The sequence below is a fragment of the Thalassophryne amazonica genome, chromosome 13 (genome assembly GCF_902500255.1).
Source record: "Thalassophryne amazonica chromosome 13, fThaAma1.1, whole genome shotgun sequence".
Lineage (NCBI taxonomy): Eukaryota > Metazoa > Chordata > Actinopteri > Batrachoidiformes > Batrachoididae > Thalassophryne > Thalassophryne amazonica.
The window spans coordinates 98,947,810-99,019,898 of NC_047115.1; the positions used below are offsets into that span (position 1 = coordinate 98,947,810).

The 72,089-nt window shown below is 43.0% G+C and overlaps 1 protein-coding gene and 1 long non-coding RNA gene across 3 annotated transcripts; both read right to left on the minus strand.

Moving 5' to 3' along the window:
- Positions 1-12,059: 12,059 nt before the first annotated feature.
- On the minus strand, positions 12,060-52,665 carry LOC117523604 (zinc finger protein ZIC 4-like). Of its 2 annotated transcripts, XM_034185173.1 has the most exons (3): positions 52,060-52,665; positions 16,765-17,356; positions 12,060-12,538 (listed from the first exon to the last, which is right to left on the minus strand). In XM_034185173.1, the coding sequence occupies exons 1-3, from the start codon at positions 52,502-52,504 to the stop codon at positions 12,502-12,504; spliced, it is 1,074 nt and encodes a 357-aa protein (XP_034041064.1). In that variant the 5' UTR covers positions 52,505-52,665; the 3' UTR covers positions 12,060-12,501. The 2 variants fall into 2 exon arrangements, with proteins under 2 accessions (XP_034041064.1, XP_034041063.1); XM_034185172.1 differs by lacking the exon at positions 12,060-12,538 and having other exon boundaries at positions 16,286-17,356.
- LOC117523605 lies at positions 17,879-31,765 on the minus strand. The gene is made up of 3 exons (XR_004564553.1): positions 31,753-31,765; positions 24,307-24,313; positions 17,879-18,023 (listed from the first exon to the last, which is right to left on the minus strand). It is a non-coding gene; the product is annotated as an uncharacterized LOC117523605 (long non-coding RNA).
- Positions 52,666-72,089: the final 19,424 nt, after the last annotated feature.

Below are 72,089 nucleotides of genomic sequence, written 5' to 3' on the forward strand. Positions count from 1 at the left end.
TAGAAAATTCTTCAGATTGTTCACATGCACAGAAATATCTGCAGATACACACATGGTGTTGAAACATGTTATTTTTCCCCAAACAGGACAGTGGAACATATGCACAGCAGATATATTTGCATTGGAATGAACAAAAATATGCTCACAAAAAATAAAATATATATAAACAGTAAACTGAAAAAGAAAATTGCAGAAAAAAAATATAGGCAACAAAAATAATTAGCATCTTGTCACACAGCTGGGTCTGAGCACAACACTTCGTCCACATCACAGGCAGGATCTTCTGCTGCCAGACATGGAGGGAAGAAGCACCTTGAGTGTCTTATCCATCCCTGAATCACACCCACATCAGTTTCATCACAGGCCTCTTCCACAGCCTGCACTAAAGGAACGAGCACATCGGGCTGCCGGTCAAGTACCTTCCACCGCCGTGCCCAAAAGAACTCTTCTATAGGCTTCAGAAATGGTGAGTATGGTGAGAGGTGTTACACAAGAAACGTTGGGCGGTCAGCAAACCAATTTTGGACTGAGGCTGCACGATGAAAGCTCACGTTGTCCCATAATGTAGCGGCTTCTCTGATGGTCTGCATCATTCATACGCTCTGGTGGTATGAGAATGTGAGAATATGGGCTGTGCTGTATGGTCCAAGGTTGGCATGACGGTGGAGGACACCATGTGTATTGGAGATGGCAGCGCACATTGTGATGTTCCCACCACGTTGGTCAGGAACATCTGGCTCCTTATAAAGTTGTTTCAGTCTGATTTGGTTTCTCTTGAGAATGTGAGTCGATGTGGACAGACGGACTCTTTAAATGTTGTTGAAGATGATGTGGCTCTGAATCTATATACATAAAGGGCTACATCTGTCTGTCTGTCCGGGATAAACTCCCAAACTATAATATGTCGCCCTAAAATCTACATATATTCTGAATCCTCATGACATGGGGAACAACCTGGTACCATTTTTTTTTTTACCATTTATTTTTCTGAGAGCCTACACAGAAACATTTTTTTTTAAGTTGAACTGAAAATTACCCCCAAAATAGCCGGCTGTGGGTATGACCAGGCAGATTCAAATTTCCAGCCCTGTATATGTGTTGGCCATCTCTGTTTATTTACAGTAGTGTTCAGAATAATAGTAATGCTATGTGATTAAAAAGATTAATCCAGGTTTTGAGTATATTTCTTATTGTTACATGGGAAACAAGGTACCAGTAGATTCAGTAGATTCTCACAAATCCAACAAGACCAAGCATTCATGATATGCACACTCTTAAGGCTATGAAATTGGGCTATTAGTAAAAAAAAAAGTAGAAAAGGGGGTGTTCACAATAATAGTAGCATCTGCTGTTGACGCTACAAACTCAAAACTATTATGTTCAAACTGCTTTTTTATCAATCCTGTGAATCACTAAACTAGTATTTAGTTGTATAACCACAGTTTTTCATGATTTCTTCACATCTGCGAGGCATTAATTTTGTTGGTTTGGAACCAAGATTTTGCTGGTTTACTAGTGTGCTTGGGGTCATTGTCTTGTTGAAACACCCATTTCAAGGGCATGTCCTCTTCAGCATAAGGCAACATGACCTCTTCAAGTATTTTGACTGATCCAAACTGATCCATGATACCTGGTATGCGATATATAGGCCCAACACCATAGTAGGAGAAACATGCCCATATCATGATGCTTGCACCACCATGCTTCACTGTCTTCACTGTGAACTGTGGCTTGAATTCAGAGTTTGGGGGTCATCTCACAAACTGTCTGCGGCCCTTGGACCCAAAAAGAACAATTTTACTCTCATCAGTCCACAAAATATTCCTTCATTTCTCTTTAGGCCAGTTGATGTGTTCTTTGGCAAATTGTAACCTCTTCTGCACATGTCTTTTATTTAACAGAGGGACTTTGTGGGGGATTCTTGCAAATAAATTAGCTTCACACAGGCGTCTTCTAACTGTCACAGTACTTACAGGTAACTCCAGACTATCTTTGATCATCCTGGAGCTGATCAGTGGGTGAGCCTTTGCCATTCTGGTTATTCTTCTATCCATTTTGATGGTTGTTTTCCATTTTCTTCCACGCGTCTCTCGTTTTTTTTGTCCATTTTAAAGCATTGGAGATCATTGTAGATGAACAGCCTATAATTTTTTGCACCTGCGTATACGTTTTCCCCTCTCCAATCAACTTTTTAATCAAACTACGCTGTTCTTCAATCAATCAATCAATCAATTTTTTTATATAGCGCCAAATCACAACAAACAGTTGCCCCAAGGCACTTTATATTATAAGGCAAGGCCATACAATAATTATGTAAAACCCCAACGGTCAAAACGACCCCCTGTGAGCAAGCACTTGGCTACAGTGGGAAGGAAAAACTCCCTTTTAACAGGAAGAAACCTCCAGCAGAACCAGGCTCAGGGAGGGGCAGTCTTCTGCTGGGACTGGTTGGGGCTGAGGGAGAGAACCAGGAAAAAGACATGCTGTGGAGGGGAGCAGAGATCGATCACTAATGACTAAATGTAGAGTGGTGCATACAGAGCAAAAAGAGAAAGAAACAATGCATCATGGGAACCCCCCAGCAGTCTACGTCTATAGCAGCATAACTAAGGGATGGTTCAGGGTCACCTGATCCAGCCCTAACTATAAGCTTTAGCAAAAAGGAAAGTTTTAAGCCTAATCTTAAAAGTAGAGAGGGTGTCTGTCTCCCTGATCTGAATTGGGAGCTGGTTCCACAGGAGAGGAGCCTGAAAGCTGAAGGCTCTGCCTCCCATTCTACTCTTACAAACCCTAGGAACTACAAGTAAGCCTGCAGTCTGAGAGCGAAGCGCTCTATTGGGGTGATATGGTACTACGAGGTCCCTAAGATAAGATGGGACCTGATTATTCAAAACCTTATAAGTAAGAAGAAGAATTTTAAATTCTATTCTAGAATTAACAGGAAGCCAATGAAGAGAGGCCAATATGGGTGAGATATGCTCTCTCCTTCTAGTCCCCGTCAGTACTCTAGCTGCAGCATTTTGAATTAACTGAAGTCTTTTTAGGGAACTTTTAGGACAACCTGATAATAATGAATTACAATAGTCCAGCCTAGAGGAAATAAATGCATGAATTAGTTTTTCAGCATCACTCTGAGACAAGACCTTTCTGATTTTAGAGATATTGCGTAAATGCAAAAAAGCAGTCCTATATATTTGTTTAATATGCGCTTTGAATGACATATCCTGATCAAAAATGACTCCAAGATTTCTCACAGTATTACTAGAGGTCAGGGTAATGCCATCCAGAGTAAGGATCTGGTTAGACACCATGTTTCTAAGATTTGTGGGGCCAAGTACAATAACTTCAGTTTTATCTGAGTTTAAAAGCAGGAAATTAGAGGTCATCCATGTCTTTATATCTGTAAGACAATCCTGCAGTTTAGCTAATTGGTGTGTGTCCTCTGGCTTCATGGATAGATAAAGCTGGGTATCATCTGCGTAACAATGAAAATTTAAGCAATACCGTCTAATAATACTGCCTAAGGGAAGCATGTATAAAGTGAATAAAATTGGTCCTAGCACAGAACCTTGTGGAACTCCATAATTAACTTTAGTCTGTGAAGAAGATTCCCCATTTACATGAACAAATTGTAATCTATTAGACAAATATGATTCAAACCACCGCATCGCAGTGCCTTTAATACCTATGACATGCTCTAATCTCTGTAATAAAATTTTATGGTCAACAGTATCAAAAGCAGCACTGAGGTCTAACAGAACAAGCACAGAGATGAGTCCACTGTCCGAGGCCATAAGAAGATCATTTGTAACCTTCACTAATGCTGTTTCTGTACTATGATGAATTCTAAAACCTGACTGAAACTCTTCAAATAGACCATTCCTCTGCAGATGATCAGTTAGCTGTTTTACAACTACCCTTTCAAGAATTTTTGAGAGAAAAGGAAGGTTGGAGATTGGCCTATAATTAGCTAAGATAGCTGGGTCAAGTGATGGCTTTTTAAGTAATGGTTTAATTACTGCCACCTTAAAAGCCTGTGGTACATAGCCAACTAACAAAGATAGATTGATCATATTTAAGATCGAAGCATTAAATAATGGTAGGGCTTCCTTGAGCAGCCTGGTAGGAATGGGGTCTAATAAACATGTTGATGGTTTGGATGAAGTAACTAATGAAAATAACTCAGACAGAACAATCAGAGAGAAAGAGTCTAACCAAATACCGGCATCACTGAAACGATACGTCTTTGGGATGGTTATGAGTAATTTTTTCTCTAATAGTTAAAATTTTGTTAGCAAAGAAAGTCATGAAGTCATTACTAGTTAAAGTTAATGGAATACTCAGCTCAATAGAGCTCTGACTCTTTGTCAGCCTGGCTACAGTGCTGAAAAGAAACCTGGGGTTGTTCTTATTTTCTTCAATTAGTGATGAGTAGAAAGATGTCCTAGCTTTACGGAGGGCTTTTTTATAGAGCAACAGACTCTTTTTCCAGGCTAAGTGAAGATCTTCTAAATTAGTGAGACGCCATTTCCTCTCCAACTTACGGGTTATCTGCTTTAAGCTACGAGTTTGTGAGTTATACCACGGAGTCAGACACTTCTGATTTAAAGCTCTCTTTTTCAGAGGAGCTACAGCATCCAAAGTTGTCTTCAATGAGGATGTAAAACTATTGACGAGATACTCTATCTCCCTTACAGAGTTTAGGTAGCTACTCTGCACTGTGTTGGTATATGGCATTAGAGAACATAAAGAAGGAATCATATCCTTAAACCTAGTTACAGCGCTTTCTGAAAGACTTCTAGTGTAATGAAACTTATTCCCCACTGCTGGGTAGTCCATCAGAGTAAATGTAAATCAATCAATCAATCAACTTTTTTCTTGTATAGCGCCAAATCACAACAAACAGTTGCCCCAAGGCGCTCAAATGTTATTAAGAAATGATCAGACAGAAGGGAGTTTTCAGGGAATACTGTTAAGTCTTCTATTTCCATACCATAAGTCAGAACAAGATCTAAGATATGATTAAAGTGGTGGGTGGACTCATTTACTTTTTGAGCAAAGCCAATAGAGTCTAATAATAGATTAAATGCAGTGTTGAGGCTGTCATTCTCAGCATCTGTGTGGATGTTAAAATCGCCCACTATAATTATCTTATCTGAGCTAAGCACTAAGTCAGACAAAAGGTCTGAAAATTCACAGAGAAACTCACAGTAACGACCAGGTGGACGATAGATAATAACAAATAAAACTGGTTTTTGGGACTTCCAATTTGGATGGACAAGACTAAGAGTCAAGCTTTCAAATGAATTAAAGCTCTGTTTGGGTTTTTGATTAATTAATAAGCTGGAATGGAAGATTGCTGCTAATCCTCCGCTCCGGCCCGTGCTACGAGCGTTCTGACAGTTAGTGTGACTCGGGGGTGTTGACTCATTTAAACTAACATATTCATCCTGCTGTAACCAGGTTTCTGTAAGGCAGAATAAATCAATATGTTGATCAATTATTATATCATTTACCAACAGGGACTTAGAAGAGAGAGACCTAATGTTTAATAGACCACATTTAACTGTTTTAGTCTGTGGTGCAGTTGAAGGTGCTATATTATTTTTTCTTTTTGAATTTTTATGCTTAAATAGATTTTTGCTGGTTATTGGTAGTCTGGGAGCAGGCACCGTCTCTACGGGGATGGGGTAATGAGGGGATGGCAGGGGGAGAGAAGCTGCAGAGAGGTGTGTAAGACTACAACTCTGCTTCCTGGTCCCAACCCTGGATAGTCACGGTTTGGAGGATTTAAGAAAATTGGCCAGATTTCTAGAAATGAGAGCTGCTCCATCCAAAGTGGGATGGATGCCGTCTCTCCTAACAAGACCAGGTTTTCCCCAGAAGCTTTGCCAATTATCTATGAAGCCCACCTCATTTTTTGGACACCACTCAGACAGACAGCAATTCAAGGAGAATTCATTGCTGCTGCATGATTCAATGCAGCAGCAATGAAGGTTTTTCTTTCCCAAGTCTTACCTTGTGTGTGCTTTTTATATGTGTTCATGTACCAGGCCAGCTTATGTGTGTTGTTGTGTGTGTCATTTGTCATCATGAGGCCGGTCATGGTTTGCTCAGCCCTGCTGTTGACCTAAGGCAGGACATACATCTGGAGCTGGTCCCCGGGCACCTAAAGGCGACTTCTGCTCCTAACTGGCAATTAGGATGGGTTAAATGCAGTAAACACATTTCATTGTGCAGGGAACATGTTTCTTTATGCATATGACAATAAAATTCTTTTGAATCCTTGAATGTGGCTCTCGAGGACCGAACTTGGCCACCCCTGCACTATGACATGGGCTGGACCAAATAGTGTGAAAGAAATGTTGGTTCCATCCCTGTGCTCCAGTCTAAATGTCCAGATGACGGAGGCCACAGTAAGTCGGGCTGCACTCTCTGTCCACCTTCTCACATTGTCAGCAGTCCATATGGTTGATGACATGATCAGCTGAGGTTGCTGTGATTTCATTTGAGAGTTGTTGTCTTCTTTGGCCATGAACTCCTCTACCAGCTCTTACTCTTCCTCCCCCTCATTCTCACCCTCCCTCTTCCTCTTCTTCTCTCTGAAACGTCTTCTGTTGTAAAACAAAGACGTCTCACCTGTGCTCTTATGGTGCTGATCTCCTGACTGAAGTCTTAACAATTAACCATTCAGGTGTTTGTCCAGGTGGAACATATATTAGGCCAATATATTATATATTATTATTATTAGATATTGTCCAATCAGCTCATGTCGTGTCATTTTGAATGTTTTGAAATTGCAAATGTGACTTTATGTCAGACTGTTGAGTCTTATGCGGAGAACCGTGTTCAGTTCATTTAAAAAGTGCAAAATGTGTGTAGAGCAGAAACTGTTTAGGTTTTTGGAGACTTTCGAGGAGGTTTTGCTCTCTGTGTGTCACTTAAAATTTAATTGTGCTCTGGATGTTATTTTAGTGTGTTAGCAATTAGAAAAAACTCTATTATCACCCCTTCAATTTCTAACTTCACCCTGTCAGACACTTAACCTCTAACACTCTCTGAACAAACACTTCCTTTAAATTGACCCAAGAAACACCATTTCTCTTCTTGTCTTACTGGGATACAACTTGAACCCTCCGCCGCTCCCCCTTTACCACTCAGACCACCAACGTTCAAAGTCCCGACTCTCACTTCCACCCTGATACTTTTTTGTCTCTCCTGCTGTCTCTGGACATGTTGTCCTTTTCATCTTCTTCCCCCACAGCTGCCAACTGCCGCTGTCACCCCGTTGGGCCACAACACCTTTGGTGATGTCTTGTTAACCCAAACCAAGACCGACCCGGGATTTGCACTCTGCGCGGTTGTGTTGTCTTTTTTACACCAGATGTCCTTCCTGATGCAGCCCGACTCATGAATACGGCCTCAAGACGGCACTCAGACTGGACCGACTGCAAGTATTTAAATACTATGACAGCTGGTAAGATTCAGTTAATTAGACCAAAGTTTTTAAATGGAAAACTGTCTACTTCAGTGTGTGTGTGTGTGAGTGAGAGTTTGAGAGAGACAGAGACCAAAAAAATACTATGATAATGATAATAACGAGCACTCTCTGTGTTGGTGTTTTGGATGTTGGTGTTTAGATGCTGGTGTTTTGGATGTTGGTGTTTTAGATGCTGGTGTTTTGGATGTTGGTGTTTTAGATGCTGGTGTTTTGGATGCTGGTGTTTTGGATGCTGGTGTTTTGGATGTTGGTGTTTTAGATGTTGGTGTTTTGGATGTTGGTGTTTTGGATGTTGGTGTTTTGGATGTTGGTGTTTTGGATGTTAGTGTTTTGGATGTTGGTGTTTTGGATGTTAGTGTTTTGGATGTTAGTGTTTTAGATGTTGGTGTTTTGGATGCTGGTGTTTTGGATGCTGGTGTTTTAGATGCTGGTGTTTTAGATGCTGGTGTTTTGGATGCTGGTGTTTTGGATGCTGGTGTTTTGGATGTTGGTGTTTTGGATGTTGGTGTTTTCGATGTTGGTGTTTTAGATGTTGGTGTTTGGATGCTGGTGTTTTAGATGTTGGTGTTTTGGATGTTGTTTGGATGCTGGTGGTTTGGATGCTGGTGTTTTAGATGCTGGTGTTTTGGATGTTGGTGTTTTAGATGCTGGTGTTTTGGATGTTGGTGTTTTAGATGTTGGTGTTTTGGATGTTGGTGTTTTAGATGCTGGTGGTTTGGATGCTGGTGTTTTAGATGCTGGTGTTTTGGATGCTGGTGTTTTGGATGTTGGTGTTTTCGATGTTGGTGTTTTAGATGTTGGTGTTTTGGATGCTGGTGTTTTGGATGTTGGTGTTTTAGATGTTGGTGTTTTGGATGTTGTTTGGATGCTGGTGGTTTGGATGCTGGTGTTTTAGATGCTGGTGTTTTGGATGTTGGTGTTTTAGATGTTGGTGTTTTGGATGTTGGTGTTTTAGATGCTGGTGGTTTGGATGCTGGTGTTTTAGATGCTGGTGTTTTGGATGTTGGTGTTTTAGATGTTGGTGTTTTGGATGCTGGTGTTTTAGATGCTGGTGGTTTGGATGCTGGTGTTTTAGATGCTGGTGGTTTGGATGCTGGTGTTTTAGATGCTGGTGTTTTGGATGTTGGTGTTTTAGATGTTAGTGTTTTGGATGTTAGTGTTTTAGATGTTAGTGTTTTAGATGTTGGTGTTTTGGATGCTGGTGTTTTAGATGCTGGTGTTTTGGATGTTGGTGTTTTAGATGCTGGTGTTTTGGATGTTGGTGTTTTGGATGTTAGTGTTTTGGATGTTGGTGTTTTGGATGTTAGTGTTTTGGATGTTGGTGTTTTGGATGTTGGTGTTTTGGATGTTGGTGTTTTGGATGTTAGTGTTTTAGATGTTGGTGTTTTGGATGTTGGTGTTTTAGATGTTGGTGTTTTGGATGTTGTGTTGGATGTTGGTGTTTTAGATGTTGGTGTTTTGGATGTTGTTTGGATGTTGGTGTGTTGGATGTTGGTGTTTTAGATGTTGGTGTTTTGGATGTTGTTTGGATGTTGGTGGTTTGGATGTTGGTGGTTTGGATGTTGTTTGGATGTTGGTGTGTTGGATGTTGGTGTTTTAGATGTTGGTGTTTTGGATGTTGTTTGGATGTTGGTGTGTTGGATGTTGGTGTTTTAGATGTTGGTGTTTTGGATGTTGTTTGGATGTTGGTGTTTTAGATGTTGGTGTTTTGGATGTTGTTTGGATGTTGGTGTGTTGGATGTTGGTGTTTTGGATGTTGTTTGGATGTTGGTGTGTTGGATGTTGGTGTTTTAGATGTTGGTGTTTTGGATGTTGTTTGGATGTTGGTGTTTTAGATGTTGGTGGTTTGGATGTTGTTTGGATGTTGGTGTTTTGGATGTTGGTGGTTTGGATGCTGGTGGTTTGGATGCTGGTGTTTTGGATGTTGGTGTTTTGGATGTTGGTGTTTTGGATGTTGGTGTTTTGGATGTTAGTGTTTTGGATGTTGGTGTTTTAGATCTTGGTGCTTTGGATGTTGGTGTTTTAGATGCTGGTGCTTTGGACCTGCTGTGCAGAAGGCAACAGTGAGCTTTTGATTTAATATCTCCCAGCTTTAATCATTAATATCCATCAAAACAAGTTTGAACATTGAGATGGTCTTCAAACTGCATCATCTATATGAATTCTGGGAAGTGCCAAGAAAATGGCCAAACAAAGAAGATTGTCATGGACTCTTATTCTCATCATTCAGTCTCTTCATTCATTCACATCAAGCAAAGAAAAAATCAACATTTTCAAGGAACGTTGAAGGTTGCTGGAACGTGATTCCTCTCAGTGTTGAGTCTTTAACAAATATAGTCTCATTTGAGCAGATGTTAAAAACACACTTTTAAGAAGTGTTTCTGGTGTACAGACACCTGTTTCTGATCCACTTCACTAGAAAAGGTGAGGAGCAGCAACAGTGGTTTTACACAGTGTCTGTGGGCCTGGGGTGTCTGTGTGTTCATGTCCACATCCACTGGTCCGTCTGTCCTATGTGATATTGTCCTCCTGGTCTCGAGGTTCTGATTTGATGATATGATAATGATAATAACAAGCACTCTCTGTGTTGGTGTTTTGGATGCTGGTGTTTTGGATGTTGGTGTTTTAGATGCTGGTGTTTTGGATGCTGGTGTTTTGGATGCTGGTGTTTTGGATGTTGGTGTTTTGGATGCTGGTGTTTTAGATGCTGGTGTTTTAGATGCTGGTGTTTTGGATGCTGGTGTTTTGGATGCTGGTGTTTTAGATGTTGGTGTTTTGGATGCTGGTGTTTTAGATGCTGGTGTTTTAGATGTTGGTGTTTTGGATGCTGGTGTTTTAGATGTTAGTGTTTTGGATGTTGGTGTTTTGGATGTTGGTGTTTTAGATGTTGGTATTTTGGATGTTGGTGTTTTGGATGTTAGTGTTTTGGATGTTAGTGTTTTAGATGTTGGTGTTTTGGATGTTGGTGTTTTGGATGCTGGTGTTTTAGATGTTGGTGTTTTGGATGCTGGTGTTTTGGATGCTGGTGTTTTGGATGTTGGTGTGTTGGATGTTGGTGTTTTGGATGTTGTGTGGATGTTGGTGGTTTGGATGCTGGTGGTTTGGATGCTGGTGTTTTAGATGCTGGTGTTTTGGATGTTAGTGTTTTAGATGTTGGTGTTTTGGATGTTGGTGTTTTGGATGTTAGTGTTTTGGATGTTACTGTTTTAGATGTTGGTGTTTTGGATGCTGGTGTTTTAGATGCTGGTGTTTTGGATGTTGGTGTTTTGGATGTTGGTGTTTTAGATGTTGGTGTTTTGGATGTTGGTGTTTTAGATGTTGGTGTTTTGGATGTTGGTGTTTCAGATGTTGGTGTTTTAGATGTTGGTGTTTTGGATGTTGGTGTTTTAGATGTTGGTGTTTTAGATGTTGGTGTTTTGGATGTTAGTGTTTTAGATGTTGGTGTTTTGGATGTTAGTGTTTTGGATGTTAGTGTTTTAGATGTTAGTGTTTTGGATGTTGGTGTTTTGGATGTTGGTGTTTTAGATGCTGGTGTTTTGGATGTTGGTGTTTTAGATGTTGGTGTTTTGGATGTTGGTGTTTTAGATGTTGGTGTTTTGGATGTTGGTGTTTTGGATGTTGGTGTTTTGGATGTTGGTGTTTTGGATGTTGGTGTTTTGGATGTTGGTGTTTTAGATGTTGGTGTTTTGGATGTTGGTGTTTTGGATGTTGGTGTTTTGGATGTTAGTGTTTTGGATGTTGGTGTTTTGGATGTTGGTGTTTTGGATGCTGGTGTTTTGGATGCTGGTGTTTTAGATGCTGGTGTTTTAGATGCTGGTGTTTTCTTTGTTAGTGTTTTAGATGTTGGTGTTTTGGATGCTGGTGTTTTGGATGTTGGTGTTTTAGATGTTGGTGTTTTGGATGTTGTTTGGATGCTGGTGGTTTGGATGCTGGTGTTTTAGATGCTGGTGTTTTGGATGTTGGTGTTTTAGATGTTGGTGTTTTGGATGTTGGTGTTTTGGATGTTAGTGTTTTGGATGTTAGTGTTTTAGATGTTAGTGTTTTAGATGTTGGTGTTTTGGATGCTGGTGTTTTAGATGCTGGTGTTTTGGATGTTGGTGTTTTAGATGCTGGTGTTTTGGATGTTGGTGTTTTGGATGTTGGTGTTTTAGATGTTGGTGTTTTGGATGTTGGTGTTTTAGATGTTGGTGTTTTGGATGTTGGTGTTTTGGATGTTAGTGTTTTGGATGTTAGTGTTTTAGATGTTGGTGTTTTAGATGTTGGTGTTTTGGATGTTGTGTTGGATGTTGGTGTTTTAGATGTTGGTGTTTTGGATGTTGTTTGGATGTTGGTGTGTTGGATGTTGGTGTTTTAGATGTTGGTGTTTTGGATGTTGTTTGGATGTTGGTGGTTTGGATGCTGGTGGTTTGGATGCTGGTGTTTTGGATGTTGGTGTTTTGGATGTTGGTGTTTTGGATGTTAGTGTTTTGGATGTTGGTGTTTTAGATCTTGGTGCTTTGGATGTTGGTGTTTTAGATGCTGGTGCTTTGGACCTGCTGTGCAGAAGGCAACAGTGAGCTTTTGATTTAATATCTCCCAGCTTTAATCATTAATATCCCTCAAAACAAGTTTGAACATTGAGATGGTCTTCAAACTGCATCATCTATATGAATTCTGGGAAGTGCCAAGAAAATGGCCAAACAAAGAAGATTGTCATGGACTCTTATTCTCATCATTCAGTCTCTTCATTCATTCACATCAAGCAAAGAAAAAATCAACATTTTCAAGGAACGTTGAAGGTTGCTGGAACGTGATTCCTCTCAGTGTTGAGTCTTTAACAAATATAGTCTCATTTGAGCAGATGTTAAAAACACACTTTTAAGAAGTGTTTCTGGTGTACAGACACCTGTTTCTGATCCACTTCACTAGAAAAGGTGAGGAGCAGCAACAGTGGTTTTACACAGTGTCTGTGGGCCTGGGGTGTCTGTGTGTTCATGTCCACATCCACTGGTCCGTCTGTCCTATGTGATATTGTCCTCCTGGTCTCGAGGTTCTGATTTGATGATATGATAATGATAATAACAAGCACTCTCTGTGTTGGTGTTTTGGATGCTGGTGTTTTAGATGCTGGTGTTTTGGATGCTGGTGTTTTAGATGCTGGTGTTTTAGATGTTGGTGTTTTGGATGCTGGTGTTTTAGATGCTGGTGTTTTAGATGTTGGTGTTTTGGATGCTGGTGTTTTAGATGTTGGTGTTTTGGATGTTGGTGTTTTGGATGTTGGTGTTTTAGATGTTGGTGTTTTGGATGTTGGTGTTTTGGATGTTAGTGTTTTAGATGTTGGTGTTTTGGATGCTGGTGTTTTAGATGTTGGTGTTTTAGATGCTGGTGTTTTGGATGTTGGTGTTTTCGATGTTGGTGTTTTGGATGTTAGTGTTTTGGATGTTAGTGTTTTGGATGTTGGTGTTTTGGATGCTGGTGTGTTGGATGTTGGTGTGTTGGATGTTGGTGTTTTGGATGTTGTTTGGATGCTGGTGGTTTGGATGCTGGTGGTTTGGATGCTGGTGTTTTAGATGCTGGTGTTTTGGATGTTGGTGTTTTGGATGTTGGTGTTTTGGATGTTACTGTTTTGGATGCTGGTGTTTTAGATGCTGGTGTTTTAGATGCTGGTGTTTTGGATGTTGGTGTTTTGGATGTTGGTGTTTTAGATGCTGGTGTTTTGGATGCTGGTGTTTTAGATGCTGGTGTTTTGGATGTTGGTGTTTTGGATGTTGGTGTTTTAGATGTTGGTGTTTTGGATGTTGGTGTTTTAGATGTTGGTGTTTTAGATGTTGGTGTTTTGGATGTTGGTGTTTTAGATGTTGGTGTTTTGGATGTTGGTGTTTTGGATGTTGGTGTTTTGGATGTTAGTGTTTTAGATGTTGGTGTTTTGGATGTTGGTGTTTTGGATGTTAGTGTTTTAGATGCTGGTGTTTTGGATGCTGGTGTTTTGGATGCTGGTGTTTTAGATGCTGGTGTTTTAGATGTTGGTGTTTTGGATGCTGGTGTTTTAGATGCTGGTGTTTTAGATGCTGGTGTTTTGGATGTTAGTGTTTTAGATGTTGGTGTTTTGGATGTTGGTGTTTTGGATGTTAGTGTTTTGGATGTTAGTGTTTTAGATGTTGGTGTTTTGGATGCTGGTGTTTTAGATGTTGGTGTTTTAGATGCTGGTGTTTTGGATGTTGGTGTTTTCGATGTTGGTGTTTTGGATGTTAGTGTTTTGGATGTTGGTGTTTTGGATGCTGGTGTTTTGGATGTTGGTGTGTTGGATGTTGGTGTTTTGGATGTTGTTTGGATGTTGGTGGTTTGGATGCTGGTGGTTTGGATGCCGGTGTTTTAGATGCTGGTGTTTTGGATGTTGGTGTTTTAGATGTTGGTGTTTTGGATGTTGGTGTTTTGGATGTTACTGTTTTGGATGCTGGTGTTTTAGATGCTGGTGTTTTGGATGCTGGTGTTTTAGATGCTGGTGTTTTGGATGTTGGTGTTTTGGATGTTGGTGTTTTAGATGCTGGTGTTTTGGATGCTGGTGTTTTAGATGCTGGTGTTTTGGATGTTGGTGTTTTGGATGTTGGTGTTTTAGATGTTGGTGTTTTAGATGTTGGTGTTTTAGATGTTGGTGTTTTAGATGTTGGTGTTTTGGATGTTGGTGTTTTGGATGTTGGTGTTTTAGATGTTGGTGTTTTAGATGTTGGTGTTTTGGATGTTAGTGTTTTGGATGTTGGTGTTTTGGATGTTGGTGTTTTGGATGTTAGTGTTTTAGATGCTGGTGTTTTGGATGCTGGTGTTTGGATGCTGGTGTTTTAGATGCTGGTGTTTTAGATGTTGGTGTTTTGGATGCTGGTGTTTTAGATGCTGGTGTTTTAGATGCTGGTGTTTTAGATGTTGGTGTTTTGGATGCTGGTGTTTTGGATGTTGGTGTTTTGGATGTTGGTGTTTTGGATGTTAGTGTTTTGGATGTTAGTGTTTTGGATGTTGGTGTTTTGGATGTTGGTATTTTGGATGTTAGTGTTTTGGATGTTAGTGTTTTAGATGTTGGTGTTTTGGATGCTGGTGTTTTAGATGTTGGTGTTTTAGATGTTGGTGTTTTAGATGCTGGTGTTTTGGATGTTGGTGTTTTCGATGTTGGTGTTTTGGATGTTAGTGTTTTGGATGTTAGTGTTTTGGATGTTGGTGTTTTGGATGCTGGTGTTTTGGATGTTGGTGTGTTGGATGTTGGTGTTTTGGATGTTGTTTGGATGTTGGTGGTTTGGATGCTGGTGGTTTGGATGCTGGTGTTTTAGATGCTGGTGTTTTGGATGTTGGTGTTTTAGATGTTGGTGTTTTGGATGTTGGTGTTTTGGATGTTACTGTTTTGGATGCTGGTGTTTTAGATGCTGGTGTTTTGGATGCTGGTGTTTTAGATGCTGGTGTTTTGGATGTTGGTGTTTTGGATGTTGGTGTTTTGGATGTTGGTGTTTTAGATGCTGGTGTGTTGGATGCTGGTGTTTTGGATGTTGGTGTTTTGGATGTTGGTGTTTTAGATGTTGGTGTTTTGGATGTTGGTGTTTTAGATGTTGGTGTTTTGGATGTTGGTGTTTTAGATGTTGGTGTTTTGGATGTTGGTGTTTTGGATGTTGGTGTTTTAGATGTTGGTGTTTTGGATGTTGGTGTTTTGGATGTTGGTGTTTTGGATGTTGGTGTTTTGGATGTTGGTGTTTTGGATGTTGGTGTTTTAGATGTTGGTGTTTTAGATGTTGGTGTTTTGGATGTTGGTGTTTTGGATGTTGGTGTTTTGGATGTTGGTGTTTTGGATGTTGGCGTTTTGGATGCTGGCGTTTTAGATGTTGGTGTTTTAGATGTTGGTGTTTTGGATGTTGGTGTTTTAGATGTTGGTGTTTTGGATGTTGGTGTTTTAGATGTTGGTGTTTTAGATGTTAGTGTTTTGGATGTTGGTGTTTTGGATGCTGGTGTTTTAGATGTTGGTGTTTTAGATGCTGGTGTTTTAGATGTTGGTGTTTTAGATGCTGGTGTTTTAGATGCTGGTGTTTTGGATGCTGGTGTTTTGGATGTTGGTGTGTTGGATGTTGGTGTTTTAGATGTTGGTGGTTTGGATGCTGGTGGTTTGGATGCTGGTGTTTTGGATGTTGGTGTTTTAGATGTTGGTGTTTTGGATGTTGGTGTTTTGGATGTTGGTGTTTTGGATGTTGGTGTTTTGGATGTTACTGTTTTAGATGTTGGTGTTTTGGATGCTGGTGTTTTAGATGTTGGTGTTTTGGATGTTAGTGTTTTGGATGTTAGTGTTTTAGATGTTGGTGTTTTGGATGTTAGTGTTTTGGATGTTGGTGTTTTAGATGTTGGTGTTTTGGATGCTGGTGTTTTAGATGCTGGTGTTTTGGATGTTGGTGTTTTGGATGTTAGTGTTTTGGATGTTGGTGTTTTGGATGTTAGTGTTTTGGATGTTGGTGTTTTAGATGTTGGTGTTTTGGATGTTGGTGTTTTGGATGTTGTTTGGATGTTGGTGTGTTGGATGTTGGTGTTTTAGATGTTGGTGTTTTGGATGTTGTTTGGATGCTGGTGGTTTGGATGCTGGTGTTTTGGATGTTGGTGTTTTGGATGTTGGTGTTTGGATGTTGGTGTTTTGGATGTTGGTGTTTTGGATGTTGGTGTTTTGGATGTTGGTGTTTTGGATGTTGGTGTTTTGGATGTTGGTGTTTTAGATCTTGGTGCTTTGGATGTTGGTGTTTTAGATGCTGGTGCTTTGGACCTGCTGTGCAGAAGGCAACAGTGAGCTTTTGATTTAATATCTCCCAGCTTTAATCATTAATATCCCTCAAAACAAGTTTGAACATTGAGATGGTCTTCAAACTGCATCATCTATATGAATTCTGGGAAGTGCCAAGAAAATGGCCAAACAAAGAAGATTGTCATGGACTCTTATTCTCATCATTCAGTCTCTTCATTCATTCACATCAAGCAAAGAAAAAATCAACATTTTCAAGGAACGTTGAAGGTTGCTGGAACGTGATTCCTCTCAGTGTTGAGTCTTTAACAAATATAGTCTCATTTGAGCAGATGTTAAAAACACACTTTTAAGAAGTGTTTCTGGTGTACAGACACCTGTTTCTGATCCACTTCACTAGAAAAGGTGAGGAGCAGCAACAGTGGTTTTACACATTGTCTGTGGGCCTGGGGTGTCTGTGTGTTCATGTCCACATCCACTGGTCCGTCTGTCCTATGTGATATTGTCCTCCTGGTCTCGAGGTTCTGATTTGATGTGGTCTGGATGAAGTAAGGGAAAGTGCGCAGATGTAGTCCTGGTACACACGTACCACTCCTTAATGTTGGACAGCTGAGGTAAGGCTTGGTTGACTGAGCGCTGGCTCCTACGTGGGGTCCTCGTATTCTGCTGCTGGGCCAGTCGACTCTTCAGGCCAGACAGGGAAAGGTCAAGGGGCATTGCCATGGGAGACGAACTCCGCAGCAGCAGTTTATGGTCCCCATCTCTAGCTGAACTGATATCCAGTTCACAATTGGACAGCGGAGGAAAGTTAACACTTTTTCTGGCCAGTGATGGAGAAAGGTGGGTCATTTTAAGGTCAAGTGGCTCAAAGAGAGTCGCATGAGGTTGCTGTTGTTGATAAAGGACAGGATCGTAAGTGTGGTGGGCCTCAGAGGTAGGTGACAGTTTGACGTGGACCTTCATATGTTTGCGCAGGGAACTGGGGTGGGTGTAGGACTTAGTGCAGCCGAGGGCCTTGCAGTCGTAGGGTTTTGAGGCCGTATGGACCTGTGAGTGCTTCTTTCGGTCGCTGCTGTTGGCAAATCGCCGCTCACAAAATTCACACTGGAACGGCTTCTCACCTGCAACACGAACAAAATACCGTCCATTAACAGTCAAGACTGGATAATTATGGTTTGGACATTCATGAGCAGCATCTGAGGACGGACAGACGGACGTTAACGTCGTTAACTAGTCTGTCAGCTGAGGTTTGGCTGCAGATAAAGTTGTCTTGTTTGACAGTTACAGTAAGAACATTTTGCACAACAAAATGATTGTGAAGATCAGCATTAATAATGAAGCTACGACAGAGAGAGGAATGTTAGATCAACTTTAGATAAACACGCAGTTAACGACACAAGGACTCACAGTGGACAGGATTAGGAATGAACATATCACAGGGACAACTCAGGTGGGACGGTTTGGAGACAAAGTCAGAGAAGTGAGACTGAGACTGAGATGGTTTCAGTGACCTGCAGTCAGGTGAGACAGGTGAGTCTGTGCCTCACCTGTCATCATGGAAAGAAAAAATGTAAAATGAAAAAAATAGATTAAATGGTTATATTTATCCAGTGATTTGTACTACAAAGTTAGTTTCCTTTTAACTTCACCAGTTTTAGATTATTTTTTATTCAAAAATCGCTGAATTTTCACATTTGCCGTTCAAATACTGAGCAGAGACGTGCGGTGAGGCAGCAGCCAGCCGAGCCTCACCTTGGATTGTTCAATCACTGGACTAACTCTGACATGCTGTGCACTCAGACTGTCTCACTGTCTCTCTGTATGTCTCCATTAAAATGGACAAACACTTTGGTTGTATGAACTTAAATTCCATAGTTTAGCTGATGTACATAATGTACAGTGTTTTTGTCAACAGCTGTATGTGTGTGTGTAACGTGTTCCGTGTGCTGAGCGATCAGAAAACGGCTGCAAAAACACACAAGGTGAGGCACGCAGTTCTCCTGCCTCATGTTAGGGGGCACTAGTAATCCCAAGGATTCTTCTTGCAGCAACTCCTCAGCTGCAGAATAAGTGACAGTAAACTACAAGAGCAGCCGTTCATTTATTTTACTTTCAGAATGGAGGATTACATATCCACACTGAAACAATTTTCTAAAATGGACTTTCAATAGAAGCAGGAGGTAATAATTAAAGGAAGGGCTGCAGGACAGAAGACCTGCTCTTTTCAAATGGAGCGGGACACACGTAGTCTGGCTGTGTGAACGTCCATTAAGAAAACGCCTTTGCTGCTGCTTTCTTTTCTCAACTTGTGACTGTCTGGACTCAGGTGGGATATTGTGACCTGAAGAATTTTCTCATCAAACATGTGCGGTCGTTCACTCACATTCAAAGCCAGAAAAGGCTCCAAACACAGATTTGGAACAGGACTGACAACTTCCTTCCCTAGCAGTGATCTCCACTGAGACAGAGAGACTTTAAAACTGAAGGAAGATAAGGAAAACTAACAAATAAGTCACTGATGCTTTTGTTCAGAAGGAGCGGCACATGTGGGCTTCATTTATAAAGACCATAATACTGGTTTTTTTTATTATTTGTGCTTTTTGTGTGCTACAGTTTGTATGTATAAAGAATGCTGATATGAGATTTTAAACATAACATGTTAACTACTGTCAATCAAACTGTGAATAAGCTACTCTGTGGGGTTCAAATGTTTGTAAATCTGACTGTGATGAAATCAGTGCCTCACCAGCCATCAACCTCACCGCACGTCACTGGATGGTTTGGACGTGCAGAGGAAGGACCCAGGGTATATAGGGAGAAGGATGCTGAGGATGGAGCCACCAGGCAGGAGGAGAAGAGGGAGACCAAAGAGGAGGTTGATGGATTTGCTGAGGGAGGACATGCAGGTGGTTGGTGAGACAGAGGAAGACAGAGGACAGGGTGAGATGGAAACGACTGATCTGCTGTGGCGCCCCCTAATGGGAGCAGCTGGAAGAACATTGTTATTCTCATTATCATTATTATATCCCCCAAGGACTTAATAACAATAATGAGAATAATAATAATTATTATTATTATTATTAGCACAACTGTTATTATTGTTATTCTCACTATTATTCTTATAATTATATAATAGGGGAGGTGATGGTCTAGTGGTTAAGGTATTGGGCTTGAGTCCAGAAGATCATGGGTTCAAATTCCCACCTGACTGGAAAATTACTAAGGGCCCTTGGGCAAGGCCTTTAATCCCCTATTGCTCCCAGTGTGTAGTGAGCGCCTTGTATGGCAGCACCCTGACATCGGGGTGAATGTGAGGCATAACTGTAAAGCACTTTGATCGCCTGATGCAGATGGAAAAGCGCTATATAAATGCAGTCCATTTACCATTTATAATTAGGGCCCGAGTAGACAACGTCCTACGAGGACCCTATTGTAATTGCGCTGTTTATTATTATTAGGGCCCGAGTAGGCAACATCCTACGAGGACCCTATTGTAATTGCGCTGTTTATTATTATTATTATTATTAGGGCCCGAGTAAGCAACGTCCTACGAGGACCCTATTGTAATTGCGCTGTTTATTATTAGGGCCCGAGTAGGCAACGTCCTACGAGGACCCTATTGTAATTGCGCTGTTTATTATTATTATTATTATTAGGGCCCGAGTAAGCAACGTCCTACGAGGACCCTATTGTAATTGTGCTGTTTATTATTAGGGCCCGAGTAGGCAACGTCCTACGAGGACCCTATTGTAATTGCACTGTTTATTATTATTATTATTTATTATTAGGGCCCAAGTAGGCAACGTCCTACGAGGACCCTATTGTAATTGCGCTGTTTATTATTATTATTATTATTATTATTAGGGCCCGAGTAAGCAACGTCCTACGAGGACCCTATTGTAATTGCGCTGTTTATTATTATTAGGGCCCGAGTAGGCAACGTCCTACGAGGACCCTATTGTAATTGCGCTGTTTATTATTAGGGCCCGAGTAGGCAACGTCCTACGAGGACCCTATTGTAATTGCGCTGTTTATTATTATTATTATTATTAGGGCCCGAGTAAGCAACGTCCTACGAGGACCCTATTGTAATTGTGCTGTTTATTATTAGGGCCCGAGTAGGCAACGTCCTACGAGGACCCTATTGTAATTGCACTGTTTATTATTATTATTATTTATTATTAGGGCCCAAGTAGGCAACGTCCTACGAGGACCCTATTGTAATTGCGCTGTTTATTATTATTATTATTATTAGGGCCCGAGTAAGCAACGTCCTACGAGGACCCTATTGTAATTGCGCTGTTTATTATTATTAGGGCCCGAGTAGGCAACGTCCTACGAGGACCCTATTGTAATTGCGCTGTTTATTATTATTATTTATTATTATTATATTATTCTCACTCTTGAAATCGAAATTTCGGCCTCTTCCCATGCTCAAAAACTCACCAAACTTTCCAAAGTCGTCTGGCCGGATCCGAAATTCGATATTTTGGGGGCCTCGCACATGGTCGCAGAAAAATCGCGAAATAGCGCCCCCTAGAAATTTTCAAAAACCCCTTCGCATTGGGCTTTTTTCGTCGTAGCCTCACGAAATTCGGTACACATATTTAACATGCCAGGACGCACGAAAAAGTCTCTTACTGTCATGGTGAAATATCGACAGGAAGTCGGCCATTTTGATTTTAAGTTTCGATTTTGAGCAAATTTTTGCCATTTTTGGCCATTTCCACTACTTACATTTGAACGAAATCGTCATAGGGATTTAATCCGATCGACTTCAAATTTGGTCAAAATCATCACAACACAATGGTGATCAAAAGTTATCAAAAGATTCTAATTAAGTCAAAAGGCGTGGCTGCTAGGGGTTGTCAAACTTTGGTGAGCTTGTCGGAGCACGCCATTTCACTTCGAACGGCTATCACGCCCACATACTTCATCGTAGATCCTTCAAACTTGCTGGACATGAGGAGGGCTCCGCCCTGAACGTCTACATATCTTAAGTTCCCACCTGCGCCATAGCGCCCCCCGGTGGTGGCGGGAAATGTCCTATTTTTACTTTAAGAGGTCCTGATGTCACATACTTAACCCAATCAACTTCATTCCACTTTTAAAACATGCAGAACAAATTGGTGAACGTAGGCGATGAACGCCGTGAAGTTACAAGTAACGGCGTCCGTGTGGCGGCATACCGAATATTGACCATTCACCATGAAAATACGTTCTTCCTTTTGACGGCTTTAATTTTGTCACATCATCATGAAAATTGATACACAGGTCGAGCACAACAACCTCTTACAATTCATAGGGGCGTTGCCCATGGGCGGGGCAAAATGCCTCAATAGCGCCCCCTTGAAACTTTCCAAAACGCCACCCCATAGGGGTTTTTTGGAATAGGGAGATGAAAATTGGTACATGTGTGACTTGCATAGACATACAAAAAAGTCTCTTGCACCATGAGTCTACTCCAAACAGGAAGTCGGCCATTTTGAATTTTCTTCTCATTTTGAAATGATTTCCACATGTTGAATTTGAACGAACTCCTCCTAGGAATTTTGTTCATTGCACTTCAAATTTCTTTGACAGCATCCAAACATGATACTGACCAAAAGTTATCGAAAGCTTTTCTCTATGTTGAAGGGTGTGACCGCTATGGTGCCGCCATTTTTACCCTTTGCCATGGAACATCAAGTCATGATAACTCCTTCATGCTTTGCCTGATTGACTTGAAACTTCACATGAATGATGACGGTTGGCCCCTGAACACACCCAGCCCCTCTGTTTGTACACTGAGTGCCCCTATTGGAAGAACAATCAACATGTCATAACTCCTTGATGCACTGTGTGATTTGTTTAAAATTTTAACTGTGTGATGAGTGGTTACCCCTGCATGCACATGCCCACATGTGGTCACAAGGGCACCCAATGGCCTGGGTAGGCGGTTGCGCGGAACGAGGGCCCGTATATGACTGCTTGCAGTCCTAGTTATTATTGTTATTCTCATTATTGTTCCTATTATTATTCTCATTATCGTTATTACATCCTCCAAGGATATAATGATAATGAGAATAATAACAATTATTAGCATAACTGTTATCATTGTTATTCTCATTATTATTATTATTATTATCATTGTTATTCCTGTTATTCTCATTATTGTTACTATTGTAATTCTCAATATCATTATCATTATGGTTATCACGTCCGCCAAGGACATAACAATAATGAGAATAACAATAATAATAATTATGAGAATAACAATAATGTTAATGACAATTATGATAATAATTGTTATTACTGTTATTCTCATCATCATTATTATTATTATTACTCTCATAATTGTTATTATTATTGCTCTTATTGTTATAGTGGATTCTCCAGGGCCTGGGACGTCTCATCTGCTGGGCTCGGATTAGTTTTAAACCAACAATATCCAGGTCTATGGTCCTTAAAGGGGAACAGAAACGCCCACAGATTATTTATAGCATGAATAAACATAAAAAATGCGTTCTTTTGATAGTTCAAGAAACACTAAAGACAATAAAACATCTACAGAAAACCTTGTTTCAGTCGTGCTCTGAGAGGCTTTGACACTGACCAGCTGCCACCATTTATGCAGGTCAGGCGGGTGACGTCACCGGTTTGGGGGTAAGATGAGCCTCATTCTGAGATTCCCTGCCAGAGGCACCAACAAAGAGGTTTTCAGCTTGGGACTCCGACGAGGGCGGTCGCATCACCTCCACTCTCCCTTATCTCTCTGCCTTTAACCTTCAAGTCATGACTTCACCAGACTGTGAATTCCTCAAAACTATATTGGATTCTGGATCTATTGGACTACTATTGGATTAACCATGGAATTGATCAGCTGGTCTCTGAACAATATTGACACCATTTTTTCTACAAGAAGGTCAGGACCGGGGGATCCTACCTGCCCAGATGGAACGCAGGGTTTCCCTTTTAGAATAAATAGTTGTGTGCCTTAAGGGCACCAAAATCTGAAAAGTTCGGTGCCAAACCTACCGCTTCGCAGCATAGCTGTGAAGCAACTAGGGGGGTCTGGGGGCATGGCCCCCACAAAATTTTGATATAAAAGGATGCAAATGGTGCATTCTGGTTATATTCATCCATCCATCCATTTTCTTCCGCTTTATCCGGAGTCGGGTCGCGGGGGCAGCAGCTCAAGCAAAGCCGCCCAGACCTCCCGATCCACACACACCTCCCCCAGCTCCTCCGGGGGAACCCCAAGGCGTTCCCAAGCCAGCCGAGAGATGTAATCCTTCCAGCGTGTCCTGGGTCTTCCCCGGGGGCCTCCTCCCAATGGGATGTGCCCGGAACACCTCTCCAGCGAGGCGTCTGACTCCTGACTCCTTTCGACGTGGAGGAGCAGCGGCTCGACTCCGAGCTCCTCCAGAGTGACCGAGCTCCTCACCCTATCTCTAAGGGAGTGCCCAGCCACCCTGCGGAGGAAACTCATCTCGGCCGCTTGTACCCGCAATCTCGTTCTTTCGGTCATGAGCCAAATCTCATGACCATAGGTGAAGATCGGAACATAGATCGATCGGTAAATCGATCGCTTTGCCCCCCTACTCAGCTCTCTCTTCACCACGACGGTCCGATACAGCGACTGCATCACTGCAGATGCTGCACCGATCCGTCTATCGATCTCACGCTCCATCCGTCCCTCACTCGTGAACAAGACCCCAAGATACTTAAACTCCTCCACTTGAGGCAAGGACACTCCACCGACCTGAAGAGGGCAAAGCACCTTTTTCCAGTCGAGAACCATGGCCTCGGATTTGGAGGTGCTGATTTTCATTCCGGACGCTTCACACTCAGCTGCAAACCGCCCCAGTGCATGCTGAAGGTCCTGATTTGATGAAGCCAACAGAACCACATCGTCCGCAAACAGCAGAGAGGAGATTCTGTGGTTCCCAAAACAGACCCCCTCTACACCCTGGCTGCGTCTAGAAATTCTGTCTATAAAAGTAATGAACAGAACCGGTGATAAAGGGCAGCCCTGGCGGAGGCCAACGTGCACTGGAAACAGGTTTGACTTACTACCGGCAATGCGAACCAAGCTCCTGCTGCGGTCGTACAGGGACCGGATAGCCCTTAGCAAAGGACCCCGGACCCTGTACTCTCGGAGCACTCCCCACAGGGTGCCCCGAGGGACACGGTTGGACGCCTTCTCCAGATCCACAAAACACATGTGGACTGGTTGGGCGAACTCCCATGAACCCTTGAGCACCCGATGGAGCGTGTAGAGCTGGTCCAGTGTGCTGTGACCAGGACGAAAACCACACTGCTCCTCCTGAATCTGAGGTTCGACCACCGGTCGAATTCTCCTCTCCAGTACTCTGGAATAGACCTTACCAGGCAGGCTGAGGAGTGTGATCCCCCTATAATTGGAACACACCCTCCGGTCCCCCTTCTTAAACAGAGGGACCACCACCCCGATCTGCCAATCCAGAGGCACTGTCCCCGATCGCCATGGGATGGGCGATGGGATTGAGGAGATCCTCTAAGTACTCCTTCCACCGCCCAACAACATCCCCCCAACATCTGGGGCAGAATTGGGGTGAAATTATGGGAGGGACTTTTTGTGTTTTTGGATCAGTGACCATTCATTTCATTTGGTATCTCTGAAGTGGACTCTTATGATAATAAGAGTAGAGACCTGAAAATACAGGAGTAATTTGTTTTATAACTATAAAATGTTTTTTTGTATGTGCAGTACAACAATAAGATCTACAGACTACAGTCTTACGAGGTCTGTCCAAAAAGTAATGGACCTTTTTATTTTTTTCAAAAACCATATGGATTTGAATCACATGTGATTGCATCAGCCAAGCTTAAACCTTCGTGCGCATGCGTGAATTTTTTCAAGCCTGTCGGTTGCATCATTCGCCTGTGAGCAGGCTTTGTGTGAGCAGTGGTCTACCCCTCTCATCGGATTTTTATTGTGAATAAATGTCTGAACGATTTGGAGCTTTGCTGCATCAAATTTTTCCAGAAACTGTGAGAGACCTCCAGGTGGACACCATTCGGAAAATTCAGATGGCTTTCAGCAATGATTTTATGGGGATTACACATATTAAGGAGTGCTCCAGCCGGTTTAAAGACTGCCCACAGCGTCAGAGCGCGGCGCACTCCGAGCGCCGATCGACAGGCTGAAACCCCGCTGAAACAACCAGATCATTTCCAAAGTGAAGGCTTTGTTGATCCGGGACGTCGTCTGACTTCCACAGAAATGGCAGAAGACGTGGACATCAGCACTTTTTCGGCACATTCCACTGTTACAGGAGTTTTTGTCATGGAAAGAGGAGTGAAGGAATTCGCGCGTCGGGACGGAGCTGCATGAAGCCTCACAGGACATGTTCTGGCATGTCCAGCTAATCCACAATTTCTCGGATAGTCACACGACTGAAAAGCCACCGAAAGCCGTCTGAAAGCCATCTGAAAGCCGTCCTGTGAGACCAACACGGAGGTGCTTTTGTCCGCGCCATGAGCGGCTCTGTGGCGCATCCCTCCGCTTCTCTTTCCATGACAAAAACTCCTGTAACAGTGGAATGTGCTGAAAAAGTGCTGATGTCCACGTCTTCTTCCTAGTTCTGTGGTAGTCAGATGACGTCCCGAATCAACAAAGCCTTCACTTTGGAAATTATCTGGTTGTTTCAGCCTGTTGATCAGCGCTCGGAGTGCGCCGCTCTCTCAGACGCTGTGGGCGGTCTTTAAACCAGCTGTAACACTCCTTAATCTGTGTAATCGCCATAAAATCATCCCTGAAAGCCATCTGAATTTTCCGAATGGTTTCCACCTAACTGTCTCTCACAGTTTCTGGAAAAATTTGATGCAGCAAAGCTCCAAATCGTTCAGACATTTTACTCGCAATAAAAATCCGATGAGGGGGGTGGACCACTGCTCACACAAAGCGTGCTCACAGGCGAATGATGTAACCGACAGGCGTGAAAAAAAAGGTTCAAGCTTGGCTGATCCATATAGTTCCATATAGTTTTTGAAAAAAAATAAAAAGGTCGGTTACTTTTTGGACAGACCTCGTATATAAGACAAAAATCTACTAACTAACTGTACATATGTTTGTATAAGTTTGACATATGTAAATGCATTATGACAGCACTGTCAGCACAATATTGCCTCCTTCATGGTTTTGCAAAGTTAACCAGATACAGATACAATAATATTTTACCTGAGAGTAGTGTGATGAGTTTCTCATACAGCTTGACTGGCCGGAGAGCTTGTTTTATGCACTTTCTAGTCTGTGCACAAGGCAGACCACCAAGAAAACAGATTCTGAAGCAAGCTTGGCATAGTTGTTCGCCATCCCTGACTGATGAACTTTCTTGGGGTCGAGATTCCCATACTCGGCTTGGCAGATCTTGCAAAACATCTGTTCACCATCACACAATAGCCATTTAAATTCTTCCTGCCAGCTCTGTTTGAAATTTCTCGGTCGGATCTTCTCATATTCCCTTTGTTTCTCCTTCTTTTCCTCTTCTGTTCTAGAATGTTTTTTTGGCGATAGCTGACCCCCTGTGTCCACATTTTGTGGATTTTCTGCCCGCAATTTACCGGTTTTCAGCCACGCACCCAACATGTTTGAACGTCTCTACGGAAGTAGTTGCTTTCAAACTGCCTTTCATACACGGGTGCTGATTGGCTGATTCGCGCTCACTGGAGTGGCTGCAGCCAATAAAATCGCGTGTTACAAGCATAGGAGAAGAACATTTTTTGATGATGTTTTGTGTATGTGTAGATCTCAGAAAGTCGAATTCTGCGCAAATTTTGTCCAAATTTGATAGATTTCTGTACAGTTATTGAATAAAAAAGGTGGATTCCAGTCAAGAATGCAAGTCTAGAGAGTTGTGTGCCCGCCCCCAAAGTAGGGTGCCACGGGTTCTCAGGTAACCGCTAAAATTGAACCCTGATGGAACGTATCCTGCGGGCTATGTCCTCGACTCCTGGGGGTCTTGGCATGTTGCATGCTTGGCGCCTTTCTCCATTGAGGACGTCGAAGATTCATTTTTGGTCTTATGCTAGCAGGGCTGGTACTTTTTGGCTTATGTGCTGCCCTGATCTACTGGAAAATTGGCAAGACGGTGGCATCAAGAACCACATGTCCCTCGCTTGTCGGTCAAGATTAACAAGGTTGGCAAGGCAGTGCATTCTCAGACTGCGTTGACTCTTGAACTCAAACACAAATTGGATGACACCTTGGAGCTGATGCGTGCCTTGCAGTTGAAGCTGAAGGTTCCGGAGGCCGGTGAATATTCTTAATTCAATATTGGGAATATTCTTAATTCATAATTGGGATTTGGTTGTTCAAGTGGAACTGTTAAAAGTGTTTTTCACTGCTCAGCTACAACACTCCAGGCTATCTAGCCTCAAGGACAAATTACCCACTGTTATCTCCAGAGGAATTTATTCAGGCCTTGGTGAGATCATTCAGCTCCATTGTTATCTCAACCCACAAAGACAATAACTTACTTACACATGGACTGAAGCATGCTCCAGTTTCTCCTTTTACCTCCTTCCTGCACCCCTCCCGTGGCAGGCCCCCGTTCTTCCCAACCTGGCAGGTGGCTACCACACACTCACATTGCCTCAATTTGGAAAACGGACTGTTTCAAGTTTAGTGCACATAAACAATGTCAAATGTATATGTGTTGTCTTAATTCTGATGTGTGCCATTATTACGGTAAATAATTGTGGAATAATTGCTGTTTGTCTGTGGAATGTGAGTGTGGAAATCTCGTTGTTGTAATGACAACAACATGTTGTAATGATGATAATAAAAGCTATCCATCCATCCATATATGACAACTAGAGTCCACACTCCCAATGCTGCCCACTAAAAGTGAATGTCCCTTCATGGACAGCGACATGACGCCTCCTAACCGCACAAAATATTGACCAAGTTCCCGGATGTTAATGCATTTTCAATGGGGATCCGTGACTGAAAACACTCAGAAAAACACTCGCAAAATTTGTGTTAAAATGCCGTTGTGACCTAGATATCGAGCCAGTAAACATTAAATCATGTCAGGAAAGTATTAAACTGACTCTGACACACACACACACATTCCCAAATATTAGTGTTGAAAGTTACATCTGCGCTCTTAAGTTCCTAAAACTATTACCAAACATATACACACACATATATATATATATATATATATATATATATATATATATATATATAGACCGAGTTTCATTCATGAAGTCAGTGGTGTGTGTGCACATCTCTGTGAGTGGTGTGTGTGTGTATGTGCGTGCGTGAGTGTGTAAGTGTGGTCCGTGTCCTCGGACGACACGGGCAGGAAACACACACCTGTTTATTGACCAAATGTCACAGACAAAGTGACAAGAAGAACCAAAACCACTTACTTATGGAAGGAAATATTGCCTCCCCTGTTCCTCCGTTTGTGGCTTTGCCAACATGTGCAACATGTGCAGCTTTCCGACATATTCCAAATGTTTCCAGACAAGACTAACAGAACTTCAGTGAGCAAGCTCAGTAAACTGCACTCGTCCCCAGCAGAGGACGACCCCAACCAGTGACATCAACTGTTAGTGTCCTCCACTGACTTCAGCCAACGGACATTTACAGGTCAATTTAGCGGCAAATTTGATTCAAATAATATTATCTACACTGCGCTAAACATTCTGCAAGTGTATGAATAACACTTTATTTTTACCAAGGAATGCACAAACAAATTCTCAAAAAGCCTTTCTGTTCCCCTTTAAGAGAGGGAAAGTGTCAGGTTTTGGCCCCTAGGTGAGGTCGCTTCGCTTATTTACCCTTCCCAAGGTACAATGTTCTAATTATTAGTTTTCTTCTGAGTTTATCATCTATTTTCTGTTCTGTATTCTGTAGTCTCTGGTTTTGTTTAGTTTTCTGTTTATTTTTGTATTTTCTGCTTTTTCATATTTTAGTCATGTGGTTTATTCAGTCATTGTTTCTGTCCAGTTATTGTTATTTCCATTGTGTTATGGTTTTTCTACTGATTCTTATAATGTAGTCTTTAGTTGTTTCAGTTCTCTTTTGTTCTTAGCATATGGTTATCTTGTGTTTTGTTTTCTGGTTTACAGTTCAGCTGTTGATCTATAGGATCTTTGCTATGTTTATTATCTTGGAGACTTTTAGCCATGTGTAGTGTTTAGTGTATTATATTTATAGTCATTGCCTTTTTGTCACAGTTTGTATTTCTTTCACGTACACTCTTGCACTTGTCTGTCTCTGCTTTGTCTCTGTTTCCCCCATGTGTTCACTTACACTCTTGCACGTGCTTGTTTCACGTTTGTTTTCCCTGTGTTCACTTACTCTCTTGCACTTGTCTGTTTCATCTTTGTCACAGTCTGCCTGAATGAATCCCTCACTCTCTTTCATCTCTTTCCTCCTCTTGGATTCACCTGACCATGCCTCCCTTCTAGAACTTTCTTCCACACATGCACCTTGTTACCCTAATTACAGCACCTGTGTATTTAAGCCCTTCACTTTCTCCACTCCTCTGCCAGTTTGTCGCGATCTTTGTATCCACGTTCCAGCATTTTGCTTCTGTCTTGATTTGCCTCTGTGTTACGACATTGCTTTGTTTACCGGACCTTGTTTTTGCCTCAGCCTATACCATGTCTCTAGACCACGTTTTTGCTTAGCACTTATCTGTACCTCCGCTTTGCTGTCTACCTTCCATACCCCTGCTTGTGAAAACGCTAAAAAAATTCTACTTATAAGACCTTAACCTCGGGTCTGCATTCTGTGCCCTCCCACATTCTGTGCCATGCATCCTCGAGTCCTGACAGAAAGTAGCGGATACGTTTTGCTTCTTTGTGGAGGGCATGAGAATACCACCTATCACTGAGAAACCAGTCATGGGCCTTGGGAAGGTCTTTGCAGCCTCAGAGATACAGCGTTGGTATTCAAGCTACTATCAATCAATCAATCAATTTTATTTATATAGCGCCAAATCACAACAAACAGTTGCCCCAAGGCGCTTTATATTGTAAGGCAAGGCCATACAATAATTACAAAAAAACCCCAACGGTCAAAACGACCCCCTGTGAGCAAGCACTTGGCGACAGTGGGAAGGAAAAACTCCCTTTTAACAGGAAGAAACCTCCAACAGAACCAGGCTCAGGGAGGGGCAGTCTTCTGCTGGGACTGGTTGGGGCTGAGGGAGAGAACCAGGAAAAAGACATGCTGTGGAGGGGAGCAGAGATCAATCACTAATGATTAAATGCAGAGTGGTGCATACAGAGCAAAAAGAGAAAGAAACACTCAGTGCATCATGGGAACCCCCCAGCAGTCTAAGTCTATAGCAGCATAACTAAGGGATGGTTCAGGGTCACCTGATCCAGCCCTAACTATAAGCTTTAGCAAAAAGGAAAGTTTTAAGCCTAATCTTAAAAGTAGAGAGGGTGTCTGTCTCCCTGATCCGAACTGGGAGCTGGTTCCACAGGAGAGGAGCCTGAAAGCTGAAGGCTCTGCCTCCCATTCTACTCTTACAAACCCTAGGAACTACAAGTAAGCCTGCAGTCTGAGAGCGAAGCGCTCTATTGGGGTGATATGGTACTATGAGGTCCCTAAGATAAGATGGGACCTGATTATTCAAAACCTTATAAGTAAGAAGAAGAATTTTAAATTCTATTCTAGAATTAACAGGAAGCCAATGAAGAGAGTCCAATATGGGTGAGATATGCTCTCTCCTTCTAGTCCCTGTCAGTACTCTAGCTGCAGCATTTTGAATTAACTGAAGGCTTTTCAGGGAACTTTTAGGACAACCTGATAATAATGAATTACAATAGTCCAGCCTAGAGGAAATAAATGCATGAATTAGTTTTTCAGCATCACTCTGAGACAAGACCTTTCTAATTTTAGAGATATTGCGTAAATGCAAAAAAGCAGTCCTACATATTTATTTAATATGCGCTTTGAATGACATATCCTGATCAAAAATGACTCCAAGATTTCTCACAGTATTACTAGAGGTCAGGGTAATGTCATCCAGAGTAAGGATCTGGTTAGACACCATGTTTCTAAGATTTGTGGGGCCAAGTACAATAACTTCAGTTTTATCTGAGTTTAAAAGCAGGAAATTAGAGGTCATCCATGTCTTTATGTCTGTCAGACAATCCTGCAGTTTAGCTAATTGGTGTGTGTCCTCTGGCTTCATGGATAGATAAAGCTGGGTATCATCTGCGTAACAATGAAAATTTAAGCAATGCCGTCTAATAATACTGCCTAAGGGAAGCATGTATAAAGTGAATAAAATTGGTCCTAGCACAGAACCTTGTGGAACTCCATAATTAACTTTAGTCTGTGAAGAAGATTCCCCATTTACATGAACAAATTGTAATCTATTAGATAAATATGATTCAAACCACCGCAGCGCAGTGCCTTTAATACCTATGGCATGCTCTAATCTCTGTAATAAAATTTTATGGTCAACAGTATCAAAAGCAGCACTGAGGTCTAACAGAACAAGCACAGAGATGAGTCCACTGTCTGACGCCATAAGAAGATCATTTGTAACCTTCACTAATGCTGTTTCTGTACTATGATGAATTCTAAAACCTGACTGAAACTCTTCAAATAGACCATTCCTCTGCAGATGATCAGTTAGCTGTTTTACAACTACCCTTTCAAGAATTTTTGAGAGAAAAGGAAGGTTGGAGATTGGCCTATAATTAACTAAGATAGCTTGGTCAAGTGATGGCTTTTTAAGTGATGGTTTAATTACTGCCACCTTAAAAGCCTGTGGTACATAGCCAACTAATAAAGATAGATTGATCATATTTAAGATCGAAGCATTAAATAATGGTAGGGCTTCCTTGAGCAGCCTGGTAGGAATGGGGTCTAATAGACATGTTGATGGTTTGGATGAAGTAACTAATGAAAATAACTCAGACAGAACAATCGGAGAGAAAGAGTCTAACCAAATACCGGCATCACTGAAAGCAGCCAAAGATAACGATACGTCTTTGGGATGGTTATGAGTAATTTTTTCTCTATTAGTTAAAATTATATTAGCAAAGAAAGTCATGAAGTCATTACTAGTTAAAGTTAAAGGAATACTCGGCTCAATAGAGCTCTGACTCTTTGTCAGCCTGGCTACAGTGCTGAAAAGAAACCTGGGGTTGTTCTCATTTTCTTCAATTAGTGATGAGTAGTAAGATGTCCTAGCTTTACGGAGGGCTTTTTTATAGAGCAACAGACTCTTTTTCCAGGCTAAGTGAAGATCTTCTAAATTAGTGAGACGCCATTTCCTCTCCAACTTATGGGTTATCTGCTTTAAGCTGCGAGTTTGTGAGTTATACCACGGAGTCAGGCACTTCTGATTTAAAGCTCTCTTTTTCAGAGGAGCTACAGCATCCAAAGTTGTCTTCAATGAGGATGTAAAACTATTGACGAGATACTCTATCTCACTTACAGAGTTTAGGTAGCTACTCTGCACTGTGTTGGTATATGGCATTAGAGAACATAAAGAAGGAATCATATCCTTAAACCTAGTTACAGCGCTTTCTGAAAGACTTCTAGTGTAATGAAACTTATTCCCCACTGCTGGGTAGTCCATCAGAGTAAATGTAAATGTTATTAAGAAATGATCAGACAGAAGGGAGTTTTCAGGGAATACGGTTAAGTCTTCAATTTCCATACCATAAGTCAGAACAAGATCTAAGATATGATTAAAGTGGTGGGTGGACTCATTTACATTTTGAACAAAGCCAATTGAGTCTAATAATAGATTAAATGCAGTGTTGAGGCTGTCATTCTCAGCTTCTGTGTGGATGTTAAAATCGCCCACTATAATTATCTTATCTGAGCTAAGCAGTAAGTCAGACAAAAGGTCTGAAAATTCACAGAGAAACTCACAGTAACGACCAGGAGGACGATAGATAACAACAAATAAAACTGTTTTTTGGGACTTCCAATTTGGATGGACAAGACTAAGAGTCAAGCTTTCAAATGAATTAAAGCTCTGTCTGGGTTTTTGATTAATTAATAAGCTGGAATGGAAGATTGCTGCTAATCCTCACCGTCGGCCCGTGCTATGAGCATTCTGACAGTTAGTGTGACTCGGGGGTGTTGACTCATTTAAACTAACATATTCATCCTGCTGTAACCAGGTTTCTGTAAGGCAGAATAAATCAATATGTTGATCAATTATTACATCATTTACTAACAGGGACTTAGAAGAGAGAGACCTAATGTTTAATAGACCACATTTAACTGTTTTAGTCTGTGGTGCAGTTGAAGGTGCTATATTATTTTTTCTTTTTGAATTTTTATGCTTAAATAGATTTTTACTGGTTATTGGTGGTCTGGGAGCAGGCACCGTCTCTACGGGGATGGGGTAATGAGGGGATGGCAGGGGGAGAGAAGCTGCAGAGAGGTGTGTAAGACTACAACTCTGCTTCCTGGTCCCAACCCTAGATAGTCACGGTTTGGAGGATTTAAGAAAATTGGCCAGATTTCTAGAAATGAGAGCTGCTCCATCCAAAGTGGGATGGATGCCGTCTCTCCTAACAAGACCAGGTTTTCCCCAGAAGCTTTGCCAATTATCTATGAAGCCCACCTCATTTTTTGGACACCACTCAGACAGACAGCAATTCAAGGAGAACATCAATCAATCAATCAATCAACTTTTTTCTTATATAGCGCCAAATCACAACAAACAGTTGCCCCAAGGCGCTCCATATTGTAAGGCAAGGCCATACAATAATTATGAAAAACCCAACGGTCAAAACGACCCCCTATGAGCAAGCACTTGGCCACAGTGGGAAGGAAAAACTCCCTTTTAACAGGAAGAAACCTCCAGCAGAACCAGGCTCAGGGAGGGGCAGTCTTCTGCTGAGACTGGTTGGGGCTGAGGGAAAAAACCAGGAAAAAGACATGCCGTGAAGGGGGGCAGAGATCGATCACTAATGATTAAATGCAGAGTGATGCATACGGAGCAAAAAGAGAAAGAAACAGTGCATCATGGGAACCCCCCCACAATCTACGTCTAAAGCAGCATAACCAAGGGATGGTCCAGGGTCACCCGATCCAGCCCTAACTATAAGCCTTAGCGAAAAGGAAAGTTTTAAGCCTAATCTTAAAAGTAGAGAGGGTATCTGTCTCCCTGATCTGAATTGGGAGCTGGTTCCACAGGAGAGGAGCCTGAAAGCTGAAGGCTCTGCCTCCCATTCTACTCTTACAAACCCTAGGAACTACAAGTAAGCCCGCAGTCTGAGAGCGAAGCGCTCTAATGGGGTAATATGGTACTACGAGGTCCCTAAGATAAGATGGGACCTGATTATTCAAAACCTTATAAGTAAGAAGAAGAATTTTAAATTCTATTCTAGAATTAACAGGAAGCCAATGAAGAGAGGCCAACACGGGTGAGATATGCTCTCTCCTGCTAGTCCCCGTCAGTACTCTAGCTGCAGCATTCTGAACCAACTGAAGGCTTTTTAGGGAACTTTTAGGACAACCTGATAATAATGAATTACAATAGTCCAGCCTAGAGGAAATAAATGCATGAATTAGTTTTTTCAGCATCACTCTGAGACAAGACCTTTCTGATTTTAGAGATATTGCGTAAATGCAAAAAGGCAGTCCTACATATTTGTTTAATATGCGCTTTGAATGACATATCCTGATCAAAAATGACTCCAAGATTTCTCACAGTATTACTAGAGATCAGGGAAATGCCATCCAGAGTAACGATCTGGTTAGACACCATGCTTCTAAGATTTGTGGGGCCAAGTACAATAACTTCAGTTTTATCTGAGTTTAAAAGCAGGAAATTAGAGGTCATCCATGTCTTTATGTCTGTAAGACAATCCTGCAGTTTAGCTAATTGGTGTGTATCCTCTGGCTTCATGGATAGATAAAGCTGGGTATCATCTGCGTAACAATGAAAATTTAAGCAATACCGTCTAATAATACTGCCTAAGGGAAGCATGTATAAAGTGAATAAAATTGGTCCTAGCACAGAACCTTGTGGAACTCCATAATTAACTTTAGTCTGTGAAGAAGATTCCCCATTTACATGAACAAACTGTAATCTATTAGACAAATATGATTCAAACCACCGTGCGGCTAAACATGTCATTCCCGGTCCGATTGGGGAGGGGCCCAGAGAAAACTACAGAACTATCATCAAGAAGTTTGAATCCTGGTTGACCAAAGTAGACAAGTCTGGCCTACTCTGCAGGTTTACAGCATGGTTTTATCAACATGGCATTCTACCACGCATCCTCTGGCTGTTGTTGGTGTATGAGGTGACGATGTCTACCATAGAGACCCTGGAAAGAAAGATCAGTTCCTACCTCCGTAGATGGCTGGGCTTGCCACGCAGTCTCAATAAACTCCAGCTTCCCCTCAGTAGTCTAGAGGTAGGGTTTCTCGCATGAGCGAAGCATTAGTCTACTGTGACTCAGGCATCGTGGTGAGGACTGGCAGGAAGTTCAGAGCTCAAGAGAGACTTGAGCTGGCAGAGTCTCTGCTAAGACATAAGGCTCTGTTAGGTATAGTGGCCATCAGGTGAGCAGGTCTAGGAGTCATCCCACAGTCACAATGTGATTTGGCCAGGGGCAAGGACAGATGCTGTCTAGTCCTGGAGGAGGTGCGGGCTGGTGTTGAGGATGTCAGGACCAGCAGGATGGTGAGCATGCAGAAGCAGGGGGCATCAACAAGGTGGGAAGGAGCACTGGAAAGGAAGCTGACCTGGAATGACATCTGGAATGCAGAGCCACAGCGCATAAAGTTCTTGGTCTGAGCTGTCTACGATGTGCTATGCAGCCCCGCAAACCTGCATGTCTCTTGATGAAGGGCGTGCCCGTTGGCGCCATGACCAAGTTCTGAAGACAGTGGCTGAGACCATTTCCACTGCAGTTGCCAACAACAAACACACCCACAGTCAGAGGCAAATACCCTTTGTGAAAGCCGGAGAGAAGCCACAGTCACAGTCAACATCAGCAGTCAGCCTACTCTCATCGGCATCGGATAGGGAACTTTGAGCTGATTTGGGCAGGTAGCTCAAGTTCCCAGAGTATGTAACATCAACCTCTTTGAGACCAGACATGGTGCTTACATCTACTTCTTCTAAGCAAGTCCTCCTGTTGGAACTGAGAGTCCCCTGGGAGGACTGCATGAAAGAGAGAGACTCAAATACCATGAGCTCACTGCCAGAGGAGAGGCTGGAAAGCCCATTTCAAAATGAGCAAATATTTGCACAAAAACAATAAAGTTTATCAGTGTGAATGAAGTATCTTGTCTTTGTGGTGTATTCAACTGAATATAGGTTGAAAAGGATTTGAAAATAATTGTATTGTTTTTATTTACATTTTACACAACGTCCCAACTTCTTTGGAATTGGGGTTGTATGATTATTATTATTATTATTATTATGATTATCATCATTATTATTATTACTGTTATTCTTGCTATTGTTATTCTCACTATTCTCATTATTGTTATTGTCATTATAGTTATTATTATTCTCATTATCACTGTTATTCTCATTAATATTATTATTCCCATTGTTATTAATATTTGTATTATTCTAATTATTATTGTTGTTGTTATTATTCTTGTTATTATTATTATTATTCTCATTACTGTTAGTCTCGCTATTGTTATTCTCACTATGCTCACTGTTATTCTCATTATTATTGTTCTCATTAGTTGCTGATAAGTTTGAAAAATTGGTGTTAATTTTTTGTGTTTGCCGGAATGTGTTCGCAGAATAATTTATAAAACATCATACATTGTAAACGCTGGCATATTTAACTTTCTTTTGTGCTTTTTTCTTTCAGACTAATATCTCCATGTGTAACAGGTGGACCAAAAACAGACACACATATCAGAGTCTGTGTGGGACATCATGTTGTGTGCCAAGAGCAACACGCTCATGCAATGGTGACAAATAATCCGTGTCTGTTACGTTTAATCTGCGTGGAATTTAATAAGCGCAAACCGAATTCAGACATATTATATATATTAGTCTGGAACAAAGAGGACACTCAGCCACATGGGGTGTGCAGCCAGTACATTCTGAGTGCCGGTCCCAAGCCCAGATAAATGAGGACGGTTGCGTCAGGAAGGGCATCCAGCGTAAAACAAGCCAACCCAACTATGCAGACTAAGAATCGAATTCCCATACCGGATCGGTCGCTGCCCGGGTTAACAACGTCCGCCACCGGTGCTGTTGCCCAACACGCTGCCAGTGGAAACTGGACTACTGCTGGGCGAAGATGATGAAGAAGAGGAGGAAAACGTTGCCACAAACAGCGGGAGAAGAAGAAAACTAGAAGGGTGGAAATGAGAGTGGGGACTTTGAATGTTGGTAGTATGACTGGAAAAGGGAGAGAGCTGGCTGATATGATGGAGAGGAGAAAGGTAGACATATTGTGTGTGCAAGAGACCAAGTGGAAGGGAAGTAAGAGCAGGAGCATCGGCGGTGGGTACAAGTTGTTGTTCCATGATGAGGACAGGAAGAGAAATGGTGTTGGGGTCATTTTAAAGGAAGAGTATGTTAAAAGTGTGTTGGAGGTTAAGCGAGTGTCTGACAGGGTGATGAGTGTGAAGTTGGAAATTGAAGGGGTGATGATGAATATCATCAGTGCATATGCCCCACAGGTAGGTTGTGAGATGAAGGAGAAAGAAGATTTGTGGAGTGTGTTAGATGAGGTGGTGGAGAATGTGCCCAAGCATGAAAGAGTGGTGATAGGAGCAGACTTCAATGGGCATGTTGGTGAAGGGAACAGAGGTGATGAGGAAGTAATGGGTAGATATGGTATCAAGGATAGGAATGGGGAAGGACAGATGGTAGTTGATTTTGCAAAAAGGATGGAAATGGCTGTGGTGAATACCTACTTTAAGAAAAGGGAGGAGCACAGGGTAACATATAAGAGTGGAGGAAGGTGCACACAGGTGGACTACATTCTTTATAGGAGATGCAAGCTAAAAGAAATCACAGACTGTAAGGTGATAGCAGGAGAGAGTGTCACTAGACAGCATAGGATGGTTGTTTGTAGGATGACTTTAGAGGTAAAGAAGAAGAAGAGAGTGAGAGTTCAACAAAGGATCAGATGGTGGAAGCTGAAGGAGGAATACTGTTGTGTAAAATTTAGCGAGCAGGTGAGAGAAGCACTGGTTGGAGGGGAAGCAATTTTGGACAACTGGAAAAGTACTGTAAATGTGGTGAGGGAGACAGCTAGGACAGTACTGGGTATGACATCTGGACAGTGGAAGGAAGACAAGGAGACTTGGTGGTGGAATGAAGAGGTCCAGGAAAGCATAAGGAGAAAGAGGCTGTCAAAAAAGTTTTGGGATAGTCGGAGAGATGAAGAAAGTAGACAGGAGTACAAGGAGATGCGGCATAAAGAGAAGTGGCAAAAGTGAAGGAAAAGGCATATTGCGAGCTGTACAAGAAGTTAAGAATAGTTAGAAGAAGTTAGAATAGTAAGGAAGGAGAAAAGGACTTGTACCGACTGGCCAGACAAAGGGACAGAACTGGAAAGGATGTGCAGCAGATTAGGGTAGTAAAGATGCACATGGTAATGTGCTGACAAGTGAGGAGTGTGTGCTGAGAAGGTGGAGGGAATATTTTGAAGAGCTAATGAATAAAGAAAATGAGCAAGAGAAAAGACTGGATGATGTGGTGAGAGTAAATCAGGACGTACAAGAGACTACCAAGGAAGAAGTGAGGGCTGCTATGAAGAGGATGAAGAGTGGAAAGGCAAATGGTCCAGATGACATTCCAGTGGAGGCATGGAAATGTCTAGGAGAGATGGCAGTAGAGTTTCTAACCAGATAGATAGATAGATACTTTATTGATCCCAGAGGGAAATTCAAGGCATCCAGCAGCTTACACATTAGACAAGACACACACATTGCACCAGACACACAAAAATAGGGTTAAGTAAATAAAAGAAAAATAGACTAATCAATAAAAGCTACTAACTAAAAATAAAAATAAAATTTGTGTGCAAGTGCAGCATCCAGTCTCAGAGAATATGACGGAGGAGTAAATGTAGTAGTGCAGTAGTGAGGAGGTAGCACAGATGTAAACAGTACACAATGTGAACAGTGTTGGTAGTGCAAAAGAAAGCAATAAAAGGTCAAACAGATGTGGCACAGGATTATTTCTTACTGAGATGGGAAGAGTTGAACAGTCTGATGGCCTGAGGGACAAAAGACTTCCTGAATCTGTCCGTGTGGCAGGACTGGGACAGCAGTCTGCCGCTGAATGAGCTCCTCTGCCTGATGATGGCGCTGTGCAGAGGGTGCTCAACATTGTCCATGATGGCCAGCAGTTTACTGAGGGTCCTTCTCTCTGCCACTGATGTTAGTGTCTCCAGCTCTGTTCCCAGCACTAAACCAGCTTTCCTCACCAGCCTGTCCAGTCGCCCGGCGTCCCTCCTCTTCATGCTGCTCCCCCAGCAGACCACCACAGAGAAGAGGACACTGGCTACCACAGACTGGTAGAACATTCACAGGAGTTTATGTACCTCCTCAGGAAGTACAGTCTGCTCTGTCCCTTGTTTAATATTAAGATTAATATTTAAGATTGTTTAATAAAATCTTGGAAAGTGAGAGGATGCCTGAGGAGTGGAGGCAAAGTGTGCTGGTTCCTATTTTCAAGAACAAGGGTGATGTGCAGAGCTGCAGTAACTACAGAGTCTTAAAGCTAATCAGCCACAGCATGAAGATATGGGAAAGAGTAGTAGAAGCTAAGCTTAGAAAACAGGTGAAGATCTGTGAGCAGCAATATGGTTTCATGCCGAGAAAGAGCACTACAGATGCAATGTTTGCTCTGAGAATACTGTTGGAGAAGTACAAATAAGGACAGAAAGAGTCACATTGTGTGTTTGTGGACTTAGAAAAAGCTTATGACAGGGTGCCAAGAGAAGAGCTGTGGTATTGTATGAGGAAGTATGTTAGGGTAGTGCAGGACATGTACAAGAATAGTGTGACAGCGGTGAGATGCGCAGTAGGAATGACAGACTCATTCAAGGTGGAGGTGGGATTACACCAAGGATCAGCTCTGAGTCCTTTCTTGTTTGCAATGGTGATGGACAGGTTGGCTGATGAGATCAGACAGGAGTCCCCATGGACTATGATGTTTGCAGATGACATTGTGATCTGCAGTGACAGTAGAGAGCAAGTTGAGTCTAGTCTGGAGAGGTGGAGATATGCTTTGGAGAGAAGGGGAATGAAAGTCAGTAGAAGCAAGACTGAGTAAATGTGTGTGAATGAGAGGGAGCCCAGTGGAATAGTGCAGTTACAAGGAGTAGAAGTGGTGAAAGTAGATGAGATTAAATACTTGGGGTCAATTGTCCAAAGTAATGGAGGGTGTGGTAGAGAGGTGAAGAAGAGAGTGCAGGCAGGGTGGAGTGGGGGAGAAAGGTGGCAGGAGTGATTTGTGACTGAAGAATATCAGCAAGAGTGAAGGGGAAAGTTTACAAAACAGTAGTGAGACAAGCTATGTTGTATGGTTTAGAGACAGTGGCACTAACAAAAAGACAGGAGGCAGAGCTGGAGGTGGCAGAGCTGAAGATGTTGAGATTCTCTTTGGGAGTGACAAGAATGGACAAGATTAGGAATGAACATATCAGAGGGACAGCTCAGGTGCGACGGTTTGGAGACAAAGTCAGAGAGGCGAGATTGAGGTGGTTTGGACATGTGCAGAGGAGGGACCCAGGGTATATAGGGAGAAGGATGCTGAGGATGGAGCCACCAGGCAGGAGGAGAAGAGGGAGACCAAAGAGGAGGTTTATGGATGTGCTGAGGGAGGACATGCAGGTGGTTGGTGTGACAGAGGAAGATACAGAGAACAGGGTGAGATGGAAATGACTGATCTGCTGTGGCGACCCCTAACAGGAACAGCCGAAAGACAAAGAAGAAAGAACAAAGAGGAAAGAGCAAACAGTGTTGTAAAGAACAATAATCAAGACATTAAACAGCAAACTTCACTTTCCCTCAGAAGGACATGATCAGGAAGCAACTGTAGCTCCAGCAGCTCCCACTGAAAATAACGGAGAGACAGACTGTGATTCTTGCATGTTTACATAAAACAAATGCAATAACAACGTCTATAAACCCAGAGAATATATTCATGAGAGTTTTAGGCACAATATAAAAATAGTTTCATGTTGCGATGTTAATGGTGCTGTCTGTGTGCAGCGGTTAAAGTGCAGCCCGATCACAGCGTCTCAATGTAGTTCTCAATGTTTTTTGTTGTTTTTAAACTCTGATGTCTCCCATCGAGAATTTTTGTAAATTAAGTTTGAAAAAAGCTTCCGTTTACGTTTTGCTTCTGGAAACACGAGTCCGACGTGTGGTTTTTGAACGTACGAGTACAGTGATTGAAAATATCAGCCCAGCTTCAGTTTGAATACTGCCATGAACACTACTGGCCAGCAGATGGCAGTAGAGATCTTGAAAACCTGCCAAAACAAAATTCCAGATAATCTGTGTTGCTACGTTTAAGATGTGTGGAATTTAATAAAAGCAAACACAATAACAACATCTATAAACCCAGAGAATATATTCATGAGAGTTTTAGGCACTAGAGTTTAATGCTGTTGTCCTGATCAGTGTCTCAAATGCATTCTCCTGTGAACGTGAACGTACTGAGATTACCGTATCACCCATAATGCACCTGGACACAGCATGTCCACACTAAAACCTTAAAAATTAGCGCATTAATTTAAAACTAAAACATATATCTGACATTTTTAACTTTATAAAACTTCAGAAGTGACGTTAATTTAAATAACTTGTCCGAAATAAGTTTGGTTAAAATTTGAACCATAAGTTAAAAATGTATGCCTCTGGATGACTTGGGTGATACTGGCGGCGTATCAGAATGTTTTCAGGTTTGTTTTTGTGACCAGTTCTCCTTTGCCTGCAGAGGATAGCGCGGTTTCTTCTAGAAGCAGCTCTCCTCTGTTCGCAGAGGGTAGAACTACACATCTGTTCACTTTTGTTTACCACGTTAACGGTCTAAAAGTTATCGGACAAAAATTTGTCAGAAGATAATTAGTCCGATAATGGTTTTCAAAGTTATGTGAAAAGATAATCTGATAATGAAAACTTTATCTTCAATAATTATCGGTTATCAGAACTGTGCCCACCACTGCAAACAAACAATCTCCGGTTTCTGTCGTTGTGCTGGCAGAATGCAGCGTAATCATTCACCACGTTGAGACATCGTGAAATGTCTGAAACAGGAGATTGTTTTTATGTTTGTTTGTTTGAATTGCCAGTACATGAACATGTGTTAGAGTTTGTGTCCTCCTGGGGGGTATTCCAGAAAGGAGGTTCAACAAACTCTGAGTCTGTCCCTGAACTCTGAGTTGACCGATTCTGAGATGGGAAACTGAGGATCCAGAACAGCTGAGTTACTTCAATCAACTCTGAGTATGTTCAGCCAGGGCTGCGCGTGTGCACAACCACTATGAAAAGTCCTCATCAATGGAGCCCTGATATCACGAGTCACCATGACAACCAAGAAGAAGAGATCATTCATGCTATTTCACGCCAACTGAGCTGGAGGTGCGACTGCAAGCCTACAGGCAATACAAACCGCCATAAATGTAACACTGCTGCTGCGGCGAAGGAGAGAGAGACGGGATGATGGGAGAAAACTGCTGCCCGAGTAAACGCGTACGATGAAATGCACGACTCCGCTGACTGAACATGTAACCACACTGAAGATCGCAGCCTACAGATACAAATAATATGGGACTAAAATCTGATTTCCATGAACCTAAGCAGCTGAAAATGAAACATAAAAACAGCTCTCAGAAAGCTGAGGCACATTTTGCTTGGCTACACTCGACCTCAATTTGATCTGAATTTTATTACTTTTTAATTGACGTAAGCAGTTAAACAAAGTAAATATTCATTCAGTGACTACTTCAAGTCATTTAAAGCCCGAACAAAATACACTTACTTACTTAGTAAAAACAAAATATTAGATCTGGATAAAGAGGTGCCTCACACCTGCATCCGGTGATTTAAATTCATTTTGTGCCGACAGCCATTAACACACAAAATCTTAATTTACATTCTGCTGTTTACGTCCCATTACCGCCGCTATCAACTTCACATTTACTCTTCGAATATCACCCTAAAAATGTCTCCACTCCAAACCACGCAAAGGTTTTGACTGTCCAACGCAATTTTACACACAGTTTAACACTCATTACCTAAGAGGCTTATCAGAGGACACAGACAGGTAACACACTCTCGAGACACTCGTAAAACTCATGAACATTCTCATAACACACTCTCGTAACACACTCTTACAACACATGCTAATGACACACTCTTGTGACACTCTCGTAACACACTCTACTGACACTCATAACACACTCTAATGACACTCATGGCACACTCTAATGACACTCTTGTAGCACACTCTAGTGACACACCCTCATAACACACTCTACTGACACTCATGGCACACTCTAATGACACTCTTGTAGCACACTCTAGTGACACACCCTCATAACACACTCTACTGACACTCATGGCACACTCTAATGACACTCTTGTAGCACACTCTAGTGACACACCCTCATAACACACTCTACTGACACTCATGACACACTCTAATGACACTCTTGTAGCACACTCTAGTGACACACCCTCATAACACACTCTACTGACACTCATGGCACACTCTAATGACACTCTTGTAGCACACTCTAGTGACACACCCTCATAACACACTCTACTGACACTCATGGCACACTCTAATGACACTCTTGTAGCACACTCTAGTGACACACCCTCATAACACACTCTACTGACACTCATGGCACACTCTAATGACACTCTTGTAGCACACTCTAGTGACACACCCTCATAACACACTCTACTGACACTCATGGCACACTCTAATGACACTCTTGTAGCACACTCTAGTGACACACCCTCATAACACACTCTACTGACACTCATGGCACACTCTAATGACACTCTTGTAGCACACTCTAGTGACACACCCTCATAACACACTCTACTGACACTCATGACACACTCTTGAGACACTTGTAACACACTGACACTCTTGTAACACACTCTAGTGACACACTCTTACACCACATGCTTATGACACACTCTTGTGACACACTCTAGTGACACGCTTGTAACACACTCTCGTAACAAACTTTCCTGACAGACTCTCACCAAACACTCTTGTAACACACAATGGTAACACACTTTCCTGACAGACTCTCACCAAACACTCTTGTAACACACGCTGGTAACACACTTTCCTGACAGACTCTCACGAAACTCTCTTGTAACACACGCTGGTAACACACTTTCCTGACAGACTCTCACGAAACTCTCTTGTAACACACGCTGGTAACACACTTTCCTGACAGACTCTCACGAAACTCTCTTGTAACACACGCTGGTAACACACTTTCCTGACAGACTCTCACGAAACTCTCTTGTAACACACGCTGGTAACACACTTTCCTGACAGACTCATGAAACACTCTTGTAACACGCTGGTAACAAAATTTCCTGACAGACTCTTATGAAACACTTTCGTAACACACGCTGATAACACACTTTCCTGACAGACTTTTGTGAAACACTTTTGTAGCACACTCTAGTGACACACTCTTACACCACATGCTTATGACACACTCTTGTGACACACTCTAGTGACACGCTTGTAACACACTCTCGTAACAAACTTTCCTGACAGACTCTCACCAAACACTCTTGTAACACACAATGGTAACACACTTTCCTGACAGACTCTCACCAAACACTCTTGTAACACACGCTGGTAACACACTTTCCTGACAGACTCTCACGAAACTCTCTTGTAACACACGCTGGTAACACACTTTCCTGACAGACTCTCACGAAACTCTCTTGTAACACACGCTGGTAACACACTTTCCTGACAGACTCTCACGAAACTCTCTTGTAACACACGCTGGTAACACACTTTCCTGACAGACTCATGAAACACTCTTGTAACACGCTGGTAACAAAATTTCCTGACAGACTCTTATGAAACACTTTCGTAACACACGCTGATAACACACTTTCCTGACAGACTTTTGTGAAACACTTTTGTAGCACACTCTAGTGACACACCCTCATAACACACTCTACTGACACTCATGGCACACTCTTGAGACACTCGTAACACACTCCAGTGACACTCTTGTGACACACTCTTTTAACACACACTCCTATAACACACTCTCAAAACACACTCCTGTAACACTCTCGTGACACTCTTGTGACACAGTGGCTCCACACACACTGCGAGAGGGCTGGATTACGATGAAACGAGTGACCAGCTTCACCACCTTGCTCAAGGGCACCCAAGTGACTTTCTTGTGTGAGTGGGGAAGTGAGTCTATGGGCCTGTGTTTGCTGCCCTACAGGAACATCATTGGAAGGTGAAAGTTTTAACTAAGTAGAAGTTAGCTGCTTTATTGTGTGTGTTTTTTGGCTCTGTGGGTCTTTTATTGAGATTCTCAAAATTTAATGTTTCGTGTGGAAACTCAACAGCTGAAAGAATAAAAGTGTCCTTCAGCTGATTTTTACCCCCCCACACACACACACACACACAGTAAAGAAGCCTGCAGCCTGGTTATTATGTCCCCACTGTGAATCTGAACTATGACTTTTTAAGTCACGTTCACTCTCAGAATTACATTTTCACACAGTCTTTGTTGTTTCTATTTTAAAGATTATTGTTGCTCAGTCACCAAATTAAAGACACAGAACACAAATCTGAACTGATACAGGGCACCGCAGTCTCATTTCAACCCTGTGTGATATCCCAGGATTTGAGCACTTATGGGGACCTACACTCCCGTTGTGTAATATGAACACACCATAACTCCACACGGACAAATAATGGACTGTTTTGTTTTTGGCTGCAATCACCAAAGCAGTCACAAAAAGGTTTTGTTTTCTGTTCCCAGTGGAGAAGAAAAGACGAGGCAAATAGGAGACATTGTGTCGGTAAGTATTAGCCTACACAGCTAACCAGAGTAGCTACGTTCTCTCGCCTGCACAACTGTCTCGACATGTTTGAGCTCCGGGTCAAAAACAAACCACAGCACATGTCCACTTTCCACCACATGCTCACTTTTTCTTTGCATTTTCACTTTGTTTGGTGTGTAATTTCCCAAAAAACTCAGAGAAAGTGCCACGTTTTTTCCCCCGGAAGTAGAGAAATTACGTCACAATACATATTTGACCACATCAGCGCCCGCCCTCAAAGGAGACCACGCTGCCCAGTTACTGCAGACCGTTGTGTTCAGAAGTTTACATGCACTCATCACTGATGTACACGTCACAGGAATTTGGGGTTTTTAATGATGTTTTTGAACAGGTCTTTTGTCAGAGTGGAAGACTGAATTTATTTTGAATCTTCACTAATCCACACAGGGTCAAAATTATATACACACACTATATATATATATATATATATATATATATATATATATATATATATATATATATATATATATATATATATATATAAAACATGCCCACTAATGTTTGGTTAAATGTTCCTGAACAACCTGCACCTCAACCAGAAGGTTTTGGTTGCCATTAACAAGTTTCTGGTACAATTCTTTCAGGATATTTGCCCACTCTTCATGGCAGAACTGGTAGAGTTCATTTAAATTGATTGGTTTCCTAGAATGGACCCAGCTTTTCAGTGTAGTCCACAGAGTTTCAATACGGTTAAGGTCGGGGCTTTGGGAAGACCATTCCAGAAGCTTAATGTTAGCCTGCTTTATCCAATCCAAAACCAGTTCCGATGTGTGTTTGGGATCATTGTCCTGTTGGCAAACCCAACTGTGACCAAGTTTCAACCATCTAGCTTTTGATTTGAGGTGAAGTTGATGAATTTATAGGTAGTCCTCCTTCTTCATTATTCCATCCACTGCAATGCACCAGCATGACCAGCTGCAAAACAGGCCCAGAGCATGATGGTACCTCCACCATGCCTGACAGTTGGTCCAGTGTCCTCAGGTTTGAAAGTCTCACCTTCACTCCTCCAAACATACCTGTTCTCATTGTGGCCAAAGCCCTCAATTTTTGTCTCATCTGACCATAAATCTTTTCTCCAGAAGACATTTGTCTTGTCCATGTGGACAGCTGCAGATTTCAATCTTGCTTGAAGGTGTTGATTTTGGAGCAGGGGCTGAGGTCAGCACCCTCTCAGTCATTGGTGATGTAAAACGCGCTTCACTGTGGACAGTGACGCTGGTGTTCCAGCAGGTTCCAGTTCATGACAGACCTGCGCCTTGGTGGTTCCAAACCAATTTCCTCTCATCTGAAGCCTGGTTCACATGGCAAGATAATTAGGCCGATATCGGACCTGATCTTCCCCTTCCCACAATCTTAAGGACACCTCGACTATTGTGATGGCGCTAAAGATAATCTTATCAGATATTGCCACCGTGTGTGGTGTGTTCAGAGTGCTCAGACCACAAATCAGGGATATTCAACATGTTGGATTGTCTTGGTCCGATATCCCAGCGTGTGTGGTGTCCTCTGACCACAAACGAGCACGCAGCCTGCTGAATGTGACATGCAGAAAGCAATCAGAAAGCGAGGTGACGGACATATGAAATGGAATCCAAAATCAAAAAAGCTGTTATGGCACACCAGAAAGTCCGGTGGTCATGCTGTCTCCACTCCTTTTAAAGAAGGCCTTTTCTTTCTCTATCATTTTTTCCGTTATAAATAGTCCACAAACTATCTCTGTTGCGTCTTCCTCGTCCACCATGTTTGTTTACTCTGAAGTCATGTTTAATCTTGAGAGATTTTGCAAGATTTCCTGGGAATGTTCCTGTGTGAAATCTGTTACCGTGTGGTTGCACACCCCACACTGTACCACCAAACCTGTTAGATCTATTTTTCTTTTTTTTTTTTTATCTCCGTGTGTGTGGTCTCAGGTACTGGAAGCCTACAGACAATTTGAAAATTTTGCCATGTGAACCAGGCAGGAGGTTGACAGTTTGGATCTTCTTCCAGACCTTCTCAAAGTGATGACACATCTGACTAACTTTAGGTATGTGCAGTTTTTTGAATGGAAGATCTTGGAATCTGTAGTTGTTTAGAAATGGCTCCAAGAGACCTTCCTGACTTGTGTAAGTCTACAATTCTCCTTCTTAGATCTTTCCCATTGTTCTGGGTATTGTTCAGTCCAATGAGTGATGTCAAACACGTCCTCTTTATGCTGGCAGTGAAACTACCAGTTGTAGTCCATCATGATCACTAACGGGGTGTTGCTAGGCCTTGACCTCGTCACGTTAAAGGACACGTTGCACAGAACTGATAACAGCTCAGATTTAGTCTGTTAGAGGTCATGTGGTCATGTACATGCGTTAATTTGTGCACGTGACCAGACTGTAAACAGACACTAATCAAAACAACAGCTACACACACCAAAACAAAGTTTTCCTGAGTGTGTGACAGTGTTTGCGTCACTCTGAGCAAACGTCCCAGCGTGCTGTAGAACAGAACGTCAACAAACTAACGTTAAGAACGGAGCCGCGGATTCATGACAAACTTTACAAAGTGTGACATCGTGTCACCATGACTCGTTTTTAAAGTCATAACTGTGTTAATGTCACGATAATAAAGTTTGGGGCGAAGTGTGTCGCCTCCTCTGTACGGGGCACAGAACCAGGCGGTGCACAACACTCGTGCACATCCGCCAGCTGGTACGAAGTTCGTTATCTGTCGAAAATAACGTATCCCCAACTTTATCCTGCTCGCAGGTCCACTGATCTGAATGAACACTGAGCATCACTGTCGTATGATCGGTCGGTGGTTTGATGATCTGTTGTAACGTTTGTTTCACTCCGGCTTTGTGCTGTTGTTCTGTTTCTGTGTTTACTCGGACTGATGTCATCCACCGAGTTAAAAGTTTTCCAAAATTGTACCTGCTGATTCGCTGAGCTAGAGGTGTAATTACCAATAAAGTAAGTCATTGATTACTGATCGTGACCACGTGTGTGTGTAGACTTATGAGGTCTGTTAGAAAAGTGTCCGACCTTATTATTTTTTTTAAAAACCATATGGATTTGAATCATGTGTGATTACATCAGCCAAGCTTGAACCCTCGTGAGCATGCAAGAGTTTTTTCACGCCTGTCAGTGACGTCATATGTGCCTGTGAGCACGCCTTGTGGAAGGAGTGGTCCAGCCCCCTCGTCGGAATTCCTTTGTCTGAGAAGTTGCTGAGAGACTGGCGCTGTGCTTGATCAAAATTTTTTCAAAAACTGTGAGGCACATCCGAGTGGACACCATTCGAGAAATTCAGCTGGTTTTCTGTGAAAATTTTAACGGCTGATGAGAGATTTTGGATTGTTTCTATCGCTGTAAGGACTTCCCACGGAGCGGGCCGTTGTGCAGCGCTCCGAGGCGACGTCGTCATCCTGTTTCAAGCTGAAAACCTCCACATTTAAGCCTCTGTTGACCCAGGACATCGTGAGAGAACAGAGAACTTTCAGAAGAGGTCGGAATCAGCAGTTTATCCGGACATTCCACTGTTAAAGGAGATTTTTTTAATGAAAGACGTGTGGACGGATTGGCGCGTCGGCTTGCAGCCAGCGTGGTGCGCCCACCACAGGAAAAACACCTCCATTGGAAGCCTTAAGGACAAGTTGGAACATGCCCTGCTGTTAAACAATTTCTCAGATACTCACTCAACTGAAAGCCACCAAAAGCCGCCTGGATTTTACAAATGGTTATCAACACGGAGGTGTTTTTCCTGTGATGGGCGCTTCGCGCCGGCTGCGAGCCGACGCGCCAATCCGTCCGCACGTCTTTCATTAAAAAAATCTCCTTTAACAGTGGAATGTCCGGATAAACTGCTGATTCCGACCTCTTCTGAAAGTTCTCTGTTCTCTCACGACGTCCTGGATCAACAGAGGCTTAAATTTGGAGGTTTTCAGCTTGAAACAGGCTGACGTCGTCCCGCTCCGTGGGAAGTCCTTACAGCGATAGAAACAATCCAAAATCTCTCATCAGCCGTTAAAATTTTCACAGAAAACCAGCTGAATTTCTCAAATGGTGTCCACTCGGATGTGCCTCACAGTTATTGAAAAAATTTTGATCAAGCACAGCGCCAGTCTCTCAGCAACTTCTCAGACAATGAAAATCCGACGAGGGGGCTGGACCACTCCTTCCACAAGGCGTGCTCACAGGCGAATGACGTCACGACAGGCGTGAAAAAAACTCACGCATGCGCACGAGGGTTCAAGCTTGGCTGATGTAATCACACGTGATTCAAATCCATATAGTTTTAAAAAAAATAAAACTGTTGGTTTCTTTTCTAATAGACCTTGTACAATCAGGAATCCTTTAATGATGCCTTGTTAAACAACATGTGACATGTCCTGCAGCGCCACCTGTTAGACTGAAATGATGTGTATATTTGAGCCTGTGTGGAGTATAGAAGATCCAAAATAAATTCAAACTTGTGCACCTGGTTCTTGTTTTTTCCACCCCAACAAAAGAACAACAGTTCAGAGACATCATTAAAAGACCAAAATTACCAATAGTGCAGCAGATAAGTGAAACAATCATGCAAATGGTGATACAAGCAACAAATTCGGCAGAAATACTCCTCAGACAATCCTCTTTTGAAAAGAAAAAAAAAAACGATTGACCACTTGACTTTTCAATCGGTGGTCAATTGGAGAATTACACAGAGGTCAAAATTAAAAGATGCTCCAATCATATTGAAAAATATTCCACATTATTTGCCTGATCATAAAGATTCCAAAAAGGTATAGTTTGGACTATCTGTGACTGAATTCTATGGAGTTATGGGATAAAAACAGCAAGAATGGTGACAAAGGTCATTTTCATGTTGTACAGGGGTCAAAAGCTAAAGTTGGTCCAATTTTGGTAAAACGTGATGCAGATTATTGGTTGAGCTAATAGGATTAATAAATGGAATAGTTTTGACTGTGTTGAATGTTTGGTCTCCAAAATAAAGGTCAAACAAAGTCGACGTCTATTGGATTCTATGACATGTGACATATGTTACCCCATAACATGATAAGTAAGGATGATACATGGTCCAAACTATTCCTTTTTAAAACTGTGTTAACTAGTAATTTGCATCACTTTTTACCAAAATTGGACCAACTTTAACTTTTGACCCCTGTACAAAATGAAACTGACCTTTGTCACCATTCTTGCTGTTTTTATCCCGTAACTCCATAGAATTCACAGATTGTCCAAACTGTACCTTTTTGGAATCTTTATGATCAGGCAAGTAATGTGGTGTAGGTTTCAATATGATTGGAGCATCTTTTAATTTTGACCTCTGTGTAATTCTTCACTAGACTTCTACCTGACCACCAATTGAAAATTCAAGTGGCCAATTGTTTTTTTCAAAAGAGGAGTGTCTGAGGACTGTTTCTGCTGAATTTGATGCTTTTGTCACCATTTGCAGGATTCTGCTCTAAATGTTCTCTTATCTACACCGCGGCTGTCAAATCGAGCAAAAACACGATTCTGAGGATGATGTTAACTACGAATCAGTCACACAGGTGAGTTTGTTACCTGACCAATTCAAATTGTGGACAAATCCAGGAAAAAAAACACTGTGTGCGCGCGTGTGCACTATCCAGGCTCCTGGACGAATCGTTCGGAGCTTTATGACGTCTCGTGTCTGCGGCTCGTTCGGCTCGGTGTCTCCTCGCCCCGCGGCGGAGGGAGCGAGCGGAACGGGACGCGGCCCTGGTGAAGATGGAGGGATCCCTGTGTAAACAATGTGTCGAGCACCCACCAGTGTGCGTGCGCGTGTGGATCTTCAGGTTCTCGGAGCGGGCGAACATCTTGCCGCAGTTGGGGAAGGCGCAGAGGAACGGTTTCTCCCCGGTGTGCACGCGGATGTGGTTGATGAGTTTGTACTTGGCTTTGAACGCCTTCCCGCCGCGCACGCACTCGGCCCACATGCAGACATGGCTCAGGGTCTCCAGCCCCGCCGCGACGTGCTCGCTGCTGACGTGGTCCACCAGCTCGTGCATGGAGCCGAAAGTTTGCTGGCACACGGCCGCCGGTCCGAGCGCCGGCCGGGAGCCGCGCTCGGTCCATCGGCACACCAGCTCGCTCTTGACGGCCGGGCGCGCGGAGAAGTCCAGCAGGCCGTCGGCGGCGCAGATGTCGGCGATGCTGGAGGCTCCGGAGTTGTTGTTCCCCAGCGGAGCGACGAGGCCGTGGAGCCGCTTCATGCCCCGCTGCTGCTGCCGTCCTCCGCCGCCCAAAACCGCTTCGGTCCGGCTGGAAAGGCGTCGCGCGCCGTCCTGCGTCCTTGCCGAGCGTCTGGCTGAAGCGCACGGCGCATGCGGCGGCGTCCTCACCCGCTACTGCTCCCCGGAGGAGCCTCCACGCATCTATTTACTGTGTGAATGGAACCGAGCCGCAGGAACACGGCGGGCCGCGGACCAACATGTGCCGCGGCGCCTCCTCGTCTCCTTTCCTTCTGCACTCCTTCATGTGTCCTTTTCGGTTTCGCGTGAAGACAAATGGTCACGAAAAAAAGTACACACAGCCTCACACCTGCGACAACAACCACAACTGTCTTTACACAGTTCAGCAATTTATTTATTTTTTTTATTTTTTATGATTATAAATCCCCCAAATCAACAAAAAGTGAGCTTTAAAGAAAACTTGGTGAAACTGGGTGTGTGGAGTCTGGAGGTGCATGTAGCACTGCACCAAACACGCCACTAACTGCCACAAACCCGTAATGTAGCGCCATACATTTGCCAAAGCAAGACAAGTTGGAAGAAAACAAAGTTGATAAAACAGCAGCTGGAAGCACCTGACACACCACACACACACCACGCACATGCCACGCACACACCTCTGACACGCCTCTGACATGCCACGCACACAGCTGTGACACGCCGCGCACATGCCACGCACACGGCTGTGACACGCCGCGCACACACCATGCACACGGCTGTGACACGCCGCGCACACACCATGCACACAGCTGTGACACGCCGTGCACACACCACGCACACGGCTGTGACACGCCACACACACACCATGCACACGGCTGTGACACGCCGTGCACACACCACGCACACGGCTGTGACACGCCATGCACACACCACGCACACGGCTGTGACACGCCGTGCACACACCACGCACACGCCTCTGACACGCCACGCACACAGCTCTGACATGCCGTGCACACACCACGCACACACCTGTGACACACCACGCACATGCCTCTGAGATGCCACAAACACACCACTCACATGCCTGTGACACACCAGGCACACATCACTGACATACCACAAACACACTGCTCACACACCTTTGACACACCAGGCACACACCGCTGACACACCACAAACACAACACTCACACTCCTGTGACACACCAGGCACATGCCTCTGACACGCCACAAACACACCACTCACACTCCTGTGACACACCAGGCACACGCCTCTAACACACCATGCACACGCACTGACATACCACAAACACACCACTCACACGCCTATGACACACCAAGCACATGCCTCTGACACACCACAAACACACCACTCACACGCCTGTGACACACCAGGCACATGCCTCTGACACACCAGGCACACGCCTCTGACACACCACAAACACACCACTCACACGCCTGTGACACACCAGGCACATGCCTCTGACACACCATGCACACGCCTCTGACATACCACAAACACACCGCTCACACGCCTGTGACACACCAGGCACATGCCTCTGACACACCATGCACACGCCTCTGACACACCATGCACACGCACTGACATACCACAAACACACCACTCACATGCCTGTGACACACCAGGCACACGCCTCTGAGACACCACAAACACACCACTCACATGCCTGTGACACACCAGGTACACGCCTCTGACACACCACAAACACACCACTCACATGCCTGTGACACACCAGGCACACGCACTGACACACCATGCACACGCACTGACATACCACAAACACACCACTCACATGCCTGTGACACACCAGGCACATGCCTCTGACACACCACAAACACACCACTCACATGCCTGTGACACACCACAAACACACCACTCACATGCCTGTGACACACCAGGCACACGCCTCTGACACACCATGCACATTCACTGACATACCACAAACACACCACTCACACACCTGTGACACACCAGGCACACGCCTCTGACACACCATGCACACGCACTGACATACCACAAACACACCGCTCACACACCATGCACACACAGACCTCAGAAGGGGGCAGACCCTGAAGTGGGACACAGACCTTAGAAGTCACACCTGTCTGCTTCCTCACTGCAGGTTGATTAGGTCCAGTTCCTGCTTCCCATCACGCTTGTTCTCCCTCTACTGCTGTTGTTAATCTTTCTGTAAATTTTGCCTCAGAAGGGAGCACACTCTGACCCGGGACACGGGCCTCAGAAGGGAGCACACTCTGACCCAGCACACCATTGGCATCATTATGTGGTCACTTCTGGGTGTTCGTGACCTTAACAGCTTCAGTGATGTTCAAACTTTAATTAATTCTTTAATGTGGGGACCTCCTACTGAGTACAACTTGATACGTGTTTGTTTGTGCTTGATTTTGGCAAAACATTTGAAGCAGAAGCAGCGTTTGTTGCGAATCTGGCCTAGAAGGCAGCCGGTCGCAGCTTTAATCTCAGTTTCCAGCTAGTTGCCAGGTCTGCACTTTACAAGCCAGCTGGAGTAAGTCATTTCATCTTGTTTTTGCACTTTTTCTGGATCGTGGAGGATCCTATTAGAACAGTGTCCTGTTGAAAAGATAGATGTTATTTTAGAGATGGGCTACTTGTCTGCCTGGGTGGTTGCCATCCAGAACCCAAGGTGGTATGGTGTTGGGGATGTGGCAAAGCGCAGCACCAGTGCATGCTCCCAGACTTGACATCTGTATTTTGGAGCAGCTGACATCTGGTCTCTGATGACAACATTTCAGCAAAAACTTCATCCAGTCTGGGTTTTTTTTTTTTTTGATGGAATATGCATAGCCGGCGCCACGAGGGGGCGTTTGGGGGCGACGCCCCCTCACATCATCACCTCGGATGTTAGAGTTCTCAAAAAAAGAAAGAAAAAGAAATACTGGAAAATATAGCAAAATATAGTTATTCAATAATATCACGTACGAGGTCTGTCCATAAAGTATAGGTCCTTTTTATTTTTTTCTAAAACTATATGGATTTCATTCATATGTTTTTACGTCAGACATGCTTGAACCCTCGTGCGCATGCGTGAGTTTTTCCACGCCTGTCGGTGACGTCATTCGCCTGTGAGCACTCCTTGTGGGAGGAGTCGTCCAGCCCCTCGTCGGAATTCCTTTGTCTGAGAAGTTGCTGAGAGACTGGCGCTTTGTTTGATCAAAATTTTTTCTAAACCTGTGAGGCACATCGAAGTGGACACGGTTCGAAAAATTAAGCTGGTTTTCGGTGAAAATTTTAACGGCTGATGAGAGATTTTGAGGTGATACTGTCGCTTTAAGGACTTCCCACGGAGCGTGCAGCGCTCTCAGGCGCCGTCGTCAGCCTGTTTCAAGCTGAAAACCTCCACATTTCAGGCTCTATTGATCCATTGTACGGCAAGGCCATACAATAATTACGTAAAAACCCCAATGGTCAAAACGACCCCCTGTGAGCAAGCACTTGGCGACAGTGGGAAGGAAAAACTCCCTTTTAACAGGAAGAAACCTCCAGCAGAACCAGGCTCAGGGAGGGGCAGTCTTCTGCTGGGACTGGTTGGGGCTGAGGGAGAGAACCAGGAAAAAGACATGCTGTGGAGGGGAGCAGAGATCAATCACTAATGATTAAATGCAGAGTGGTGCATACAGAGCAAAAAGAGAAAGAAACACTCAGTGCATCATGGGAACCCCCCAGCAGTCTACGTCTATAGCAGCATAACTAAGGGATGGTTCAGGGTCACCTGATCCAGCCCTAACTATAAGCTTTAGCAAAAAGGAAAGTTTTAAGCCTAATCTTAAAAGTAGAGAGGGTGTCTGTCTCCCTGATCTGAATTGGGAGCTGGTTCCACAGGAGAGGAGCCTGAAAGCTGAAGGCTCTGCCTCCCATTCTTGTTATGTGTCGACGCGGGTTGAGGAGCGGACCTGCGTCTGACGGAACCCAGCGCTAAAATAACCAGAAAGCGGTTCCAATAACAAAACAATTTATTTTTTCCACCCTCTGGTGCATAACAAAGTGTATGAACAAAAGATGCGTCAGTCTGGTGGAGTGAAGGCTGGCACGCTCTCCAGCGCCTAAAAGGATCGAAGCCTGGCGCTTCTGGACTCACTTTACCGCCAAACACCCCCCAGGTGGACACGACAAACTGACTCTCTGCGAAGGATAGAAAAGGTGAGGTAAGTCAGCAGCTACAACCAATATCCTTCAAAAGGCACACACTATCAGCAACACATTCAGGTCTGTATTTAAGCTTTATGTAAATGAGCAGCTTCTCACAACAGGTGGAGGATTACCACTCTGCACGCCACGGCAGTGAGAAGCGAGCTGCACAATTCTCATCACAATTCAAATCTACTGCGTAACAAAATACCAAGTTACTATCAACAATTAGTCAAACAATTAATCACCGCAGATGTGTGCTGACAGCATGTGTCCCTCACCCTTCTTCCTTCACAGGCACGATGTGTCAAACCCAGGCGCGGTCCTCAACGTCTCACAAAAGAACATCACAAGGTCGAGTTCCCGGCAATTCTGCTTGAATCACACATGGCTTAAATGCAGAACGCCATCTAATTATCTGCTTCAGCTGAAAGTCTTTAAGGTTGCACTTGAGCACCATCCACAGGTGCTGCACATAACGCTGATGAGGGTGAAGGACTCTTCAGCCAGCACCTTCTCCACAGACAAATCAGTTTTCATACCACCTGGAGAGCAAAGAAAAGAAAAGAACACCAAAATGTCCAGCCACACCCCCCCAACACACAACAATTCTACTCTTACAAACCCTAGGAACTACAAGTAAGCCTGCAGTCTGAGAGCGAAGCGCTCTATTGGGGTGATATGGTACTGTGAGGTCCCTAAGATAAGATGGGACCTGATTATTCAAAACCTTATAAGTAAGAAGAAGAATTTTAAATTCTATTCTAGAATTAACAGGAAGCCAATGAAGAGAGGCCAATATGGGTGAGATATGCTCTCTCCTTCTAGTCCCCGTCAGTACTCTAGCTGCAGCATTTTGAATTAACTGAAGGCTTTTCAGGGAACTTTTAGGACAACCTGATAATAATGAATTACAATAGTCCAGCCTAGAGGAAATAAATGCATGAATTAGTTTTTCAGCGTCACTCTGAGACAAGACCTTTCTAATTTTAGAGATATTGCGTAAATGCAAAAAAGCAGTCCTACATATTTGTTTAATATGCGCTTTGAATGACATATCCTGATCAAAAATGACTCCAAGATTTCTCACAGTATTACTAGAGGTCAGGGTAATGCCATCCAGAGTAAGGATCTGGTTAGACACCATGTTTCTAAGATTTGTGGGGCCAAGTACAATAACTTCAGTTTTATCTGAGTTTAAAAGCAGGAAATAAGAGGTCATCCATGTCTTTATGTCTGTAAGACAATCCTGCAGTTTAGCTAATTGGTGTGTGTCCTCTGGCTTCATGGATAGATAAAGCTGGGTATCATCTGCGTAACAATGAAAATTTAAGCAATACCGTCTAATAATACTGCCTAAGGGAAACATGTATAAAGTGAATAAAATTGGTCCTAGCACAGAACCTTGTGGAACTCCATAATTAACCTTAGACTGTGAAGAAGATTCCCCATTTACATGAACAAATTGTAATCTATTAGATAAATATGATTCAAACCACCGCAGCGCAGTGCCTTTAATACCTATGGCATGCTCTAATCTCTGTAATAAAATTTTATGGTCAACAGTATCAAAAGCAGCACTGATGTCTAACAGAACAAGCACAGAGATGAGTCCACTGTCTGACGCCATAAGAAGATCATTTGTAACCTTCACTAATGCTGTTTCTGTACTATGATGAATTCTAAAACCTGACTGAAACTCTTCAAATAGACCATTCCTCTGCAGATGATCAGTTAGCTGTTTTACAACTACCCTTTCAAGAATTTTTGAGAGAAAAGGAAGGTTGGAGATTGGCCTATAATTAGCTAAGATAGCTGGGTCAAATGATGGCTTTTTAAGTAATGGTTTAATTACTGCCACCTTAAAAGCCTGTGGTACATAGCCAACTAATAAAGATAGATTGATCATATTTAAGATTGAAGCATTAAATAATGGTAGGGCTTCCTTGAGCAGCCTGGCAGGAATGGGGTCTAATAGACATGTTGATGGTTTGGATGAAGTAACTAATGAAAATAACTCAGACAGAACAATCTGAGAGAAAGAGTCTAACCAAATACCGGCATCACTGAAAGCAGCCAAAGATAACGATACGTCTTTGGGATGGTTATGAGTAATTTTTTCTCTAATAGTTAAAATTTTATTAGCAAAGAAAGTCATGAAGTCATTACTAGTTAAAGTTAAAGGAATACTCTGCTCAATAGAGCTCTGACTCTTTGTCAGCCTGGCTACAGTGCTGAAAAGAAACCTGGGGTTGTTCTTATTTTCTTCAATTAGTGATGAGTAGTAAGATGTCCTAGCTTTACGGAGGGCTTTTTTTTATAGAGCAACAGACTCTTTTTCCAGGCTAAGTGAAGATCTTCTAAATTAGTGAGATGCCATTTCCTCTCCAACTTACGAAGAGAGAGACCTAATGTTTAATAAACCACATTTAACTGTTTTAGTCTGTGGTGCAGTTGAAGGTGCTATATTATTTTTTCTTTTTGAATTTTTATGCTTAAATAGATTTTTGCTGGTTATTGGTGGTCTGGGAGCAGGCACCGTCTCTACGGGGATGGGGTAATGAGGGGATGGCCGGGGGAGAGAAGCTGCAGAGAGGTGTGTAAGACTACAACTCTGCTTCCTGGTCCCAACCCTGGATAGTCACAGTTTGGAGGATTTAAGAAAATTGGCCAGATTTCTACAAATGAGAGCTGCTCCATCCAAAGTGGGATGGATGCCGTCTCTCCTAACAAGACCAGGTTTTCCCCAGAAGCTTTGCCAATTATCTATGAAGCCCACCTCATTTTTTGGACACCACTCAGACAGCCAGCAATTCAAGGAGAACATGCGGCTAAACATGTCACTCCCGGTCCGATTGGGGAGGGGCCCAGAGAAAACTACAGAGTCCGACATTGTTTTTGCAAAGTTACACACTGATTCAGTGTTAATTTTAGTGACCTCCGATTGGCGTAACCGGGTGTCATTACTGCCGACGTGAATTACAATCTTACCAAATTTACGCTTAGCCTTAGCCAGCAGTTTCAAATTTCCTTCAATGTCGTCTGCTCTGGCCCCCGGAAGACAATTGACTATGGTTGCTGGTGTCGCTAACTTCACATTTCTCAAAACAGAGTCGCCAATAACCAGAGTTTGATCCTCGGCGGGTGTGTCGTCGAGTGGGGAAAAACGGTTAGAAATGTGAATGGGTTGGCGGTGTACACGGGGCTTCTGTTTAGAACTACGCTTCCTCCTCACAGTCACCCAGTCGGCCTGCTTTCCCAGCTGCTCGGGATCTGCTGGAAGGGAACTAACGGCGGCTAAGCTACCTTGGTCCGCACCGACTACAGGGGCCTGGCTAGCTGTAGAATTTTCCACGGTGCGGAGCCGAGTCTCCAATTCGCCCAGCCTGGCCTCCAAAACTACGAATAAGCTACACTTATTACAAGTACCATTACTGCTAAAGGAGGCCGAGGAATAACTAAACATTTCACACCCAGAGCAGAAAAGTGCGGGAGAGACAGGAGAAGTCGCCATGCTAAACCGGCTAAGAGCTAGTAGCTGCGCTAAGCTAGCGGATTCCTAAAACACACAAAGTGAATAATGTGTAAATAATTTAGAGGTGATTCAGCAGAGGGAGTGCTTTAGTTAAGGCACGTGAAGATTACACTGGGAAACAAATCGTTATCTAGTTAACTAGATCAATCTAACTGCGCAGATTAAACAGCTAACAGATACAGAAAAACACCACTGTGCTCCGGAACAGGAAGTGATACAATACCGCAGTGAGAGCCATCCACCAGTAGAGGCAAGCAAGGCCACTGTTAAAGGAGATTTTTTTAATGAAAGACGTGCGGACGGGTCCGCGCGTCGGGACACAGCCGGCGCGGTGCGGCGGCACAGGAAAAACACCTCCGTGTTGATAACCATTTGTAAAATCCAGGCGGCTTTTGATGGCTTTCAGTGGAGTGAGTATATGAGAAATTGTTTAACAGCTGGACATGTTCCAACTTGTCCTTAAGGCTTCCAATGGAGGTGTTTTTCCTGTGGCGGAGCGTCGCGGCGGCTGCGAGCCGACGCTGCAATCCGTCCGTACGTCTTTCATTAAAAAAATCTCCTTTAACAGTGGAATATCTGGATAAAATGCTGAAACCGACTTCTTCTGAAATGTCTCTGTTCTCTCACGACGTCCTGGATCAATAGAGCCTGAAATGTGGAGGTTTTAAGCTTGAAACAGGCTGACGACGGCGCCTGAGAGCGCTGCACGACGTCTCGCACCGTGAAAAGTCCTTAAAGCGACAGAATCACCTCAAAATCTCTCATCAGCTGTTAAAATTTTCACTGAAAACCAGCTTAATTTTTCGAACCGTGTCCACTTCGATGTGTCTCACAGGTTTAGAAAAAATTTTGATCAAACAAAGCGCCAGTCTCTCAGCAACTTCTCAGACAAAGGAATTCCGACGAGGGGCTGGCGACTCCTCCCACAAGGAGTGCTCACAGGCGAATGACGTCACCGACAGGCGTGGAAAAACTCACGCATGCGCACGAGGGTTCAAGCATGTCTGACGTAAAAACATATGAATGAAATCCTTATAGTTTTTGAAAAAAATAAAAAGGACCTATACTTTATGGACAGCCCTCGTATTTAACAAATAAACCAAATTAATTAACTAAAGTAATTAATTTTAAAACAAACGGATATGGCGTGTGTCTGTGTTCAAGGGATTTGATAGGTTGAGGGTTGCGCTTGTCAATGCGGCAGAGGGCAGTGCGTTTCCAATGTGTCGTGATGTCAGACGCGTCGCTTCGGAAGCGGCAAGGGGGCGGAGATTGCTACGTCACACTCTGGCTGTTTCCACAATCTGAAAAAAGTTCAGCGATCGTCATCTTGAGTTTGCGTCGCCTGACTCACAAAAAAACCTTTAAAAAACAGCAGTAGAACGATTCTCCCATCACCCTGCTGGGAGAAGCTTTTTTTCAGCTACTTTTAGGAGTGACGCCGAACGAGGGAGGACTGTCGACTTGGTGGGATATCGATCGAACCGCGACAGCGGGCCGACCTGCACGGAGAAGCCGGCCTTCAGGCATCATCACTGGGCAGAGCGATCCAGGCCGCCGGGGTGATGGAGCAAACCCACTCAGTCCGAAATCTCCCACTTTTTGGATATATGTGAAGTCCCAGTACATCAGAACATCACCTGCTTCTAAATAAAAGGCTCTTTCAACAGCAACTATTTTATTATTTTTAAAAAAGCTGTTTCATTTTATATTTTAACAATAAATGAACGGATCATTAAAGATGTCCACGAAATCAAAGTCCAAAGACATTTGCACAGGTAGAAGCTCTCCACTTATTGTGCTCAAATTCATATTTTAGAAATGACTCTGTCCTGATAACAACATTAAAGGCAATTAAATATTTTGACGTAATTACAAGTTGAAATGACCATTAAAAAAAATTCATCATGAGGTTTATGTCACAGAAATCCTACTTTACAATCACACTGCAGTCACTGTTAAATGATTTCCTGTTGCATTTATAATAAACATTTGTATTTATTTAGTGTTTGTTTTTCTGGTTGAAATGAGATATAAATAATCTACCAGACTTAAAAAAATATACAAGTTTCCATGTTATTTTATTTGTCTAAAAATAAATGTCTGAGGTTCCTTATGTTAAACAAGAAATGATCTAATCTGAAATAACAGGTGGTTTTAATTTACAGATGAAAGGTTTCTAAAGAACAATTTATTGATTTATTTAACTATTTTAATTACAAGTGTTCTAAACTTTTTTTTAACAGTAATCAGAAATTTTGAGGTAACAAACAACAAAAAAACATTTCCAATGATTTTTTCTTCAGAAAACTGCTTTATAAATGAGCAGTCCTGTCACACGTTAATGTTTTGTTTTGTTTTTTGTTTTTTTTTTTTGTTTTTTTGTTTTTTTCCAAAACTTTATTTCAACAAATGCAACAACATACAGTAACGAAAAAAAGGGAAGGCCACAATAACGTTCTCAGTATTATCATGAGAAATAGTTTTTTTTCTTCTTCTTCCTTCTCCTCTCTCTCCCTCTCCTTCCCCTTCCAACAGGATTAAATGTACAAACCATCTTGGCAATTAACAATTTGAAACATTCTGGTGTGGTTTACAAGGCACTGGTAACTTAACAAAAAAAGAAAAGAAGATAGATATACACACACACACACACACACAAAAAAACATTAGAGGTCAGCAAAAAGTTGTAGATCTTCTATGGCTTCCATCAGAGACAGTGCATTTGTACATGTCATCTGTTTAAGGGATTTTACATAGTTATCTTGCATTTGTTTTTTAAAGACAGTGAAAATGGGCTTTACTTTCTTACATTTACATGTATGTATAAAATATTTATTAACAATAAGATATTGTTCAGCACATTTCTTGTTTCAGTGTCTCTTGAAAAAATACCAAAAACAATATCATCCCATTTCAGATCACTTTGTAGCTGGATTCTTGAAGATAGCCAGTTCCATAAGTCCTCCCAAAATGTCCTGGAATATATGCACTGGTAAAATAAATTGTTCGGTTGTTTCAATGTCGTTATCACAGAATATACAGTTGTTTTGTTCAATATTAAATCTTTTTCTAAGCAGTTCCCTGGATGGATAAATTTCATTTAAAATTTTAAAGTGTGTTTCTTTTGTTTTGGGACTAATGGGAAATTTTAGATATTCAGTTCTAATTTTTTTAATTTCAACTTTAGAAAATTTTTGGATGATTGAGTTTCTATTTGGTTTTATGGGGAATAACTGATTATTTAGACATTTTCTGAGAGTTTAGTTGGGTATATTTTTTTCTAAGAAATTTTGTTCATAGATTTGCAGGTTTGGGAGGATAGGAGCAGGCAGATTGTTCATTTCCATGCTCTCTATTAGGCGTTTGAGAGCTTGAGGGATTGCTTTGGAGATTTTTTTAAATTCTGCCCTTCGACATGTAATACTGTGTAGGGTGCAGAAGTTTTCAAATGATAACCAGTTCCCTTGGTCATCCATTAGATGGCGTATCGACTACACTCCTTTATCCATCCAGTTCTACAAGAAAATAGATTTTCTATTGCAAAGTACATATCTGTTGTTCCATATTGGGGTTTGATGTGGAGTAAAATTGTGGTTGTACATAAGTTTCCAGCTTAACAGGACTTGTTTATGAAAGGATGATAGTTTAACTGGTAATTTATCAACATTAAAATCACATCTAAGGATGAATTCAATACCTCCCATTTTATCAAATAGGCCGTTGGAGAGGCAGAACCAGATGTTAGGAAAGATTTTAACCATTTTATTTTTAGTACAGTATTTAAACATTCAAAGTCAATTACTTGAAGTCCACCTTCCTCGTATTCTTTTATGGTTTCAGATTTTTTAATATAGTGAACTTTGTTTTTCCAGACAAAGTTAAAGTTGAGCTTGTTTATGGCTTTTATTGATTTGTCTGGGATCGCCATGGAGTAGGCTGGATAAATACATCTTGCTAGAGATTCCATTTTAGTTAGGTATGTTCTTCCAAAAACTGTTAGGTCTCGTTGTAGCCAAGAATTCAACTTAGATTTACACTGATTAATTTTTGGGTGTATATTTAATGAGTCACTTGCATCAGTATCTTTAGTTAGACTAATGCCCAGATATTTTACACAAGATTTTATTGGAATATTATATGCTTCTATAAGGTTACAATCGTGTATGGCCATAAGTTCACATTTATTACGATTAAGTGTCAAGCCAGATGCTTCAGAGAAGAGGTCAGTTAAGTTTAATACTACAGGAATTTGTTCTAAATTTTTGAGGAAGATAGTTGTGTCGTCAGCAAGTTGACTAATTATAAGCTGTTTACTAAAAATGTTAAATTTTTCTATACTTGAATTTTTAAGCATAATGGCCAGCATGTCAACTGCCATTATGAATAGAAATGGTGAAATATTGTATCCTTGTTTTACTCCTCTATTTAAAGAGAAGCGTGGTGTGGTACCAGTTGGAAGTGTCACTGTACTAGTAGTATCTCTATAGAATGTTTCAATTATACTACAAAATTTAGGTCCAAAGCCATATGCCTGCAGTACTTGAAAAAGAAATTGATGCTCTAGTTGATCAAAGGCCTTATAAAAGTCTAGGAATAGAATGAATCCTTTGTCTTCAATTAAGTCACTATAATCTAATAGGTCTTTTACCAATCTAATATTATTATGTATAGATGTTTTATTCACAAAGCCTGATTGTGTTTCATTTAATAATAGTGTCTATTTTCTTTTTAAGTCTGTTAGTATATATATATATATATGTAAGTAGTTTATAATCATTATTAAGTAGTGAGATTGGGCGATAGTTTTCTAGTATTTTTATAGCTTTATCTGGTTTGGGAATTAAAGTGATGATACCTTGTTTCATGCTTGTTGGTAGAGCTAAATTATCTATGGCCTTATTAAACATTTGAAAGAGTAGGTTTCTGAGTGATTTCCAAAAATGTCTATAGAAGTTACCAGTTAGCCCATCAGGACCTGGAGAATGATCAAGTTTTAGGCACATAATTGCCTTGTCAAGCTCAGTAAGGTTTATGTCTTGCTCACAGTTTTCTTTAAACTCATCATCAATTTGTGGGATATGTTGTTTAATTTGTTTCAGAAAGCTTTCAGCCTTTGGAGCCGAATAGGAGGAGGTGTAGAGATTTTGATAGAACTTAGTCATTTCATTTGCAATAGATGTTTCATTAAAGCATTCCTCACCATTAATCACTAAAGATTTTATTGTTTTACATTCTTGTCTCTTTTTTTCTAATCTGCAAAAATAGGCAAGTGTTCTTTTCACCCTCCTCCATCCACTTGGCTCGTGATCTTATGTAGGCTCCTTGAGCTTTCCTTTCATATATTTTATCTAATTTTTCTTGTAGTTGTAGAAGTCTTACCTTATCATTCTCTGATCATTTTTTAATAACATTTACATTTACCCTGATGGACTACCCTGCAGTGGGGAATAAGTTTCATTACACTAGAAGTCTTTCAGAAAGCGCTGTAACTAGGTTTAAGGATATGATTCCTTCTTTATGTTCTCTAATGTCATATACCAACACAGAGCAGAGTAGCTACCTAAACTCTGTAAGGGAGTTAGAGTATCTTGTCAATAGTTTTACATCCTCATTGAAGACAACTTTGGATGCTGTAGCTCCTCTGAAAAAGAGAGCTTTAAATCAGAAGTGTCTGACTCCGTGGTATAACTCACAAACTCGTAGCTTAAAGCAGATAACCCGTAAGTTGGAGAGGAAATGGCGTCTCACTAATTTAGAAGATCTTCACTTAGCCTGGAAAAAGAGTTTGTTGCTCTATAAGAAAGCCCTTCGTGAAGCTAGGACATCTTTCTACTCATCACTAATTGAAGAAAATAAGAACAACCCCAGGTTTCTTTTCAGCACTGTAGCCAGGCTGACAAAGAGTCAGAGCTCTATTGAGCTGAGTATTCCATTAACTTTAACTAGTAATGACTTCATGACTTTCTTTGCTAACAAAATTTTGACTATTAGAGAAAAAATTACTCATAACCATCCCAAAGATGTATCGTTATCTTTGGCTGCTTTCAGTGATGCCGGTATTTGGTTAGACTCTTTCTCTCCGATTGTTCTGTCTGAGTTATTTTCATTAGTTACTTCATCCAAACCATCAACATGCTTATTAGACCCCATTCCTGCCAGGCTGCTCAAGGAAGTCCTACCATTATTTAATGCTTCAATCTTAAATATGATCAATCTATCTTTGTTAGTTGGTTATGTACCACAGGCCTTTAAGGTGGCAGTAATTAAACCATTACTTAAAAAGCCATCACTTGACCCAGCTATCTTAGCTAATTATAGGCCAATCTCCAACCTTCCTTTTCTCTCAAAGATTCTTGAGAGGGTAGTTGTAAAACAGCTAACTGATCACCTGCAGAGGAATGGTCTATTTGAAGAGTTTCAGTCAGGTTTTAGAATTCATCATAGTACAGAAACAGCATTAGTGAAGGTTACAAATGATCTTCTTATGGCTTCGGACAGTGGACTTATCTCTGTGCTTGTTCTGTTGGACCTCAGTGCTGCTTTTGATACTGTTGACCATAAAATTTTATTACAGAGATTAGAGCATGTCATAGGTATTAAAGGCATTGCGCTGCGGTGGTTTGAATCATATTTGTCTAATAGATTACAGTTTGTTCATGTAAATGGGGAATCTTCTTCACAGACTAGGGTTGATTGTGGAGTTCCACAAGGTTCTGTGCTAGGACCAATTTTATTCACTTTATACATGCTTCCCTTGGGCAGTATTATTAGACGGTATTGCTTAAATTTTCATTGTTACGCAGATGATACCCAGCTTTATCTATCCATGAAGCCAGAGGATACGCACCAATTAGCTAAACTGCAGGATTGTCTTACAGACATAAAGACATGGATGACCTCTAATTTCCTGCTTTTAAACTCAGATAAAACTGAAGTTATTGTACTTGGCCCCACAAATCTTAGAAGCATGGTGTCTAATCAGATCGTTACTCTGGATGGCATTTCCCTGATCTCTAGTAATACTGTGAGAAATCTTGGAGTTATTTTTGATCAGGATATGTCATTCAAAGCGCATATTAAACAAATATGTAGGACTGCCTTTTTGCATTTACGCAATATCTCTAAAATCAGAAAGGTCTTGTCTCAGAGTGATGCTGAAAAACTAATTCATGCATTTGTTTCCTCTAGGCTGGACTATTGTAATTCATTATTATCAGGTTGTCCTAAAAGTTCCCTAAAAAGCCTTCAGTTGGTTCAGAATGCTGCAGCTAGAGTACTGACGGGGACTAGCAGGAGAGAGCATATCTCACCCGTGTTGGCCTCCCTTCATTGGCTTCCTGTTAATGCTAGAATAGAATTTAAAATTCTTCTTCTTACTTATAAGGTTTTGAATAATCAGGTCCCATCTTATCTTAGGGACCTCATAGTACCATATTACCCCATTAGAGCGCTTCGCTCTCAGACTGCGGGCTTACTTGTAGTTCCTAGGGTTTGTAAGAGTAGAATGGGAGGCAGAGCCTTCAGCTTTCAGGCTCCTCTCCTGTGGAACCAGCTCCCAATTCAGATCAGGGAGACAGATACCCTCTCTACTTTTAAGATTAGGCTTAAAACTTTCCTTTTCGCTAAGGCTTATAGTTAGGGCTGGATCGGGTGACCCTGGACCATCCCTTGGTTATGTTGCTTTAGACGTAGACTGTGTTTCATAATTATTGTATGGCCTTGCCTTGCAATGTGGAGCGCCTTGGGGCAACTGTTTGTTGTGATTTGGCGCTATACAAGAAAAAAGTTGATTGATTGATATTATGGAACCCAGGGTAATGGCAAGTATGTCTTTTATAGTGCGATCTTCTTCCATGTTATTCCTCTTTTTGAGTTGCTTACTATAAGAGATTGAGTATTGACAGATTTTATATTTTAAGAATTCCCATTTTTGAGTAAATGATACTAGGGATTCGTCTTTTAAAATGATTTGTATAAGATCTTCTATGCCTTGACAGAAGTCATCGAGAAATAGTAACCTGGACTTAAATTTCCAGTACCCATTTTTCCTGACGGACTGTGGGAGAGGTGTTACAAATAACTCCACACAGCAGTGATCAGTGAGAGGTGCTGGTAATATTTCACATTTTGAGGTTTGATTGGCTATGTCATCACTTACTAGCCAGTAATCAAGCCTGGATTTTGCTGAACCTGTTGTGTGGGCCGCTGAAGAGGAGGTACTGCTGGCCCACCACCACCAGAGGGCGCCCTGCCTGGAGTGCGGGCTCCAGGCACCAGAGGGCGCTGCCGCCGACGAAGGCTGTCAGGCTGACAGCTGTCACCCATTACTAGACACAGCTGACTGCACTCAGGACGGAGTATATCAGCAGGACAGCGTCTCCACCTCAGTGCCGAGATATCGCCTTGAGATTAAGGTAACCTTCTCTGCTAGTATATATTTTGAGGACTCTGATAAACCTTGCTAAACCATTTCAGGACAGCTGATTACAGAAAGCACCTTGCTTGGATAAGTACTCACCTTCCTGCTTCATTATTTCAAGAGGTGGAGGCGGCTTCTCCCCTCTCCGTCTACTGGGTGCTGTCGCACCCATACCTGTGTGTTTGTGCTCTTTCCCGCCAGCAGTACCGGATCCGACGAGCGAAGGCAGTGGCCACCTGGGAATTCGGGACTTGGCGGTTCCAGTACTCCTGGTTTTCGGTGGCAGAGGAAATCTGGGTGGTTCCGGTTCGACGGGGACGGACGTCTCCTACCTTCGAGCCTGCCCACACAACACCAGCAGATTTCGACTTACAACTCCAAAGTATTAATTGTTGTATTGGTTGTGCCCTGTTCACAACAGTAAAACTTGTTATTCACCTTTCTCTATTGTCCGTTCATTGCGCCCCCTGTTGTGGGTCCGTGTACCTACACTTTCACGACAGAACCGTTTGGTTTAAACCAAGAGTATTGTCTTTTATCAGGATGTCTTTGTCTCCATGGGTCTGTAAGATTTAAGGAAACGCAGTAATCCGTTAACATGAGATTAAGGTGAGGAGTGTGTTGGGAAAGTGTAGGTACACGGACCCACAACAGGGGGCGCAAATGAACGGACAATGGATGAGGTCAAATAACAACACTTTACTGTTGTGAATGGGCACAACAAATACAATCAGATTACAACAATAGACATAAGCCAAATCACAAAAGGTGTCGTGTGGGCAGGCTCGAAGATAGGAGACGTCTGTCCAAAGCAGAACCGGAACCACACGATTTACTCCGCCACCAGACCCCGGGAATACTGGAGCCGCCAAGTCCCGAACTCCCAGGTGGCCACTGCCTTTGCGTGTCGGACCTGGTACTGCTGGCGAGGAACAAAAGAACAATTAAATGTGGGTGCGTCTGCACCCAGGAATCCGTACGGCAGGAAAACTACCTCCACCACTCGTTGGAAAAGGAGTCAGCTAAACAACTCACAAAAGTCACAAAAGATCACTGTTAACCAGTCAGCTGAGCACGTTACCTTCCAGGTAGAACGATATCTCGGCAAAGAGGTGGAGGCGTCGTCCTGCTGATATTCCCCTGCTGATCAGATGATGGGTAACAGCTGTTGCAGGTGATGCGTGACAGCTGTCACCCTGGCGCGCTCCTGTGAGGCGACTGCGCCCTCTCGTGCCTGAAGCCCGCACTTCAGGCAGGGCACCCTCTGGTGGTGGGCCACACAACAGGACCCCCCCCCTCAACGGGCGCCTCCTGGCGCCCCGACCAGGCTTGTCCGGGTGGCGGCGGTAGAAATTGGCCAGGAGGGCCGGGTCCAGGATGAAGCTCCTCTTCACCCAGGAGCGTTCTTCGGGGCCGTACCCCTCCCAGTCCACCAAATACTGGAAGCCCCGGCCCATCCTACGGACATCCAAAAGCCGGCGTACAGTCCAAGCCGGCTCGCCATCGATGATCCGGGCAGGAGGTGGTGCCGGACCCGGAGTACAGAGGGGTGAGGTGTGATGTGGTTTTATTCGGGACACATGAAACACAGGATGGATCCGCAGTGAGGCCGGAAGCTGAAGCCTCACCGCGGCTGGACTGATGACCTTAAGGATCTTAAATGGGCCGATGTAACGGTCCTGTAGCTTGGGGGGGTCCACCTTGAGGGGAATGTCCTTCGTGGATAACCACACCTCCTGCCCTGGCCGATACGCAGGGGCCGGGGCCCGCCGACGGTCTGCATGGGCTTTTGCCCTCGTCCGGGCCTTTAGCAAAGCAGAACGGGCGGCACGCCACACCCGACGGCACTTCCGTAGGTGGGCCTGGACTGAGGGCACACCGACCTCTCCCTCAACCACCGGAAACAACGGGGGCTGATACCCCAGACATACCTCAAAAGGGGAGAGGCCGGTGGCTGAAGACACCTGGCTGTTATGAGCATACTCAATCCAGGCCAAATGGGTACTCCAGGCCGCCGGGTGCGCGGCAGTCATGCAGCGCAAAGCCTGTTCCACCTCCTGGTTTACCCGTTCTGCTTGCCCGTTGGTCTGAGGGTGGTACCCGGACGAGAGACTCACCGTGGCCCCCAGTTCCCGGCAGAAGCTCCTCCAGACTTGCGAGGAGAACTGGGGACCGCGATCGGAGACGATGTCTGTTGGAATCCCATGCAGCCGGACGACGTGGTGGACCAGGAGGTCCGCTGTCTCCTGGGCTGTTGGGAGCTTCGGGAGGGCCACGAAGTGGGCCGCCTTGGAGAATCGGTCCACTATCGTGAGGATGGTGGTGTTACCCTGGGACGGCGGGAGGCCCGTGACAAAATCCAGGCCGATGTGGGACCAGGGGCGATGAGGCACAGGCAGCGGCTGGAGTAGTCCTGATGCCCTGCGATGGTCAGCCTTGCCCCTGGCGCAGGTGGTGCAGGCCTGGATATAATCCCGGACGTCGGCCTCTAGGGACGCCCACCAGAAGCGCTGCCGGACAACTGCCACGGTTCTTCGCACCCCTGGATGACAGGAGAGCTTGGAGCCGTGACAGAAGTCCAGGACTGCAGCCCTGGCTTCTGGTGGGATGTATAGTTTGTTCTTCGGCCCAGTTCCGGGGTCTGGGCTTCGTGCCAGGGCCTCCCGGACGGTTCTCTCTATGTCCCAGGTGAGGGTGGCCACGATAGTGGACTCCGGGATGATGGGTTCCGGTGGATCCGACAACTCCGCTTTGACTTCATCTTCATGTACCCGGGACAAGGCATCCGATCTCTGGTTTTTGGTCCCGGGACGGTAGGTGATCCGGAAGTCAAAACGGCCGAAGAACAGTGACCAGCGGGCTTGCCTGGGATTCAGCCGCTTGGCGGTCCTGATATACTCCAGGTTCTGGTGGTCAGTGAAAACCGTGAATGGCACGGACGTTCCCTCCAACAGATGTCTCCACTCTTCAAGAGCCTCTTTCACCGCAAGGAGTTCTCGATTGCCGACGTCATAGTTCCGTTCGGCCGGGGTCAACCTGTGGGAAAAATAGGCACACGGGTGAAGGACCTTATCGGTCTTCCCGCTCTGGGAAAGCACAGCTCCTATCCCTGAGTCCGAGGTGTCCACTTCAACCACTAACTGGCGACTAGGATCGGGCTGCACCAGAATGGGTGCAGACGAGAAGCGCCGTTTCAACTCCTTGAACGCGGCATCGCAACGATCCGACCAGGTGAAGGGGACTTTTGGTGAGGTCAGGGCTGTCAGGGGGCTAACTACCTGACTGTAGCCCTTAATGAACCTCCTGTAGAAATTTGCAAAGCCGAGGAACTGTTGCAGCTTCCTACGGCTAGTGGGTTGGGGCCAGTCTCTCACCGCCGCAACCTTGGCCGGATCAGGAGCGACGGAGTTGGGGGAGATGATAAACCCCAGGAAGGACAAAGATGTGCGGTGAAACTCACACTTCTCGCCCTTCACAAACAG

Coding starts and splice junctions, on each gene's coding strand:
- LOC117523604 (XM_034185173.1), bottom strand. CDS start 52,504: ATGAAGCGGCTCCACGGCCTCGTCGCTCCGCTGGGGAACAACAACTCC. Junction 17,357..52,059: donor CCACACGCGCACGCACACTG/GTGGGTGCTCGA, acceptor TTCGTGTTGCAG/GTGAGAAGCCGTTCCAGTGT. Junction 12,539..16,764: donor CTTCATCCAGACCACATCAA/ATCAGAACCTCG, acceptor TCATATCATCAA/ATCAGAACCTCGAGACCAGG.